General features: G+C 33.7%; 4 protein-coding genes and 1 non-coding gene across 11 annotated transcripts; 1 reads left to right on the top strand and 4 right to left on the bottom strand.

Annotated features, from left to right (window-relative positions):
- Positions 1 to 1,820: 1,820 nt before the first annotated feature.
- On the bottom strand, positions 1,821 to 4,814 carry LOC139886266 (putative F-box protein At4g38870). 4 transcript variants are annotated; one of them, XM_071870037.1, is made up of 3 exons: positions 4,567 to 4,813; positions 4,241 to 4,389; positions 1,821 to 3,343 (listed from the first exon to the last, which is right to left on the bottom strand). In XM_071870037.1, exons 2-3 carry the CDS (start codon positions 4,371 to 4,373, stop codon positions 1,965 to 1,967), a joined length of 1,512 nt encoding a protein of 503 aa, XP_071726138.1. In that variant the 5' UTR covers positions 4,374 to 4,389; positions 4,567 to 4,813; the 3' UTR covers positions 1,821 to 1,964. The 4 variants fall into 4 exon arrangements, with proteins under 4 accessions (XP_071726138.1, XP_071726137.1, XP_071726136.1 ...); XM_071870036.1 differs by having other exon boundaries at positions 4,638 to 4,813; XM_071870035.1 differs by having other exon boundaries at positions 4,660 to 4,808.
- A 22,661-nt stretch (positions 4,815 to 27,475) lies between these two features.
- LOC139886265 (F-box protein At2g23160-like) lies at positions 27,476 to 31,098 on the bottom strand. Of its 4 annotated transcripts, none has more exons than XM_071870031.1 (3): positions 30,392 to 31,098; positions 28,199 to 29,592; positions 27,476 to 27,626 (listed from the first exon to the last, which is right to left on the bottom strand). In XM_071870031.1, the coding sequence occupies exons 1-2, from the start codon at positions 30,576 to 30,578 to the stop codon at positions 28,220 to 28,222; spliced, it is 1,560 nt and encodes a 519-aa protein (XP_071726132.1). In that variant the 5' UTR covers positions 30,579 to 31,098; the 3' UTR covers positions 27,476 to 27,626; positions 28,199 to 28,219. The 4 variants fall into 4 exon arrangements, with proteins under 4 accessions (XP_071726132.1, XP_071726131.1, XP_071726134.1 ...); XM_071870030.1 differs by lacking the exon at positions 27,476 to 27,626 and having other exon boundaries at positions 28,081 to 29,592; positions 30,392 to 30,611; positions 30,768 to 31,098; XM_071870033.1 differs by lacking the exon at positions 27,476 to 27,626 and having other exon boundaries at positions 28,081 to 29,592; positions 30,392 to 30,513; positions 30,807 to 31,098.
- Positions 31,099 to 34,484: 3,386 nt separating this feature from the next.
- LOC139854567 (uncharacterized) lies at positions 34,485 to 35,327 on the bottom strand. Its single transcript, XM_071843869.1, has one exon. The coding sequence runs from the start codon at positions 35,325 to 35,327 to the stop codon at positions 34,485 to 34,487; it is 843 nt and encodes a 280-aa protein (XP_071699970.1).
- A 1,748-nt stretch (positions 35,328 to 37,075) lies between these two features.
- LOC139854559 (probable LRR receptor-like serine/threonine-protein kinase At2g16250) lies at positions 37,076 to 41,304 on the bottom strand. Its single transcript, XM_071843861.1, has 4 exons — positions 39,413 to 41,304; positions 39,129 to 39,257; positions 38,109 to 38,131; positions 37,076 to 37,981 (listed from the first exon to the last, which is right to left on the bottom strand). Exons 1-4 carry the CDS (start codon positions 41,302 to 41,304, stop codon positions 37,359 to 37,361), a joined length of 2,667 nt encoding a protein of 888 aa, XP_071699962.1. The 3' UTR covers positions 37,076 to 37,358.
- A 12,496-nt stretch (positions 41,305 to 53,800) lies between these two features.
- LOC139887061 (small nucleolar RNA R71) lies at positions 53,801 to 53,907 on the top strand. The gene has a single exon (XR_011772911.1). It is a non-coding gene; the product is annotated as a small nucleolar RNA R71 (small nucleolar RNA).
- The last annotated feature ends 18,182 nt before the right edge of the window (positions 53,908 to 72,089 follow it).

The raw sequence follows: 72,089 nt of genomic DNA, 5'->3' as shown, positions 1-72,089 counted from the left end.
CCACACTTATTAGAGAAGCTGCATTTAAAGAACAAATGTTCAGTAAAATCTGCATTTTGATCACACAACAAACACCTAAATGTGATTTCTCATTTTATAAGATGATAACTTATTTTTATAATCTATTAAGTAACTTATTTTTCTCGTAAGCTTGTAAAAATTTATGAAGATGAAGTTTACAAGTTAAAAAAACAAGATTAAACTGCTAGATAGAGTAGGATGGCAAAAAGACCCGTACTCGATGGGTAAATCCGAAACCCGACACTTTTGAGCCGGGTGCAGGTCCAGGTATTCGGGTCTTGGGCAGGGGTATGAAATGGTTTTACAATTTTTGTCCTTGTTCGGGTATAGGTATAGGTTTAGATATAAAATCCCGCATACCTCGGCTGTATTCCCGGCCCATATACCCGTATACCCGACTCGAAGGGGATATCAATTTCATTCATAACAATAGTAAAATTTAGTAATAATAATATAAGCTACAATGTGATATTTTACTATTTTTCAATAATATATATATATATATATATATATATATATATATATATATATATATATATATATATATATATATATATATATATATATATAATCTATTTTTTTTTTTGGACGACGATATTTTTGGCATATCATTTATTTCAACGAAACCTCATTATTTGCACGTATCACACTCTTTCGGGCGGAAACCCGAACCCGATCAACAGTAACCGGGAACACATTCATTCGGGCAGTGATCATGGGTAGAGGTCCGTGTACGAATCCGGTAAAACCTCCCTATAGGGTTAATATATACCACCATTATTGATGTTCAATTGTTTTAAAGAAAATCATGTCATCCCTAATGATCGAACTCATGATCTCTCCCTATCTCATGATACAAAGTACATGGGGAAAACGTTTAGTCATGCCCGCAATTTCTATATATATTTATTTAGCTTTAGTATTCAATTTAATAGCGCTATAAAAAAAATTGAAATAGATGGATGGTGAATGAGATTAGCTAATAACGGGGATATTCGATATCCGTGAGAAAAACGGTAACTCCAGAGTTGGTAAATAAATGGGGATCTCCGTTTACTCGTAAAAAAATCCAAGAACCCGACGGGTATAAGTTCGAACTTGAGACATGATTTTTTAACTGGGTTCGAGTCTTGAATTACTTAGGCCCGCTCAAATCCGACCCCTTGATAACAATTTTTTTTACTTGGTATCCGTTCCAAAATAGAGCAACGCTACATATATATATCGTCGGAAAATGAACTAACGGCAATCACATGCGATGATACGAGCGGTTATTATAATCAACGATCAAAGCAACCTCGCCTCGTCAAATTTTACGATTATCAGGTTGCCTTATTCTCTCCGATCTCCGTAAATTGTAAATTTTGTAGTCATTATTTACCTACCAATTGCTTAATCACTGATTGTGATGTGAAATGAAAAATTAGCCAGTGGAGAAACAACATGAACTCATTCGGAACATCTATGATCTTAAACGAAGCAATTCCGACTGATTTATTCTATGATCTTAAACGAAGCAATCGAATCTTTAAACCTATCACCAGTAACAGCAACAAAATCTCAAATTTCCAGAGAAAGTTAAACTGATAAAAAGATTTTCAATCTAGGCTTAAAACACTAAATTTAAACTCGAATTGAACGTACAGCCATCATATGTTTAACTAAAATTTGTGCTTGAAACAACTAAATAAAACTATAAAAAAAATCCAAAATGAAAGTAAGAACAGAGTAGGCCGAATCCCTGTATGAATGTGGTGAAGCAAACACATTTGAAGGCAAAATGAATTACAAACCTTGGAAAACTGCTTTCAAGAACGAACAAGATGTATTTATTATCTTCACAATATAATAAATTAAACATGCTTATCATTCATGATAAATAATAAAGTTTACTCTATAAATTTGCATATACTAGTTTTCTACTTAGTAGAAAAGAGAAGCGATCATCCGTTGATTGAACAATGGTGGAGGATGGAAGAAAACGTAGGTTGGTACAGTCGAATATCTGATCCAGATGGTGCATAACCCTCAAGAATAAAGTTGGCTTCATGCAAAACGCCATGTTTTAAGCGGTAAATAAACAAGCGTCTCCGACAACCGTCTGTTATTAATAAGTCGCCTGCATCCTTGTTCCAGTATCCTATAACCTTTATAAACATCTTAGGAGCAAGAGGCGGTTTTCTATCGAACCGGCAATGGAGGACCCAACTCCAACATTTTGTTGTTTTATTATTATGATGATGATTGAGTAGTAACCACACCTCTATGTAGGACGTCATGATATCATCATACACAAGTCCAACTTGACCATCTAGATCAACCAAATGCTCCCTACCCGTACGATCAATATGTGTATTATAAGGAGGATCTATCAACCCAAATTCCTCTTTCTTCATGTCAAAACATATTACTTTACTTACTGCATCAAATGACAAATACTTAAGATTATAACAAACCAACCAGTGCAAGCATCCATTAGCAAATACAGCTTCACCACTTATGGGATACGCTGGAATTGCGGGTATCTCACGCCATGATGATGATGATGATGATGATGAGTCTGTGCCCCCAAATGCATGTACCATGGTGCATAAATCCTCCTTCACCACATCACCTTGATCGGGCCAATACGACTTGATCTTCTTTTGTTGATTTCGAAGCACAACACACACCATTTTGTAAGTATTACTAGAATCATCATAACCAAGCCCGCATGCCTCGCGTTCTTCATATGCTGATGTATTACATGACCAAATTTTGATGGGTGGCAGCTTATAAGATTCTTTCTTTAAAGGATTGATCACAAGTAAAACAGTGGTGCCGTCGTCTACGTTGTTGTCTTGTGATGAAAATATCAGACCCTTGCAGGAACCTATAGTTATTTTTTTTCCTATGTAATATCTAGGACCCCAGTCTTTACAGACAAACTCCATATATGGTGTTGGTGGATTCTTCTTTGTTGTGATCACCACCTCTTCATGACTAGTTGCACCAGATTTTTCTTCTTCTTCTTGTTTAGTTACCAACATAGTGAGTGATGCAGATGCATACGGATATAGATCTAACTCGAACATCATGAGCATCATGGGCTCTTTCATAGCTCGTTTGGCATGCATGATTTCAAGGTACGGATCGTTAATATAGTTGCACCATACCTTGCTTACACATTGAAAACGAGCCAAAGATTTTAGAGGCATTCTAGACAGGATGTTGTATATGTTGTCAACCAGCAACTCATCACCACCCGATATTTTAATTTTTGACGATACAACACGGGTTGATTTTTTTTGTTTTTTATGATGATGATAAATGGAAGCCCCACCTGCAATGCAATGCAGTGCAATACATCATAATGTATAATTGATTTTAATGTTTAACAACCAAAAAAACAAAACTTCACGAATTGAATAAAACGACAAGGGTGGTTGTTAATAAAGTAGAGGTGTTGCTTAAGAAGCATCACACACACACACACACACACACACACACTACTGGACTGGCTACTGTTGCAGCAACCTCGTGGTTGTCGGTACATACTAAAATACTGTAACCATAGATACTTTTTTCATCACCATATCATTTTTTTAAAAATTATATTTAAAGAAAAAGCTAATGTTTGGAAATAAGTTAACTAACTACAAAAATCCTATGTCGTTCCATGTGGTAATGAAAAAATCTGTGCAAGGCATACGCCAGATGATCACAAATTAGGGGGTACACCATCATTTATCAATCAATCAAGCATATATATAAGAGAAACAGTAACAATCTTATCAACAACAACAACAACCAATTACTAAAACCAATTAGAGTGATGATTATGAAGTTTCATAAACACCAACTCAATCTACAAAATCAAAACGTAACAATCAAATCAGCAAAAATTTTGAATCCTGGTATAATTATTTAATTAATTAATTAATAATAGTAGATTTAGCCATTAAAGAAAAAGGCAAGATATAATATGATCAGAAGAAAAGAAAAAGGCAAGATATAATATGTATGTGTGTATATATCGAAACATATTAATAGTAGATTTCTCCATTAATTAATTGATATGAGCTAGCTAACCTTCCCATTTTGGATACTGGAGCGGTTTCATCAAATCAAACAATTCATACATACATAATACCCAATTCACATCACATTTCACATCTATTTAGTAAAATAAAGACACAAACTTTAAACACCAAAAAATACTTAGATATAAATTTCTTACCTGAAGTTTGCATATTTTTTAGAGGGTTGTGGATATCGGTATTCTCCGCGCCAGACTTTGCCTCTTTTACTTTTCTTCTTCTTGTTCTGTAGATGTTGTTGCAACAACTGACGATGGGGCTTGCTTGTTCCATGTGGTGATAATGAAATCTGTGCAAGGCATAATCCAGATGATCACAAAGGAGGTACACCATCAATTAATCAATCAAGTATATATATTATATATTTAATAAATAAAAACAAAAAGTAAAAGCGTTATCAATAACAACCAAGTACTAAAACCAATTAGAGTGATTATGAAGTTTCATAAACACAAATTAAATCTACCAAGTCAAAATATAACCAATCAAATCATCAGAAAATTCGAATCCTCATATTAAAATCACCAATCAAATCACCAATTAGAAAAAATAGAGTAACTGTGAATCGTTCTAGGTTTCAGAATCGATTGTAAATTTCTTCAGTCGCCTGCGAATGAAGCCCTGCTACTTGTGAATCGTTCTACGTTTCAGAATCGAGAGGTGTAATTATCGATTCTCACTTTTACGGGTGAAAGATACTTTTACGGGGCTTAAATTGGGCCGATGAATAATTACGATTTGATGATCTACGAATTTGGGTAGAGTAATTGGGCCGTATAATTGTTACAAAGTCTTTAATTTTACGGGTGAAAGATAAAGATGAAATGAATGATATTTTCAACAGACAGTAATTTAGGTTTAAGTTGTTGAGTGAATTGAATTGTTAGTGGGATACCCAACTTTAAGGGGCTTAAATTATTGTTGAGCTCACTAATATTTTAGCACTGGGGATGGTATCGGGTCGGATTTACGTAATCTCATACTCGAACTCGATTAAAAAACCCGGTCTAAATTCGGACCCGGATTCGCCGGGTCCCCATTTACTTAAAACTAGCGGGTAAACGGGTTTCCCCACAGGTGTTCGGGTCCCCATCTGCTTACGAACTATTGGGGAAAACGGGTTTTCTCACAGGTACACGAGTCTTAATTGGGTATATGGGCCGGGTAATTAGGTATACGGGCCGAGTAAGCGGGTATACGGGCAGGGTATATGGACTCGGGTATTTTTTTGGTATACGGGCCGGGTAATCGAGTTTGTGTCTAAAACCATGCCCGGCTCGAGACCCATTTACCGGCCCGAACCAGGCCCAAAAATATCGGGTTTCGGGTTTCCCCATCGGGTACGAAGTTTTAGGCCATCCCTATATTTTACCATCCTCGAATAACGAATTTGGGTCGTAGGTTTATCAGCCTTCTACTTTTCGGTATATTCGACTCGAATGTTATTTTCGATACAAATTTTGACTACTTTTGGAATACTTTTGCGTAGATATCTAAACTCTTCGATATTATTGATATCTTACTTTTTGGTATACATTAGTACTTATCTACATTACCGTAATCCTATTTCGATGTATATTTGTACGTTTCGGTATCACCGAAAAGCTTTGTTTTTTATTTGTGTAAAAGATGTTACTTTTTGGTATAGTACCGAAAATTCTATTGTAATCATATCTATCTATATAGTGTAATAAACCTCTAAAATTATGATGTCATCATTAAGCTTAACTTTCAGAATGATGATGTCATAATTATATATTAATTTAATTTAAAAAATAATACGAAATCTTTTATAAAATGAAATATTAATCTCTCCTAAATTATAATTTTATTTTTCTAAAAAAATTTAAAAGACATTTATTATTTTATTATTATTATTAAAAATATAAATATAAATACTCAACTTTGAGCGAACTTTAAGTTTGTAAAATCAACGGCAAGTTTCTTAGTCGAAATCCGTGGTTCCACGGGGCAATAAACTAAATGACTTTAACATTTACATTCACTTAATACGTAAAACATATCATTAAACTGTTTCGTTTAAACAAACACGTGTTTCCACAGGTCATTTCACTAGTTTTATAAATAACGCGTGAAAGTTGTGAACTAAGGTTGACAGCAAACACAACAGTTAAGTCTATTATCTCTCTATATATCTATCTATCTTTTATCTTATATACATCTATCTATATATTTATACATCTATATCTATGAATCTATCATATTTCATAACATAACATTATATAAAATTAGTCCCTTTAAGCTAACTTGTTAATTGTAGATTAATTTGGCTTAATAATTATGTCATTAACTAATTACACAGTAATTATGATTACATGTCGAACTCGAACAAGTTATGTATATTAATTAGACTTCCATGTGAGAAATTAAACTTGTTATCCAAGATCAAGGTGAAAGTGACTTAGACAGAAGTGACGAAAATAAAAAAAATTCATAAAGTTAAAAAATACCAAGGTTTGTTCGATGTAGCTCGTGGGAATGTAGGTGAAAATCGTGGAGTGGGTATTCCCCATCGGCTACTTTAATCAACGAAATATCATCCAATGTCCTTTCTTTTAAGCAACATAACTACAACAAACAAAGTAATAAAGAGTTAGCATGTGAAAAATATAGTAACAACAAAATTATATAAGGAAGTCAGCGCATATCCACCGCCTACCATGATCGTTAGCATCTTTGATAACTGGCAAGGCGGTTGCATAAGAGCACATGTTTGCAAACCGAAGAACTTTATGACTATAGTTGCGCATGCGAAGCTGGCGGTTTCTAAACCAAGCAAGCATCTGCTCCTCAACATCAGTCGGAATCGGTTTATCGTTCAAACTGGAAAGAGTAGCTCACACGTATGCCACACGAGCATCCTAGCACAGGTGGCAGGGATAAAAGAATTATCAATATAAAAGAATGTGTTCTTTCACTTCGCACGAACACTAGCCTTCACTGGCGCCACAAAATTTACCCTATTGTTAAACAAATACCAACTTCTTTGTCTCTTTTGATACGAGAACACTTTCTTGAAGAAATTTAAAGTGGGCACAAGTTGGAAATGATTGCATCACATCTCAAAATACGCGATGCGGCAAGCGCTATACAGATGCAAATGTCCGACACTGATACTAATGATGAAGAACGTCCATGAAAAAGGGAGTAGGAGGGTAGCGCAAGTTCCCTTGCTGCATGACCTCGCGATAAATGGTGACCCTTTTTTAGAATCGAATGGTTAGCGCGCTGACCAGGCAAAGGCGTAACATGATTTAGCGCCTGTAACGGAGGGTACCAATCTAGAATTTCTCTAATGTCCTGTCTTTTAATAATTGATCGAATATCTTCGGAATTATCAGCTCGGCGGTGGAAGTAGAAGCCATTTATGTCAAAACATTCAAAATATTTAACAAACAAAAGAAAAGGAATGAGGAACGCGCTCACTTTAATCCTTAAAAATGAAGCGTAAAGCACTAAACGTAGGAGAAGAAATTTGCACTTGATCAAAGAGAGCTGAGAAGGCAAAAACTTTGGACGAACTTATGAGGTATTTACAGGGGAGTAAAAAATCAAAGCATCTAAAAGAAGTTGAAAACAGGGTGGTTAAAAGATAAATGGCCAAGAAAGAAACACGTGTCACACAACGTGCATAGAAAGAAGGAGTAACAAACAATGATGTGACAATAACGACTGGAACAACTCTCTGATCTGTACAACAGACAGACGCCGACAAAATCATTACGCATTAAATGCACCCTATCAGTCATTGTTATTTCTTACACACCCCAAACTTTTAAAAATTTTTAAAAACAAATTACTTGACGCATGAAAGAAGATGATTGATTGGTTGAGTTCAACACCATGCGCAATCCTTGCGCATATTATTGAATTGGGGGGAGTTGATGATACGCATACCCAATTAGCTCATGTAGCGCATCACACGTGATCCTCACGTGCCGCATAAATAGCACATCACAATGCTAAGCGTGCAAGACATGACTGAGCGCGCGATGACAAAAACCACACTTGGTCAATGTATGACCTGCCAGAAGGCACTGTAGTTGGCAGAGAATATATAGCAGACAGAAACCAGGCCCGATGGGATGCTTTTTACTTTTGTCAGCCTCTCATGCAAGGTAGTACTGTTAGGACAGATCACGATCCCTTGGCCTTATTACGTGGAACTGGTGGAGAAAGGAAGAAAGGAAGATTGCACTATAAATAAGAGGTCCAAGCCACGATACAGGGGAGGAGGGGATTTCACCTGGACTTGCACATATACTACTTTTAGTATCAAAGGATCCCAAACAGACTACTCGCGCTACTCTTAAAGTGCAACCCTTGCCCGCACTACCGAACTTACAGCATATCACCCGACTTACTCACGATTACAGGTAACCAATTAACGAGCATAAACCCTGATATCCCTCCCGAATCATCAACTACCGGTTACCCCGTCGATGGTGGGTCGACGCTTAACCACCCTTGTCGAGATCTTCATCTCACAAGGGGTTATTCACGGTACACCGGACCGGAGAGTTAAATTCAAATGACCAATAAATCCCCCTTTAGTTGTTTTCAAGCATGGACCGAACCCAGTACATCGATTCTATGCTTGATCAAAACCGATTTTAAATACCGAACTTTTTTTACTAGTAAAGTAGCAACTTTTATCATATTCATCGTATAAAAATTTATATACAACATGTCCATGGATGTCTGCAGAAGGTAACAACGTGGACTAATTAATCAAAATCCAAAATGACGTTGTTGCTCCTCATTCCTTACAAATTGGATCATCGATGAGTTTGCCATGTAGTATATATGTTAAAAATAGGGTAAATCTTATGGAGTTTAATGAATTGACACCAGCACATTTATATAAATGACCCCATTAAACAACTAAAATACTCGATGCAATCTCTTTTTAACGTTTTCGGCGGCTAGGCAATTTTAGATTTCCATACGGTACTTTAAAAACACAGCCCATTTATTTAATTTTTTTTTTTTTGAACGGCTGAAATATTATTAAAATTCTAGCAAGGAGCTAGAAAAAAAACAGCCCATTTATTTAATATTATTCGATCAACATAACAATTTGAGTAGTTACCTAATTATTTATATGATTAATTTATGATTTACACTAATTAGGGTATAAGTACACGACCTTCTACAAGCGATTATGGATCGTTTTCGACGAGGAAAAGATCGTAGAGTACATTTATGTTAGATAACTCGATTATTTATGTTGGTATGTAATCATAGTTTATTATTTAATTTTTAAGGCTTGTTACATTTCGGTATTATATTATGACCCCACTCATCCAAAATTCTGGCTTCGCCCGGGTCACTAACTTTAATAAACATTCCTTATATACTATTTTCAACGAAAATTTTGATCGTTTTCGTGAGTTGAGTGTAAGTAGGATATGTTGTTTTCAACAGGGAAGGAAAGGGTCAAATGACTTATAGTTGTGACTTATAGTTAGGGGTAAAAGGTGTCACTTTTCATGAGTAAAAGTTGTAATTCGAATGTGAAACGACCCGTCCATATTACTATAAACGCAGTACGTTCTCATTGGTCCCATAGCGAGGTATTTGACCTCTATATGATACGTTTTAGAAAATATTGCATCCGTTTCATAAAAAGCACATCATTATTATACATAATACATGTTTTAAACAAGTGGGCGATTATTTAAGAAATAATCCCCAAAATACATCGGTTTTCAAATACTACACATGTGACGTAACAGTCGAATATAATACATGACAAAGGTTTTATTGAATGTAACACTTTATTTAAATAAAAGTATGAGACTCCATGCACAGCTTGCTCAGATAATGCAACAGTGGAAGACTTTCTTAAGGACATGAGAATAAACATGCGTAAACAGTCAACACAAAAGTTGGTGAGATATATAGGTTTATCATCGATATAAATATAGATCACAAGATTTCATAGTTATAAATATATGTACACTCGCAAGTGTATAAAAGTATTCTATAAGTTGTTGAGCGCTTCGGTAACCATACTTAACCATTAATGTGGCATATTCTCTTTATTATGAAATCTCCCTACACTGTACCAAGTGTAGTAAAAACGAAGTACTATGCAACCGTTTACGATACTAGAGCGACTAGCCCGGTTGGGGTTGTCAAACCCGATAGATCTATCAATAGGATTCGCGAATACATGTTCTTGCAACATATAAATATTAGTTACCAAGCTATTAGGGAAGATATGCAAAGTGGTATAACTCAACGTAGAATATATTTTAAATACTTGTGTCTATGGCGTAAAACATAAAATGCATGTATTCTCATCCCAAAATATTTTTAGAGTTTAAAAATGGGACTATATACTCACGGTAGTAAAAGTATATTAATAATAAGTTTTCAGCTTATTAAAAATATGGTCGTCGTCCTTGGATTCATGAACCTATAACAATAATAATGATTCAGATAATAATACGACATATGAATAAAATAAAGCAAGTTCATAGAATACTTATATAACAATTTTTAACATTTTATGTTAGTAGTCCATCGTTAGTAGTCCAAAATAGTCCGAAAAGTCCAACAGTCCAATAATCGATATATATATATATATATATATATATATATATATATATATATATATATATATATATATATATATATATATATAATCTTAGAATTACCCCACGACGTATTGTATACGTATTGTCTTTGCATCAACCCAGAGACGTATTGTATACGTATTGTCTTAGAATTAACTAAGACATATTGTGTACGTATTGTCTTAGAATTTATCAAAACGTATTGTATACTTATTGTGTTAGGACGTACCAAGAATATTATTATACATATATACAATCACAGAATTAACCAAGATTATAATATTTTGTTATACTACTGATAACATGTCCAAATATATATAGGATATAGAAAAAGTTAAAAAGGATATGATTAATATAGCTTTTATAATATAAATTTCGTCCATACAACGTTAATTTTAGCAGATTTTGTTTTGCTCGCCAAATATTCATTACAACTCTGTTTAAAATGAATCAAATTGCTATGGATTTATTAAGAAGTAAATTTTACAAAACCAATTCGAAAAGTTCATCCCAAGTAGTAATTTTTAGAGCTTTACCCTCTTTTTGTGTCGGTGGACAGATTTGGAAAAATCCCGGTATCCACCCAATATATGATTTTTGATAAAATACTTCCACTTTGTCTAAAATCATGAAAAAAATACTGGAAGTCTTATTTACGTATATTAACATATTTCCAAAGTCTTAGCCTCGAACTCAAAGTCTAATATATGTTTTTAATTCCCAACCCAAAACAGCCCGCTTTTTACCGAATGGAGATTAAAGGATATATGTTAAGTTTCAAGGTGTTCTTCATATGTACAAGTTATAAGTTCTTATATTAACTTAATATAACATCATAATACATATAAATAAGTGTTATTAAAGTTAAGTTAGAAAGATTATATTATTTTTTCAAACAAGCTTGGTGTTCACCAAAACAAGTTCTAGTTTTTACAAGTTTTATAAGTATAATAAGATAGCAACTATACAAGGAATTGAACAAGGATTGAAACGACCCATCCATATTACTATAAACGCAGTACGTTCTCATTGATCCCATAGCGAGGTATTTGACCTCTATATGATACGTTTTAGAAAATATTGCATTCGTTTCATAAAAAGCACATCATTATTATACATAATGCATGTTTTAAACAAGTGGGCGATTATTTAAGAAATAATCCCCAAAATACATCGGTTTCCAAATACTACACACGTGACGTAACAGTCGAATATAATACATGACAAAGGTTTTATTGAATGCAACACTTTATTTAAATAAAAGTATGAGACTCCATGCACAGCTTGCTCAGATAATGCAATAGCGGAAGACTTTCTTAAGGACATGAGAATAAACATGCGTAAACAGTCAACACAAAGGTTGGTGAGATATATAGGTTTATCATCGATATAAATATAGATCACAAGATTTCATAGTTATAAATATATGTACACTCGCAAGTGTATAAAAGTATTCTATAAGTTGTTGAGCGCTTCGGTAACCATACTTAACCATTAATGTGGCATATTCTCTTTATTATGAAATCTCCCTACACTGTACCAAGTGTAGTAAAAACGAAGTACTATGCAACCGTTTACGATACTAGAGCGACTAGCCCGGTTGGGGTTGTCAAACCCGATAGATCTATCAATAGGATTCGCGAATACATGTTCTTGCAACATATAAATATTAGTTACCAAGCTATTAGGGAAGATATGCAAAGTGGTATAACTCAACGTAGAATATATTGTAAATACTTGTGTCTATGGCGTAAAACATAAAATGCATGTATTCTCATCCCAAAATATTTTTAGAGTTTAAAAATGGGACTATATACTCACGGTAGTAAAAGTATATTAATAATAAGTTTTCAGCTTATTAAAAATATGGTCGTCGTCCTTGGATTCACGAACCTATAACAATAATAATGATTCAGATAATAATACGACATATGAATAAAATAAAGCAAGTTCATAGAATACTTATATAATAATTTTTAACATTTTATGTTAGTAGTCTATTGTTAGTAGTCCTTTGTTAGTAGTCCAAAATAGTCCGAAAAGTCCAACAGTCCAATAATCGATATATATATATATATATATATATATATATATATATATATATATATAATCTTAGAATTACCCCACGACGTATTGTATACGTATTGTCTTTGCATCAACCCAGAGACGTATTGTATACGTATTGTCTTAGAATTAACTAAGACGTATTGTGTACGTATTGTCTTAGGATTTATCAAAACGTATTGTATACTTATTGTGTTAGGACGTACCAAGAATATTATTATACATATATATAATCACAGAATTAACCAAGATTAAAATATTTTGTTATACTACTGATAACATGTCCAAATATATATAGGATATAGGAAAAGTTAACAAAGATATGGTAAATAAAGTTTTTATAATATAAATTTCGTCCATACAACATTAATTTTAGCAGATGTTGTTTTGCTCGCCAAATATTCATTACAACTCCGTTTAAAGTGAATCAAATTGCTATGGATTCATTAAGAAGTAAATTTTTTTAAAACCAATTCAAAAAGTTCATCCCAAGTAGTAATTTTTAGAGCTTTACCCTCTTTTTGTGTCGGTGGACAGATTTGAAAAAATCCCGGCATTCACCCAACATATGATTTTTGATAAAATACTTCCACTTTGTATAAAATCATGAAAAAAATACTGGAAGACTTATTTACATATATTAACTTATTTCCAAAGTCTTAGCCTCGAACTCAAAGTCTAAGATATGTTTTTAATTCCCAACCCAAAACAGCCCGCTTTTTACCGAATGGAGATTAAAGGATATATGTTAAGTTTCAAGGTGTTCTTCATATGTACAAGTTATAAGTTCTTATATTAACTTAATATAACATCATAATACATATAAATAAGTGTTATTAGAGTTAAGTTAGAAAGATTAGATTAGTTTTTCAAACAAGCTTGGTGTTCATCAAAACAAGTTCTAGTTTTTACAAGTTTTATAAGTATAATAAGATAGCAACTATACAAGGAATTGAACAAGGATTTTGAGAAGTATTTTACCTTGATTATGAAGAGGAAAGTTGCTGAGATTAAAGTATGATATGAGAGCATTCAAGTGTGTGTTTTTAGTTTAAGAAAATGTGGAGTAAAAATGAGTTAAAATGGTCCTTATTTATAAGCTTATAATTTTGGCTTTTAGTGAAAATATCTAAGATAAGTTAAATTGAATTAAGTCATGCATGACATATTAAATTGATTAGGTCATGAATGACATATTACACAAATAATTGCAGATTTCTATTGTTATATTCCAATAGTAAATACTTCTAGAAGCTATGTATAATACGGGTAAAAATACCGTATGAATGCGAGTAGAATTCTTTGAGGAAATTGAACGGAAATACGAGTATAGCTATCCTTTATATGTATTGGTATATTATAAAGTGTATTCAATACTTGTAAGGATGTATTTACACTCGTAATACATTATATGTAAATACATTTTAACATAAGTTAATTACGTCGTTTAAATAGTAATATATATATATATATATATATATATATATATTGTTTAAAAACTCTTTAAATTAGTAGTATGAATATATATATATATATATAATACTTTGTTAATATACTTAATGAGATATTTAATTATCATATTTTCAAGTTAAATATATATAAATCTATATATATACACAATAATTAAACAATTAAACAACTAAATCAAGTTATGACGTTCGTGAATCGTCGGAATAAAAGGGTGACCAAAAGCTTGTGTAAAACTCTTTCCGGAGGTTCAAGATTTATTAAAATTCATTGCTTATCAAGTTGGAATTATATAAAGATTAAGTTTAAATTTGATCGGAAATTTCCGGGTCGTCACAGTACCTACCCGTTAAAGAAATTTCGTCCCGAAATTTGATCGAGGTCGTCATGGCTAATAATAAGAATGTTATTATGATGAATATAAGTTGATTCATAGGGTTTTATCATGATTGAGAAATATGGATAAAATAATTTGATTACTCGAAACGTATGAGTGTAGCTATCGTAAAAGAGTGAAATGAGAAAATAGGGATTCGTCTTATCTTTTGACGTCATCACGGTTGATCTCCGGATTAAAGAAAATATTTGTAATCTATATAAGATTTGATTCTTCGGCGATTAAGGAAATTATGATCCTCTTCGATTTAATGCAATAATCTGTCTCGATTTCTCTGTCGGATATTTTACTATAAATCAACCTCCTATGTTTCCTTATTTCCACATCTCCCATCTTTTATACTTTCTTCCTTTCTTCGTACTTTCAAAAAATTTGTTCATATACTCCATCCAGTTTTAATTCTTGATATATTCTTGACTATCACATCTGTCATTCTTCTTTTTCATCTTCTACCGGAGGAATCCGTTAATTTCTACTATGCTCTTAGGTTTATAGTGTTCTTAGTTTTCCTGTGTCTTTATATTGCTATACGCATCGATATACACGGTTTGTAACTTCTGCGTTGTCTTCGTGCTTATATTATTCCTTATATTTTGGAGTTTCATGCTTCCGTCTTCTTTTCCCGACTTCAAGTCAAGCGAATAATGGTCTAGAATTCATAGATATGAAATTCGGAATGAACATAGCTAATACTCTAAGAGAGAAATTGTAATAGCACAATTTGACTTGTGAAATTACCAGAATCCAAAGGAAAAGATAGAACTATCAATAGAATATGTTCTTGATATGTTTAGAGATTAGATTGAATGTAAGAGTCATGTAACATGGCACATGATGATGTTATGGTATGTGAATCATTACGTTCCATTTAGAAACTCAGCATGACTTACTGTAATATAATCACGTTGATCAAGTGTCATTATATTATACTAACTCATTCTTCAGTTTCCAACATTACTTCAAAACATTCATACTTTACACTCAGAGGTTTCAGATATTTAGAAACTAAAGCAGTTTTCTTTATGATGTGATACAGATAACGCGCAGGAATAAATGATTTCAGATAAGAATGGTTATGAAAATATCTTCCCATTATATTATACTAACTCATTCTTCAGTTCCCAACATTACTTCAAAACATTCATACTTTACACTCAGAGGTTTCAGATATTTAGAAACTAAAGCAGTTTTCTTTATGATGTGATACAGATAACGCGCAGGAATAAATGATTTCAGATAAGAATGGTTATGAAAATATCTTCAGAAATATGAAGGATATTTATAATGAAAGATACGATGATATCTTAGAATATCTAAGATCAGAGGATGATGAAGAATATTATTCATGAGGGTTTAGAGTAAGGAGCAAGGTATTCGCTAAAGACTTCAGCAGACACTGAATCATTTGGATTCTTTGAAGGCAGATTTAGTCCTTGTGATTTGTCCACAGTCTCTTTCAAGGTTTGCTCAATCCGTTTTCCAGTTCCAGACTTTCTCTTTTTCTGTGCTTTGCTAACACAATATTCTTTATCATCAACTTTTGATGTTACGGTTGTCTACAGTTTCTGCTGCTTCATTCAGCTTTTTCAAAACTTCATAGTACTGATTCGTAGGCTGAAGTTCTATTCTGGATTTCAAAATTATAATTCCAGGAGATAACGTTATATGTATATGCAAAAATGATGTGAGATTCAAGAATAATTATTGATGCTTCATGGGGTTTGGTATGGCAAGATGTAGATGGGTACATGACAAGGTTTTATAGTGATCTTTCAGAGAGATTTAAGTCAAAGAGCAATAAAGTTACTGGTAAGCTTACTACTAATGTGGTAGAATATAAAAGGTTCTCCGGTAATGATGGTGAAAAGACAACATATATATCAAGGTTATAATAAGGCTACTCCGGATGAAAAGTCAAAGTTGTCTTGTTGGAGCTGTGACAAAATTCGCTATTTTGAAAAGGGATTGTGAAGTTATTTTGGGTAATAATAATGCTAAAGGATCTGACACGGATACGTGTTGAACCTTTGCATAGGTTCCAAGTGTCCTCCGAATGCATATCTATATGCATATATTCTTCGTATGTATCGTGTGATTGGTTCATTCTCTCGATTGTTCCTTAGTTGAGGTGTTTTCAAGAATTTTGAAGTGTTTAGACGCACGTTGTCATCGTCAATATCCGTATAATGAATTCGTCGTGAATCTTGAATGATACGAATATCTTTATGAGTTCTGTGAATGAAAGTGATGTTCTTGTATAGTTTGAATTTAAAGTATGATTTTGAAGGATGTAGGAATTTAAGATTGATGGCACTTCTTAAATCTTGACTTGGATTTTGATCTGTCAAAATCAGAATATGTAATTGAATTGGTATAGAAAATGGTTGTCTTGAATTTTGTGAAATGATGTATATTGCTATGAAAGGAGAGAGTATAATTAACGATTGTCGAAACATCATTGAAAATGTACAGTGTAACATATTAATGTGAACTTAAGTATTTCTCGGGTATTACCTACCCGTTAAAATAAAATTTCACAAGTAATATTTTGTACAAAAGAATTTTTATTACAGTCTTTATGAAAATATATGTATGTATATTTTCTTCAGATGTAATATGAATTTAATGAGTTAATATTATATTAATCTCATTTGGTTTACGGTTGGAACTAGAAATGAATAATCCCTAAACTTTAGAGATTACATAATCGTCGTGGAATATTTCTTCAACGTAAATGAAATAATGAATTAATACTTCATCACTCATTATTGTTGGTATCCCTCAGTGCCTGCGGTGCGTATGATGTTGATGCTCGTAATGCGGATTGCGATGTTGAGGCTTGTGATGTTGTTGGTAATGCTGCTGCTGGTGCTGGTAGTGGTTTGATGTGAGTATAGATGATGAGAATTTGTTTTGTTTTGTAGTGTGAAAGAAGATGTTTAAAGTTTCTTGAATAAAAAGAGAGGTCAAGAGCTTTATAAAGGGAATGAAATGATGTAGGATGCATTTGCTAATGAAGTTTTGCTTTTCATGAGAGTAAATTTTTTTTTTTTACTAAATAATTCACCATGCAAGATACGAAGTAAAGGTCGGATAGCCTCAATAATATTAGTAATATTATACTCGTTGCGGCATATCCTGGAAAGGAGAGAGAAAATTATGTTACGAACGGGTTCGCTGGTAAGTGCATCATGTTCTTCACCAAGAGGGCAATGTGGTGGATGGAAGGGATCACCTTCTTCTTTTCTCCAATGATTAAGTAGACTACGAACACATCCCCAATTCATTCAAAATAGATGATGGCTAATTGGTTGATCCATTCCGGTCACACTGCTTTCGGAGCTCGAGTGAAATTTCATATCGGAATTCGAGGGACTTGAACTAGTGGAGAGTTCCATTTCTTACGATTGAATAAAGGATTTTTCGATATGAAATGATTTTCGGCTATCGGATGGTATTCTAATTACATAGAGTATCTATATATATAGAGCAAAAGATTTCATAGATTACGGAGGAATTTACGGAATATGTTAGGCAAAGTTTACAGTAACAGATACGCTAAGATATGAATTAGCAGATACGCTAAGATATAAATTTCGTCTATACACTATTCATGTAATCAATGCAGTAAGATGTGTCTAGACTAAGAATGATAAGCAGGTAATTTTCTAAGGGTGATAAGCAGATGATTTCCGACTAGAAATGATAAGCAAAACTTTTGACATCCAGTTAAGGTCGAAGTCCAGACTCACTAGTGCATCTTAATAACTATCCGTTAGACACACTAATTCAAGACATGGTTCGCTAAGACCACCGCTCTGATACCAACTGAAACCACCCGTCCATATTACTATAAACGCAGTACCTTCTCATTGGACCCATAGCGAGGTATTTGACCTCTATATGATACGTTTTAGAAAATATTGCATTCGTTTCACAAAAAGCACATCATTATTATACATAATGCATGTTTTAAACAAGTGGGCGATTATTTAAGAAATAATCCCCAAAATACATCGGTTTCCAAATACTACACACGTGACGTAACAGTCGAATATAATACATGACAAAGGTTTTATTGAATGCAACACTTTATTTAAATAAAAGTATGAGACTCCATGCACAGCTTGCTCAGATAATGCAACAATAGAAGACTTTCTTAAGGACCTGAGAATAAACATGCGTAAACAGTCAACACAAAGGTTGGTGAGATATATAGGTTTATCAACGATATAAATATAGATCACAAGATTTCATAGTTATAAATATATGTACACTCGCAAGTGTATAAAAGTATTCTATAAGTTGTTGAGCGCTTCGGTAACCATACTTAACCATTAATGTGGCATATTCCCTTTATTATGAAATCTCCCTACACTCTACCAAGTGTAGTAAAAACGAAGTACTATGCAACCGTTTACGATACTAGAGCGACTAGCCCGGTTGGGGTTGTCAAACCCGATAGATCTATCAATAGGATTCGCGTATACATGTTCTTGTAACATGTAAATATTAGTTACCAAGCTATTAGGGAAGATATGCAAAGTGGTACAACTCAACGTAGAATATATTTTAAGTACTTGTGTCTATGGCATAAAACATAAAATGCATGTATTCTCATCTCAAAATATTTGTAGAGTTTAAAAATGAGACTATATACTCACGGTAGTAAAAGTATATTAATAATAAGTTTTCAGCTTATTAAAAATATGGTCGTCGTCCTTGGATTCACGAACCTATAACAATAATGATGATTCAGATAATAATACGACATATGAATAAAATAAAGCAAGTTCATAGAATACTTATATAATAATTTTTAACATTTTATGTTAGTAGTCCATTGTTAGTAGTCCTTTGTTAGTAGTCCAAAATAGTCCGAAAAGTCCAACAGTCCAATAATCGGTATATATATATATATATATATATATATATATATATATATATATATATATATATATATATATATATATATATATATATATAATCTTAGAATTACCCCACGACGTATTGTATACGTATTGTCTTTGCATCAACCCAGAGAAGTATTGTATACGTATTATCTTAGAATTAACTAAGACGTATTGTGTACGTATTGTCTTAGGATTTATCAAAACGTATTGTATACTTATTGTGTTAGGACGTACCAAGAATATTATTATACATATATACAATCACAGAATTAACCAAGATTATAATATTTTGTTATACTACTGATAACATGTCCAAATATATATAGGATATAGGAAAAGTTAACAAGGATATGATTAATATAGCTTTTATAATATAAATTTCGTCCATACAACGTTAATTTTAGCAGATTTTGTTTTGCTCGCCAAATATTCATTACAACTCTGTTTAAAGTGAATCAAATTGCTATGGATTCATTAAGAAGTAAATTTTACAAAACCAATTCGAAAAGGTCATCCCAAGTAGTAATTTTTATAGCTTTACCCTCTTTTTGTGTCGGTGGACAGATTTGGAAAAATCCCGGTATCCACCCAATATATGATTTTTGATAAAATACTTCCACTTTGTATAAAATCATGAAAAAAATATTGGAAGTCTTATTTACGTATATTAACATATTTCCAAAGTCTTAGCCTCAAACTCAAAATCTAAGATAGGTTTTTAATTCCCAACCCAAAACAGCCCGCTTTTTACCGAATGGAGATTAAAGAATATATGTTAAGTTTCAAGGTGTTCTTCATATGTACAAGTTATAAGTTCTTATATTAACTTAATATAACATCATAATACATATAAATAAGTGTTATTAGAGTTAAGTTAGAAAGATTATATTAGTTTTTCAAACAAGCTTGGTGTTCACCAAAACAAGTTCTAGTTTTTACAAGTTTTATTAGTATAATAAGATAGCAACTATACAAGGAATTGAACAAGGATTTTGAGAAGTATTTTACCTTGATTATGAAGAGAAAAGTTGCTGAGATTAAAGTATGATATGAGAGCATTCAAGTGTGTATTTTTAGTTTAAGAAAATGTGGAGTAAAAATGAGTTAAAATGGTCCTTATTTATAAGCTTATAATTTTGGCATTTAGTGAAAATATCTAAGATAAGTTAAATTGTATTAAGTCATGTGTGACGACCCAGAAATTTCCGATAAAATTTAAACTTTATTTATTTATGATTTCGACACGATAAGCAAAGTCTGTTAAACTAAGTCTCAAAATTTTGAACTATTTTCATACATGCAATTACCCTTCGATCATTTCCAACGATTCACGAACAATTATTTGTAAATAGATATGTATATCTATATATGATTTATGTAAATAAATATATGAATATATAAACCTTGAAATAATAGGATACGATTTAATTCTTGGAACTATAAATGTAAAATAAGATATAATAAATTTATCAATATATATATATATATATATATATATATATATATATATATATATATATATATATATATATATATATAAATTATATTAAAAATATATAGATATGGTTTCGAATTTATTTAGTAAATGATAGAAGCACTCATTTATCATTTGTTGGATATTAAACAAGTAAAATTCAAACTTATATGATTTCATAAATAAACGGTGATCCGAAAATAGGTTATATAAACTTTAGCCTTAATAAAAATATATTTAGAATCTATTTGATTGATTTTAAAAATATTTATATTTTAGTTAGGATTGAGTTCGAATAGCCGGTCAGATTTATGTGGTTGATATTAAACAAATAAAATGCGAGCTTATGAGTGTATTAAAATAAATATTAGATGAACCTTTTGATCACATGACTGAAATAAATAAGGGTAGATTAATGTAAGAATTTGGGATTTTTTTTCGAAGACTTTTATCCGCCGTTGATTAACAACGGGTGTACGAAATAATATCCTATTGAAACTGTCGGCATAAGAATTTAAAACACCCGGCTGCTAATGGTCACTTTTAAAATTTCTGTTTAATGTCAATTCTTTCTTTTAATGGATTATTTTTTCCAAGTGTGGCATGTGTAAAAGTAATTATGAGGTATAACATGTACATGTGTCCTTATTGTTTGATCTAATCGTGCCTTTCGCTGTCAATTAGGGATCAGATCATCACGTGGGGTCCACGGCTATTTTGTAGTGTGTCTACCCGTGGAGCTCTCAATCTCAATTCTCAATCTTAAATTATTAAGAAACACAAATTTAGTATACATAAAGGAACCAACTTTACTATTTCCTTTTCTGTTTACTATTCTTCTTTTGACAAACACACAAATCATGGAGATATATATTTTTGGTTGTTTCTCTGAATTATGATACTCAATCAAGCATTAGACCCACAATCAACTCTCTGTTTCGTTTCATTCATGTACATTGATTGATATATACTTAATAGATAAAACAATTCACCACACCAAACCCACTTCACCACATTTTCTTTCCTTCTCTCCCTCTCTACTCCTCGTGACACATTTCAAGCCATAATCACCACCTTTGTCCTTCTCTTCTAACCATTGAACCACCACCAACATCGAATTCTAGTCGACCACAACATCCATCTGCAAGTGTCTGCTGTTACGTTCCTGTTTGTAACCCACTGTTGCAGCTGCTATTCTAAGCTATTTCGGTTTCACATTCGAACTCAAAACCAGAAACAATCAACGAATTACTGCTGCTTTTTGCTTACTTTTTCTTTGTATCTTCTTCGTGAACCAGCTGGAACAACACCAAGTTTAACCACGAGTTGTTACAGCTACTGTAACAAATACCTGCTCAAACCAATAACTCTTGATAGTTTTGTCTTAGTGTTTAAATAAAAACCCACAACCACCGCTACTATATTTTTCTTTTTCTTCATTCACGTTTCTATTTCTTTTTAGTTAATCGATCACCACACTAACCATCATGAACCACCAAATCACCACCATCACAACCCATCACCATTAAACTGTCATGACTACTTCTGTCCGGTGTCAACCACCACTACTGCTATTATTATTTTTGTTCTAGTTAGAAACTTACACTGCTGGTTCGATCAGTCCCTACACGCACCCATCATCAAACATTCTTTTTCTGTCTCATTTTTCTTAGCCGACACCCCTAAACAAAAACCCCACTTGTAATATTAATTAATATAGTGGGATACAAGGAAAATTATGCAAGTGAAAACAATTCACATGTGGCTGACAAGCTGATACAAAAACGTTCAGTTATTTTTTTTATTTAGTGATGATTAAATTAAGTGAAAAAGGTGATTGGTGACTAGATGATTATGTTATGATAGAGATAAGACAAGGATGATTATGGAGTGATATTCGATGGAATCCAGCGTGTTACATATAACAGATATATATTTTTTTGTTAAGGGACTGCTAAACTTTTGGTCAGTTCTAATGTACGTTTCATTGTTGGGCCGAGAATTGTCTTATGTATTGGGCCGTATTATACTATACCTGATTTTCTAGTAGGCCACGAACTTTGATTTAGTTATTGGCCGTAAAAATTGGTTGTTGTAATTTGTGTAGTGAACTACTTTGTTGGGTTTATGAGGTTCCTGTTGGACCGAGGGAAAGTTGAACTAGGGTATAGATATAGGACGAGTTGATAACATAGAATAACATTGATGATGAAATAACGAATAATGAATGATGTATGATGGCGATACTAGATATAATGTTAGATGATATAGGTATTAATGAACGATGATGCTGTGACGATGAGATGAGTGTGATTCTGTGTGTAACGGGATGAGATGATAAGATTATGATGATAATATGATAATCAATGATAGTATTGTTGGTGATGATACGCGAAGATAAATATAAAATGAATATGATATGATAACGATGATATGATTATGATATTAGGATAGATAACGATTTTGATGATTATGTTGTGAGGTTATAATCATGATAGATAATGGTCACAGAGTTAAACATTACATAGATAATCCAATGGAAGTTGATGATCATGAAATGGGTTTAATGAAAGAGAAGGTAGAAACAGAATTTTGGGTTAATTAAAATCTGGTTGGAAGTTTAATCAGAAAAGCAAGAATAGAGGAGTGGTTAAGGATGTTATTGGGTTAGCGGGAGGTCGAGGGTTCAAACTCGGACTTGTGCATTTTTTTAAGGACTACTTATTTGAGGTAGTATTACTATTACCATTATTATTATTGTTGTTATTATTACTATTATTGTTATTCTTATCAGTAGTATTTTTATTATTATTATCATAAGTATTAGTATAGTATTATTATAAGTAGTATTATTATCATTATTAAACAATATTATTAGTATTATCCTTACTAGTAATATCATTATCATCATTACTATAATTGGTAGTAGAATTATTATTATTAAGTATTATTATTATTAATATCATTATTATTATCATTATTAGTAAAAGTATTATTTTTATCATTATTATTAGTAATATTAATATAGCAAATAAAGATTTTCTATATAAAATTAAATATATCTAATTAAGTTATTAATGAAACATATAATTTATTAAAATAACAATTATATCACTAATAATATTTAAATTTGTTCGATTATAATTATATGTGTTAATATATATATATATATATATATATATATATATATATATATATAGGTTCGTGAATTCGAGGCCAACCCTGCATTGTTCAGTTCCGTCGTATGCATATTTTTACTACAAAATATCGTATTGTGAGTTCATTTGATTCTCTTTTACTCTTTACATTTTGGGACTGAGAATACATACGCTGTTTTCATAACTGCTTTATTAAATGCTTTTGAAATATATTTTTAACTGCGAATACATGAAATGCTTTTATAAATGTTTGACGAGATAGACACAAGCAAAATATTCCTCGAATGAATTGTTATACATACAGAAGTTCTGTGGATTATTATTGAATTATGTAGACATGATAATTGCCACCAATTGATGTGAATATTTTCTCCTGATTATTATTGCTTGGTAACCTAAGAATTAGAATCGGGTATGGCCCTAATTCACGCGAATCCTAAAGGTAGCTACCGGGTTTAACACTCCCACCCAGAATGTTCACTAGACGGAAGAGCTAGTGGGCGTGGTGTTTAGTACTTCGAAGTTTATATATTATACAGACGAGATGTTCTGTTTTTGGGGATATTATTGATGCGCATTATATGTTAAGGTCGGTTACCATGTTGAGCAATGAAATCGAAATGAATGTTATGTATCGAGAGAATGATTTTTATACACAGGTTATGTGTATTAGTTTTGTGCATGAGATATGTGCACGATTATTTAAAAATCGCGAGGCAACCTATGGGGGAGAAAAGGATACGAACCTACTCTGCTAAGCATTATGAAAAATGGTTTCGTACACGAGATAGGTGTACTGTATTTGAATCTTGTGGTCTATCAAAATGATGAATTTTATTGTTTATGATAAACCTATGAACTCACCAACCTTTTGGTTGACACTTTTAAAACATGTTTATTCTCAGGTCTGAAAGAAATCTTCCGATGTGCATTTGCTCATTTTAAAAGATATTACATGGAGTCGTTCATGGCATATAGAGGTCAGAACCTCGCAATGGGACCATCTGTTAAAGACTTTGTCCAAGTGGATTAGGACGGGTCTTTATATCTTGCATGACATATTAAATTGATTAGGTCATGGATGACACATTACACAAATAATTGCAGAATTCTATTGGTATATACCAATAATAAATACTTCTAGAAGCTGTGTATAATACGGGTAAAAATACCGTATGAATGCGAGTAGAATTCTTTGAGGAAATTGAACGGAAATACGAGTATAGTTATCCTTTATATGTATTGGTATATTATAAAGTGTATTCAATACTTGTAAGGATGTATTTACACTCGTAATACATTATATGTAAATACATTTTAACATAAGTTAATTACGTCATTTAAATAGTAATATATATATATATATATATATATATATATATATATATATATATATATATATATATATATATATATATATTGTTTGAAAACTCTTTAAATTAGTAGTATGAATATATATATATATATATATATATATATATATATATATATATATATATATATATATATATATATATATATATATATATAATACTTTGTTAATATACTTAATGAGATATTTAATTATCATATTTTCAAGTTAAATATATATAAATCCATATATATACACAATAATTAAACAATTAAACAATTAAATCAAGTTATGACGTTCGTGAATCGTCGGAATAAAAGGGTGACCAAAAGCTTGTGTAAAACTCTTTTCGGAGGTTCAAGATTTATTAAAATTCATTGCTTATCAAGTCGGAATTATATAAAGATTAAGGTTAAATTTTGTCGGAAATTTCCGGGTCGTCACAGAATGTAACTTTAGGCGTTCAAATTAACTTTTCAATTTTAATATAATAATTAAAAAAATTCACCCAATTTCTTGATGGGATTTATCTTTTTTTTTTTTTTTTTTTTTTTTTGCCGCGAGTGTCGAGTTAGGTTTCTCCGTCATCGTCATTTAACTCGAAATAATTTTACAAAAAACTACGCAAATAATTATATTCGAAATAGATCTTTTTTAAAGAGAAACACTTTAAATAATTTCTAAATATAATAAATAAATCCAAGTAACTACATCAATTGGATGGTTAGAGTAACTGATACCTTAGTGATTATAAGGGAAATGACTTTAGTTCAAGTCCCTTTTTTTTTTTTTGCCGCAATTTTTTACACAATTCTCTCTCGAAATTAATTTTATAAAAGGCGTTAAAATATTGCACCGAAACGCTTAGGCCATTAGGGCCATTAGGTATATTTGTTTTCATTAGAGAGTTAAAGAAAACACTATACTACAAACAGGTAACAAGCAACGTATATTCAAATGTAACCGCCGTAATGCTCGGTTCGAATTCTTTCTAGTTAAATACAGTAATGATTAACAGACCGTGTACTTACTGAATTAAAAGGTCATAAAATAGTGAAGATAATTTGGTTAGCACTGTTGACGAAAGAGTATATGTTTCATTAAAAAAAAAAAACCGAAAGTTGATCCACTGCGGGAATCGTAAATGGATGGAGTTGACTTCATTTTCATGTCCAATCAGTTTTAAATTTTATTTATAGTTTGTGTTGTGCATGAACCGCGTCTATTTCGACCCGTTATAAATTAGAAAACCTTAGTTTCGGTTCCAAAGTACTAAAGTTTAGGTTCCATTCGGTACTATACCGAAAATACCATACCGAAAATACCACTACCACTTTCTAAGTTTGGTTCAATATTCGGCTCTTGATTTTAGACAAATTCGGTTTTGCTACTTTCGGTTTCAATAGGGTACCCGTACCTATCTCAAACCTAGTATAGTGAACACTTAAACAACATATCTAATGCCATGTAATGCAACAAATGTTGAAAACAACTCTACCAGGATATTCAAGGTTAACCTAAAAATTTATAACAAAACGGCATTTTACTCCTTATGAAACTGGAAAAAGGGAAAGAAAAAGAAAATTGTTATAATATTTCAACACAACTGATTTTTTCATTAATTGTCACTACTAGCTCACAATAATACAAGCAGGTCTAAAACAGGTCTAACTTATCTGACTTCATAATCCTGCGTGTCATATAATAAGCTACTATCATTCATATCATCAGAATTCATATTCATAATTCTTCTTTAAAATTTCATAATTCCGAAACTAAATTTTAGGTCAAACATGTTACATCACGTCCACTAATTGGATACGCAAGCGTGGACACTTGTATAATTACAAAGCAAAATAATAAAAATAAATAACATAACATATATTCAAAATAATTAGTATAAGCAAACACAAGTTATTATTATTATTGTAACAGAAAAAACCCTTGAAACTGGCCTGAAAAAACAAAAGAACTCTGCGGCCAGCTACTAAACAATTATATAAGCTACTTGTCCCGGAATGCTTTAAGCTAATCGGACCAGGTCCACCACCTGCTGCCGCCGCCATACCAGCCATGTCAGTCGAACTCTGCCGCCAGCTACTAAACAATAATTGCATATATACACACATTATTAACTGAAACTTTTTCAATGAGCTACTGGCAAATATATAATGCAGACCAAAAAAATGTTTAGTAGAAAGACTAGAATGTACCTGGTAAACAATCAAATTCAGACTGATTTATTCTAGGATCTTAAATGAAGCAATCGAATCTTTAATCTAGTTGTAACAACAACAAATTCTCAAATTTTGACTAAAAGTCAGAGGTTTCAGAAAAGTCAAACTAATGAAAAAATCTTCAATCTAAGTTTAAAACACTGAATTCAAAAACGAAAACATACTGGATCGCTCTGCCATCATATTTTAACTTAAATTTGTGCTTGAAACAACAAAAACTATAGAAAATCCAAAATGAAGGTAAGAACAGAGAGGCCGAATCATAGAAAAATTTCTGGTTATGGGTTAGCCCTGTAAGAATTGTGAAGCAAACACATTTGAAGGCAAAATGAATTACAAACCTTGAAAAACTGATATCAAGAACAAGATGTATTTATCTTCACTATAAATGAAAATTAAACATGCTTATCATTCATGATAAATAAAGTTTACTCATGATATCAAGAGAAGCGATCATCCGTTGATTGAACAACGGCGGAGGATGGAAGAAAACGTAGGTTGATACAGTCGAATATCTGCTCTAGCTGGTGGAAAACCCTGATAAATAAAGTTTGCTTCATGCAAAACGCCGTGTTTTAAACGGTAAATAAACAAGCGTCTCCGACAATTGTCTGTTATTAATAAGTCGCCTGCATCATCCTTGTTGTTCCAGTATCCTATAACCTTTATAAACATATTAAGAGGAAGAGGCGGTTTTTTATCGAACCGGCAATGGAGGACCCAACATTTTGTTTTATAATTCAGTAACCACACCTCTATGAAGCACGTGCGCCTGATATCATCATACACAAGTCCAACTTGACCATCTAGATCAACCAAATGCTCCCTATACCGATCATCAAGTGTATTAGGAGGATCTATCAACCCAAATTCCTCTTTCATCATATCAAAACATACTAGTTTCTTTGGTGCACCACACGGGCAATACTTAAGATGATAACCAGCCAACCAGTGCAAACATCCATTAGCAAATACAGCTTCACCACTTATGGGATACGCTGGAACTGCGGGTATCTCCCGCCATGATGATGACGATGATGATGATAATGAGTTGGCGGTGCCACCCAATACAACATCATGTACCATGGTGCATAAATCCTCCTTCACCACATCATCATCGTCATAATACGACCTAATCTTGTCTTGATTTCGAAGCACAACACACACCATTTTGTATGTATTGGTAGAATCATCAAAACCAAGCCCGCATGCCTCGCGTTCTTGAAATGCTGATGATGTACATGACCAAATTTTGATGGGTGGCAGCTTATAACATTCTTTCTTTAAAGGATTGATCACAAGTAAAACGGTGGTGCCGTCGTCGACGTTGTTATCTTGTGATGAAAATATCAGACCCTTGCAGGAACCTAGAATTATGTCAAATTCTGTAAAAAATCTAGGACCCCAATTTTTACAGTCAAACTTCATATACGGTGTTGGTGGATCCTGCTTTGTTGTGATCACCACCTCTTCATGACTAGTTGCAGCAGATTTTTCTTCTTCTGGTTTAGTTACCAACATAGTGAGTGATGCAGATGCATAAGGATATAGTTTTAAATTGAACATGATGAGCATCGTGGGATCATCATTCATAGCAGCTCGTTTGGCATTATGCATGATGATTTCAAGGTACGGGTCGTTAATATAGTTGCACCATACCTTGCTTACACATTGAAAACAAGCCAAAGATTTTAGAGGCATTCTAGACAGGATGTTGTATATGTTGTCAACCGGCAACTCATCATCACCCATAATTTTATTTTTTGCCGACACAACACGGGTTGATCTTTTTTGTTTTTTATGATGATGATAAATAGAACCCCCACCTGCAATGCAATGCAGTGCAATACATCAGAATTTATAATTGATTTTAATTTTTAACAACCAAAAAACAAAACTTCACGAATTGAATACTATCTATTGAATTGAATACTACAAGGGTGGTGGTGAATAAGGTAGAGGTGTTGCTAGAAGCATCACACACACACACACTGGACTGGCTACTGTTGCAGCAACCATAGATACTTTTTTCATCACCATATCATCTTTTTGAAAATTATATTTTAAAGAAAAAGCTAACGTTTGGAAATAAGTTAACTAACTAACTACAAAAATCCTATGTTGTTCCATGTGGTGATGAAGAAATATGTGCAAGGCATACGCCAGATGATCACAAAGGAGGGGGTACACCATCATTTATCAATCAATCAAGCATATATATAAGAGAAACATTAACAATCTTATCAACAACCAATTACCAAAACCAATTAGAGTGGTTTATCAACAACAACAATCAAATCAGCAAAAATTTCGAATCCTCGTATAATTAATAATAGTAGATAGTAGATTTAGCCATTAAAGAAAAAAGGCAAGATATAATATGATCAGAAGAAAAGAAAAAGGCAAGATATAATATGTATATGTGTATATATCGAAAGAGATTAATAGTAGATTTCTCCATTAATTAATTAATATGAGCTAGCTAGCTAACCTTGGCGTTTTGCATACCGGAGTTGTTTCATCAAATCAAACAATTCATACATACATAATACCCAATTCACATCACATTTCACATCTATTTAGTAAAATAAAGACACAAACTTTAAGCACAAAAAACATACTTACATATAAATTTCTTACTTGAAGTTTGCATCTTTTTCGGAGGGTTGTGGGCGAGATTGTGGCCAGACTTTGCCTCTTTTACTTTTCTTGTTCTGTTAGTGTTGTTGCAACAACGGACGATGGGGCTTGCTTGTTCCATGTGGTGATGATGAAATATGTGCAATGCATAAGCCAGATGATCACAAACCATCAATCAATCAATCAATCAATCAATCATGTATATCTAAAAAAAAAATAAAGTAACAACTTTATCAACAACAACCCAAGTACTAAAACCAATTAGAGTGAATATGAAGTTTAATAAAGACAAATTAAATATACCAAGTCAATATATAACAATTAAATCATCAGAAAATTCGAATCCTCATATAAAAATCACCAATTAGAAAAAAATAGAGTGACTATAGGAAAATTATACTTGAATCGATTGTAAATTTCTTCAGTCGCCTGCAAATCAAGCCCTGCTACTTGTGAATCGTTCTACGATTCAGAATCGAGAGGCGTAATTAATTATTGATTCTCACTTGTAGTAGTTGCGATTAATTATTACTTCAAGCAACTCGATACCTCTAGTGCAATCGATTGAAGATGTTGGTACGAATTAGATTTGAATTCGGTTTTTAACCGAAACCTAACCGATTTCTAATTGGGTTTTTGGTTTGGTTCGGTTTAGGTATTAGAATTTGAATTCGATTTAGTTTGGTTTTGGATTTTACTTTTAAAGTTAAAAAAAAAATGGGAAAGCCTACCGAAAATCAAACCCATGAATAATCATAATTACGATTTGATAGATATACGAATTTGGTTAGAATAATTGGGCCGTAACATTATTACAAAGTCTTTACTTTTACGGGTAAAAGATAAAGATGAAAAGAATTTTATTTTCAGCGAACTCAATAATTTAGGTTTAAGTTGTGAAGTGAATTGAATTGTTAGTGGGATAGCCAACTTTAAGGGGCTTAAATTGTTGTTGAGCTCACTAATATTTTAGTACTAGAGATGTCATCGGATTGGGTTCGGGTCGGATTTAGGAAATCTCATATCCGAACTCGATTAAAAAACCCCTTCCCAATCTCAGACTCGGATCCGCCGGTTCCCTATTTTTTTTACAAACTAGTGGGTAAATGGTTTCCCCACGGGTGTTCAGGTCCCATTTACTTACAAACTATCGGGGTAAACAGGTTTTCTCACGAGTATACGAGTCTTAATTTGGTATACGGGGCAGGTAATTAGGTATACGGTTCGGGTAATCGGGTATAGGGGCCGAGTAAGCGGGTATACGGGGGTATTTGGACTCGGGTATTTTTCGGGTATACTGGCAGCGTAATCGGGTTTGTGTTTAAACCCATGCCCAGCCCGAGACCCATTTACCGACCCGGACCAGGCCCAAAAATATTGGATTTCGTGTTTTCCCATCGGGTATGGGTTTTTTGACCATCCCTATATTTTACTATCTTTGAACAACTAATTTATATTGCTGGACAGTAGGCCTTTTGGCCTTCTACTTTTCGGTATATTCGACTCGAATGTTATTTTCGATACAAATTTTGACTACTTTTGGAATACATTTGCGTAAATATCTATACTTTTCAGTGTTATTGTTTTACTTTTTGGTATACATTTGTACCTATCTACATTATCGTAATCCTATTTCGGTGTATATTTGTAATTTTGTACACTTCGGTATCGCCTAAAAAGCTTTGTTTTTTATTTGTGTAAAAGTTGTTACTTTTTTGTATAGTACCGAAAATTCTATTGTGATCACATTTTATAAATAACTTGCATGTGAAAGTTGTTGACTAAGATTGACAGCAAGCACGCCAATTAAGTCTTATGTCTCTATATATCTATCTTTTATCTTATATACACCTATCTATATATTTATACATCTATATCTATTAATCTATCATATTTCATAACATAACATTAAATAAACTTAGTCACTTTAAGCTACCTTGTTAATTGTAGATTAATTTGGCTTAATAATTATGTAATAACTAATTACACAATAATTATCAAAATATGTCGGTTGCACGACCTATTTTTCCAATATGAACTGTTTGCAAGTTACATGATTGCTCTCTCGAGATATAATGAGTGATTAAGTCAGTTTGTATGCGAGTGGGAGATGTTGGAACTTGGATATGGTTTGATCCGTATCCAATCCGTCCACTAACTACCTTCATAGCTGATACAGTGTATTCATGATGATAGTAATTATGTATTACTAAATAATCATTAAATTAGTTGTTAATGAGATATAAGTATCCATTATGTGTAACATTTATGGTGGCCTTTTCACTAACCTTTCTGATTATTATTAGTTCACTATATAATGTGTTTTATGCATGAGAAATAGTGATACAGAAATATGTGATCAAATACACTAAACACACACGTGAGAGAAACTACGAGAGAGACAAGACAATGTTCTTGTTAAGTTCGTGTATGGGGCAAACTAGATTGTGAATCTTAGGTTGTGAACCGTGAAAGCTTTCCGTTTGTGATTGCTTTCCCCGAACGGTGATCTAAACAACGATCCTTTCGCTTACGCTACTACTTTTCGGGTATATGTCGAATCTATTCTTTATTTACTTCATGATAGAGATACAGAAATATGTAACCAAATACACTAAACACACACATGAGAGAAACAACGAGAGAGACAAGACAATGTTCTTGTTAACTTTGTGTATGAGGCAAACTAGATTATGAATCTTAGGTTATGAACCGTGAAAGCTTTCCGTTTGTGATTGCTTTTCCCGACCGGTGATCTAAATAACGATCTTTTCGCTTCCGCTACTAGTTTTGGGTATATCTCGATTCTATTCTTTATTTCCTTCAATGCTTATGTTATGTTTGGTGTTTGTTCGATATATCCGACTGTATCATTATAGTCGTTATTAACTGATCGGATTATAAATTGTGATGATCGATTATGCGAGCTATTGAATGTTATAACAATAGTTGGTGGTGATAATATTGATGTTCATAAGCAAACAAATGGTTGTGCTTCATGTGATTACAGTGCTTCCATTTGTTTGGTTTTCGGTTTGATTCGGTTTCGATTTTGGAATTTGAATCGATTTCAATTTTAGAATTTGAATTCGGTTACGATTCACTTTTACTTTTAAAGTAAAAAAAATCGAGGAAACCGAATCGGAAAAACCGGAAACCGAACCTATGAACACTTACGATTTTGTGATGTACGAATTTGGTTACAGTAATTGGGCCGTAAAATTGATACGAAGTCTTACTTTTTGGTATACGGGTGAAAGATAAAGATGAAAGGAATGTTATTTTGAGCGGACTCAATAGTTTAGGTTTAAGTTGTGGTGTGAATGAATTGTTGATGGGCTAGTCAAGTTTAAGGGTTTTGTCGGGCCTAAATGGTTATTGGGCTCACTAATATTTGACTATCTTGAAACAACCTATTCATATTATTGGACCGTAGGTTTATTGGTCTTCTACTTTTTGGTATATTCGATTCGAAAGTTACTTTTCGATACAAAATTTGACTACTTTTTGGAATATTATTGTGTAAATATTTATACTTTTCAGTATTATCCATATCTTATTTTTTGGTATACAATTGTACGTCTACATTTGTACTTTTCTCACATAAAGCTTTGTTTTTATCTATGTAAAAGATGTTACTTTTTGATATAGTTCCGAAACTCTGTTGTGATCATATTTAAGAAATAACTTGCACGTTAAAGTTGTTGGTGTGGTCCCAAAATAATAACAGAAAGAAATATATATATTGACAACGTATGATGAATTGAAGTATTAATGGAATTGGAATATAAAAGACTACTGCATTTTATTCAGGTCTGCAATTGGCTTTATATAGCCACAAAGTACCACAAAAATAGGACTACCCACTACTATCTCAACTAACCAACCAAATAGCTCCACACTCCAAAAGAATCGGTCACCAATAATACCAATTCTACTAACATGACTAACTAATAATGAAATCTTAACTTATACTAAACAATAATTAAAATACTAACTGACTTATTAAACTAGACTAGTAAACTAACTCATCAAGATTATTCAACATTCAACCCCCTAATCTTGATTTGTGTCTTCCTTAGAGCAATGCAGGTTCCTCTTCAATCAAGTTGGCTTCTTTGTCGTTCCATTTTGTGCACTCATTTTTGAAGTGTCCATACTCTCCACATTCATAGCACCTAAACCCACTTTTGTCACCTCGACCCGAGCCTCTTCCTCGGCCTCTACCACCTCTTTCATAGCTCCTTCCACGTCCCCTTCCACGTCCACTGCTTTCACCATACTTATGTTCACTTGCCAACAAAAGCTTATTTTGTTCTTCATCTTTTTCTTCATGACCTAGAAGCCTTTCTTCATAAGCTTTCACCCTTCCAACCGCTTCTTCAAATGGCATTTTCGTAAGGTCCGAATATTGTTCAATGGGAGCTACAATTGGCAAGTATTTCATTGGAACCGAATTAAGAAACTTCCTTACAATCACCTCCTCTTCAAGAGTAGAACCAAGACTCTTGAATTTAGCAACAATGCTATTTATCTTACCCGAAAAATCATTAATTGATTCATTCTCTTTCATCTTTAACATTTGGAATTCGTTTCTCAATGTTTGTAACCTTGCTTTTTGAACCAATTCAGCCCCTACATATCGAGTTTTGATTGATTCCCAAACTTCTTTCACATTCTTGTGTTTGGAAACTTGCAAAAGAACATCTTCGGGTAGGGTTTGATAAATTATACCTTTGGTAGTATAATTTTTCTTCTCATCAACCTCATCTTGGGTGATAGCATCCCAATGGCCATATGCCCTTAGAACCGTTTCAATCATAATGGACCATGTGGTGTAGTTAGTCTCGGTTAATTTTGGACATTGAATTGGTACGGTTCCTTGCTCACGAACGGTTAGAGTCCCATCGCTTGATGACATCTTTTTTTTTTTTTGCCTTTTAATACTTGCTGACTTCTTTTAAAAATATTTTTTTTTGCTGCTTTGTACTGCTTTTTTTTTTTTGCTTACTCCTTGTTGTAAACTGCTGATATTTCTTGGTACCACTTCCTGCTATCTTCTACTGCTTTTTTGCTTATATTTGCTGCTAATTTAGACGTCTTTCTGCCGAGTTTACTGTTGTTATCTGCTTCTTTTTTTACTGCATAAATCTGCTGCAACTGGCTGCTATTTTCTGCTCGTTTACACTGCTTTTAGACTGCTATTGTTGACTGCAAATTGCTGAATTATCAGCCTGCTACTCTGCTACTGCTACTGCTTTTCTTTCATAGAATTGAGCCTAAGCTCTTGATACCAATTGTTGGTGTGGTCCCAAAATAATAACAGAAAGAAATATATATATTGACAACGTATGATGAATTGAAGTATTAATGGAATTGGAATATAAAAGACTACTGCATTTTATTCAGGTCTGCAATTGGCTTTATATAGCCACAAAGTACCACAAAAATAGGACTACCCACTACTATCTCAACTAACCAACCAAATAGCTCCACACTCCAAAAGAATCGGTCACCAATAATACCAATTCTACTAACATGACTAACTAATAATGAAATCTTAACTTATACTAAACAATAATTAAAATACTAACTGACTTATTAAACTAGACTAGTAAACTAACTCATCAAGATTATTCAACAAAAGTAGTTGACTAAGTTTGAAGGCAAACGCGATAATTATTTCTATTATCAATCTATCTTAATTATATACGTAGTATACATTATATTATATATGTATTAGAGTCATGGATATTAACTCTTAAACATCTGTTTCACTTAACTTCATACTAGAGCACTAGGAGTCGTGACATTGGGCTCAGTGTTAAATCTCAGTGTTCGGCTTAACACTGAGATTTAACACTGAGGTCAAAATAGGGGAAAATCGTTCAGTGTTAATTTTCAATGTCAAATTCATTATTTAATTATTATTATTATTTAATTTATTTTTATACTTTTATTTATCATCTAATTATCATATTTAACTAACAAAAAATATAATATAAATAAGAATAAGTATTATTGTAATTTAAAAAAAAAAAGGACCAGTTTTTTTATAAAAAAAAAAATCAACCCTTTTTCCATTTTTTAATGGCTCAAATGATACTTGGCCCAATTTTTATTTATAACGCTAATCTGCAATCACTTTCATCTTCACCCCATCTTCACCTTCATCACCACCTGCAACCACACACAAAGAAAACAAAGAAAAGAAAAAGCAAAGAGCATCTGAAATAAATAATGGAAAAAGAAAGAAAGAAAGAAAGAAAAAGAAAAGGAAAAGAAGCATTTAGTCGCCCACCCGACGGTAAGCTCCAACGCCGACTTTTAACGGTGGTTTAACGTTGGCGGGGAGTCAACACCACCACCGTCTCCGACGTTAAATTCGGAAAACGGTGAACAATTGCAACGACTCCAAGTGCTCTTATTCTTACTTTTTGAGTTCAGTTACAGCTTACAAGTTCAACTATGTCCAGGCAGCCTTATCGTTCGTGCTTATTTTTTGGACATATTTATATGCGACTCTAGGTAAAGTATATAATAGTGTTATAGAGACAACACTTGAAACTGGCATGAAAAAACAAAAGAACTGATAATTATCTCAATTTTTTTCTCTCCAAAATCAGACAGAAACAAGATCCATTACAATTTACAATTCCACCCGCCAAAATTACAACGAGAAAAATCGCTTGCTTTCAATAATAAACAATAGAACAAGCCCAAGAAACCGAAACAAAGTTTCAAAAGAAGGTTAATTTGCGGTTAAAACCCGCCGTTTCTATCTCTGTATATCGACACCCACATGCAATTTACGTCTCTCTATCAAAAAAAAAAAAAAAAAAAAAAAAAACATCTTTTTTGTCATCATCAATAACTATTACTATTGTACATGAAACTAAAGGGGTGAGGATGGGTGGGGTGCATTATTAACAAAGAATCATCAATATGTTCATCAACGGATGTCATCATTCGATCTTTCCTCATCTTGTGGATCCAATGGTTCAGGGAACACGTCCTTCGATTGTTTCCTATTTGACGATGGATGATCACCTCCACCATTATGACCACTCCCCGACTGTGACCCACTTGTCCCCGATCGCTTTAAGCTACTTGGACCCGCTCCACCACCTACTGCCGCCGCCATTCCCGCCATGTCAGTCGAACTCTGCCGCCAGCTACTAAACAATGCCGCATTCCAAGAACTTCTAGAAGAAGGCGTACGTAGCCTTGCTGAACTTCCACTTTCTTCTCTTACAACTTTTAATGGATTTTCGAGTGCTTTAAGTACGTATCTCATAAGGGGCCGTCTTGCAGGTTTTGGGTTTAAGCAAGATCTAGCAACAACAGCCATGGCCCATACTTCTTCTAATAAATCTTCATCTATGATTAAAGACGGGTCCACAATGTTTGTCACAAGTTCTTTATCGTATATGTTTATACATGGAATAATCCCTTCTATTAATTCTTTTGTGCTTGGATCATTCGATGCACTAATTCCCATTTTGCCCGTTACAAGCTCAAGCAATACCTTCCCGAAACAGTAGACATCGTAAGTACATGTTGCAGTGGCTACACCTAGAGTTGAATTTAATTAGATTTACAATCATCGATTTAAAATATAAAATAAACAAAATTAAATTAAAAAAAAAAAAATCAGTAGTTTTATGGTAAAGAGAACTCGAAATATGATCAATGTACTTACCAGAAGCACCTTGTTCGGATGTCCTGCATGAAACCAAGAGAATTTTCCAGTTAAAACCTTTAATTTAAATGAATTACCTAACAAATGTTCATAATTAAATCATGCAATGCAGAAAAAAAATTTGTTACCCGAATATTTATCATAAATTTTAGCCATAAGATGGATATCCAAAACCACATTGGAAACACTCGGATTTTATACAAAAAATACAGAGTGATAATATGAATATTTGTTTCGTGAAGAAAATATCAGTCGTACAAAGTGTACTAGTTTATCTGGTTCAAGAAGACCTTGATGATATATGAATTGACAACAAAATTGATATCTAACATGCAACAAAAGCATCATAAATTCTTATGATAATTTTGTCCTATTTGGAGATTCAAGATCAAATTCCATATTAGATTAACAGCTTCCATATTTTACACCTTACAAGTTGCAACTACCACATCATCATTAAAATCATGACGAAAGTTCAATTTCATTTCATATTATTACCACACTAAAAACAAGTTCAACAATATTTCCGAACTCTTCAGTATGCATATCCATATTAGATTGCATTCACCTACGTAGCTATAAATACTAACCTTGATATTGATGTATAGCAGTATAGAATTATCATATATACAATCTACAGAAAAAAAATTCAGTTATTTCTTTAAACTTTTTGGCATTTAGTATCCGGTATAATCTTACCTAATGGGAATGGAAAGTACTTTTTTAGTAGCATGCTTTATATGTATTATAATATGATTAGCTAAAGTTATAGCTAATAAGTACAAATTATTTTCCAATTTACGTCACTTAGAAGCTGGAGTAAATTACGACACAAAAAAACACATTTCATATGAAGACACATTTCATGATTATAATATGATTGGCCAGTAATTTCTAATTATAGATCTTGATGTAGAACTATACCCTAAGCGTACATTTTTCTGGCATATAAAGACACTTTTCATGATTCTGATACCGAAATAACAATAATATAAAAGGTTTTATGTTTTAAGTACTTACTGAGGTAATCTGAGCAACCTGGTGAACCGATTCGATTGGCTGTCCCCTTCTTGGATACAAACTTCACTTAAACTCCCTAATCGCACTTCATATTTATCATCAAGAAGTATACTACTTGCTTGCACATCTCTTCATCAAGCAAACCATAAAAACAACAAACAAAAGTTTTAATTTAGCAGTAATTACCATAAAAAGTAGGCTATAAATAAAGATAAGATGCATTAATAGAACTTTTTATGTGAATTTTAAATTAATAATAATAATAAAAATTATAACATTTATACCTGTGAACGAGGGGTGGAGTACATTCGTGATGAAGGTAAGAAAGCCCTTCAGCAGCTCCTAACGCGATTTTTAATCTCGTAATCCAATCCAACGACTGCAAACTATCATCATCATCATCTGACTCATTTTTCCTATACAAAGAACTCGACAAATCGCCATTCGGCATGTATTTATATACGAGAAATTTCCTATTCTCATCCTCTAAACAATATCCCAAAAGAGGCACAAATCGAGGGTGAGATATAATCCTGCTAAATGAATCCAATTCCACCATATAACTGTCCTTAATCCCCGAACTCATCTCAATTCTCTTAATAATTACGTGCACGCCACCTTCTAATACACCCCTAAAAAGATCACCCGAATGACCATTTTTAATAAGATTCACATCATTAAAGTCACCAGTCGCTGCAACAAGCTGCTGATACGTGAACGAATCTCCCAAATTAGAAAGATCCGGCCCCACTCCCAGTACCGGTGGGACCGCTCCTGTTGGCGCTGGTCCCACCCCAGTCCTTCTTGGACTATTTGTACGGTTTTTTGGACAACATACAATCATAAGCACAATAAGTATTATTATAAGTATTATAAGTCCAACACCGACTAACACAGCCGCCAATATGATCCACTTTTTGTTACTTTTATGGTCCTTTCGAGGCGGCGATGGAGTGCCACCTGGCAGTCCAAAATTATCAAATGGTACACCTTGTAACGAATAAAACGTTGCACATTCCCCAATGCTCCTTTGACCGGTTGACTTTTGTAAGCAGTTTCTATTTAAAGATGCAACCTTGCGTGCGTAATCGGGAACCGTACCTTGTAAGTAATTATAAGACAAATCCATCGAACTAAACCCCCTTAAAACATTTGTTATGTTTCCATAAAACGAATTATTCGAGAGATTAAACACTTTGGACGACACATTACCATTCAGATCAAGATTCGGTAACGGACCCGTGAAGTTGTTATTAGATCCATCAAAGAAAGTCAAATTAGGAAGCAACCATAACGAATCGGGAAGATTAACGGTGAAGTTATTATGATCCAAAACCAAAGTTTGCAACTTACTTTGAGAAGAAAACAATTCACCCGATAAATGACCCGTTAACGAATTTGAACCCAGATCAAGAACACTCAAGCTACTAATGTTGCCCAATTGTGTAGGTAACGAAGAAGAAAGACTGTTACCAGACAGATTCAAGAATCGAAGATTCGATAAACCCCCGAATGATTCAGGAATGATCCCAGATAAGTAATTAAACGAAATGTCTAACGACGAAAGATTAACTAATGATCCTAATGAAAAAGGGATTAGTCCAGTGAGTGTGTTATTTGATAGATCAAGAACCGAAAGACGCGATAACTGACCCAAACTAGACGGAATACTGCCAGTGAGGGAGTTATCAGATAAATACAATTCATTTAAATTAGACAAATTGCCAACACTAAAAGGAATATTACCAGATATTTCACAAAACCTAAGATCAAGAACTTGAAGTGTTTTAAGGTTTAATCCTAACATATCAGGAATTAAACCAGGAAGACTAAATCTTGAAGCATTAAACGAAACCAAACTCGTTAAATTCGCGAGAGAATCGACTGCAAATTGAGGGTTTTTTCTACCAATTCTTGTTCTCTTAAACCCTGAAATATTAATCCCAATAACACTACCATTTTGACATGAAATCCCAACCCAATTCAAACATGGGATTAATTTAATTGGCCATTCTTTTGATCTTAACCCTAATGATGCTCTTAATTGTAACAAAGCTGCCCTTTCTGCCCTAAATCTTGACACAGCATTTGTTGGCCTTTGTTGTTGTTGTTGTTGTTCAAAGCTACATTTGAACAACAAAAACAACAAAAAGAATTGAACTTTATAATGCCCCATAACTATGATCATTCAACACAATAAACCTGAATCTTCATATGCATTGAAATTGATATTTTTTTTATCTATAATTTAAAAAATATGAAAATGCAAAATTGAGTAAATGAAATGTAAGATTCACTATGTAACACATTTTTCTATCATACCTTGAATTTCTCACAAAACCTCTGAAATCTTGCTTTTTTTCTCTTTCTAGCCTTTTTGTTGCAGGTGATGAAAAAGAGAAAATATATAAAATGTTTAAGAATAAAATAATGGGAACTGAAGAAGAAAAAAAAAGGTGTGATATTTTCCGGCGTCGGAAAAAGGGGTGTTTTCCGGTGGCTTGGTTTTAAAGATCCGGTAGTGCTGGTACACGTTGACTGAAGTTAAGCTTAAAGCCCCTGTGCTGACTTCTTACTAATCAATATTTTTTACTCTAAACATATACATACATACAGATTGGTGTGTGTGTATAGTAGTTTTACTTATTTATCCTATATTAAAATTTCTAAATCTTATTACTGAGTATTTTATACTCTGTATATTATATACTAGTGAAATGACCCGTAGAATCACGAGTTTGTTTAAATAAAACAGTTTAACGATGTTTTTTTTGTATTAAGTGAACGTAAATGCTAAAAGCTTTTAGTTTAATGACTCGTGGAACCACATATTCCGACTAAGAAACTTATCATTATTTTTATAAACATATTGATATACTTATTTAGTCAGAATAAATGAACTACATTTATTCTCCCACCACTTACTTTCAATTTTGATCACAATTATTATTTTTCTTATCATAAAATTTACATTACAACATTTTATTGAGACATGTATTTCGCATACATATGTAACGTAATTAATCCCGTAAAAAAATATATATTTTAATAATAATAATAATAATAATAATAATAATAATAATAATAATAATAATAATAATAATAATAATAATAATACTCCCTCCGTCCGACTACAAGTATCCAGTTACTTTTTGCACAAAGTTTTAGAAAATTTCACTAACTTCATTATCCACCAATCAGAAATCTTCTCTCCAGAATAACTTCTTGTGATTGATTGAAATATCAAGTAGATACTTGAAATGGGACATTCCAAAATAGAAAGGTGAATCATTATCATTTTCATTATTGTAGTAATATCGTTGTATATGTATGTAAATCAGTATTGTTATCTCATCACAATCAAAACAATAACTTAAGTGCTACTGGTGATGTGAGCAAAAGAAGTAAACAATTGTAATTAGTTAGATATACATATCAATTTTTTGACGAAACGTGATTTATAGTATCTGTAGCCTATCAATTAAGAGAAATTAACAACAATAAAAAAATTCCAGTCAGCTAAAGATATATAAAGATAACTAATAGTGATCACATTATATATTCTCACCTTATAATAGCTTTATACCGTTGAGGAGAATTAGATGATTAGCATGTATCGATTATGGTAGTTAATATCATAGTACATAGCTTTGAGAAGAAAAAAAGCAAGCATGAATAATTGTCGCTAAAAAAATTAGGGCATAAAAAAATTAGGCCATAAAGACGTATCACAATAAGATTGAATAACTGTGTAAATATGATGAGTTTTTATGTTTAAAATGGGCTCATATGATATAATCATATTTAATTGGGTAAATATGTTATTATTAAAGTTAAGAAGGGTATATATGATAAAAAAAAGAACCCTAAATGAATAATAAAATATTTAATTAATGTTAATGACATCATCAAGATGGCTTAGATATTTTTCTTTTTCTTTTTGATTTTTTTTAATAAAGAAAATAGTCTAATAATGAAATCATCATTTTAGAATTTTAATAGAAACTATAGATTTATATTTATTATTTGTGACAAATTTATAGGTTTAAATTTAATTTAATATACTTAACTTTGTGTCATAATATGTGACGACCCGGAAATTTCCGATCAAATTTAAATTTAAAATTTATATGATTTTGACCGACGATTCACGAACAAATATTTGTAACTAGACATGAATAAAAATATATATAAGTATATATATTTTATAATGTGATAAAAATATAAGACAAAATTACATGGGGGTCCCTGTGGTATGTTCAAAACATCAACCGGAGTCCAAAAGAATTTTTTGAACTTGAGAGGTCACTGTGGTATGCATTCGTTTCATGGGGAGTCCAATTCACTAACTACCGTTAAAAACTCTGTTAACTTACATCATGTGCAAGGCACAAGAGGGTATTTTTGTATTTATCTATTCTTCTTTCCCTCTCTCTTTTGCATACATCTGCAACTGTTGTACCACCTACATATCACATGTACCCTCAATTAAAAACATGAATACATGATTACTTGATCAGTTTAAAAGCTCCAGATCAAAATACCCAAATTATTTCAACAAATTAAAAAAAAATCAATGAAAATATATCTTGTGAAACTGATTACGGTTATGATTTTAAAACTAAATTCATCTTCGTTAGTTTTACGATTTTATAGATGAACAAGAAAGGGGTCATTCTGAGCCTTCTTTTCTCTAGTTTTATTGTAATTTCAGAAGCCTCGAGTATATTATCTGCGATTAGCACAACCATTTGTGAAGCAAGAAGGAAATTTAACAACTTCTACAAGAATTTCGGTATCTTTCTTTAACCAATGCACATAAAGAACAGGCCAAAATTTCTACTTGTAATTTTATCTCAATTTAATCATCATCATCATCATCATCATCATTTAAATCAAACCATTACACTATTTCATTCTAATTCTAAGTTATTTTATACGATCACAGTTAACCCCAAATTTGTTGCAGGTTTTGCGATTTCGAGAATTAAAAAAAAAAACCCTTCACATCAATTCTTCGTTATGTTTGTTCGTTCAAAAAACAGATCTATAAAATCAAACCTTTGGATTGACCAATTCGTTTTTAGATTCATCGGTTTAGGTGACCAATTTTGGTGGTGGCTTTAAATGACACTTCGATTGTGTCTGCACTTGCGAAATCTGTCCAACCACCGCCGTACGTCGAGGTAATAAGTCGATTTCTGTCCAAACACCGCCGGACCTCTTCGTCCTCTGGCTAAACCAACACTTTGATTGTGTCTACACTCGCTAAATCGTCACATATTGTAATGTCAGATGTTTGGTTTTCGTTCAGATCTACAACGTCTTCGTAACGACGACGCACCACGGAGGTTGCTGGAGGTCGCCAAAGTTTGTCGGTGATGATAGATAAATTAAAGGACGTATTAAATGAGAAAAGATGATAGGCTAAAGAAAAGGAAAAGAAAAGAGAGTTCAGAGACGAAGTACCTGGAGAAATATTGTAGATCTTGAATTAAGGTTAGGTCAAAGATCTTGAATTAAGGTTAGGTCAAAGATTTATGTATAAAAGAGAAAGAAAAGACTCAAAAGGAAAGGGAAAATAAAAAGGAAGAGGTTTTTGAAATGACAATTTTACCCTCGTGTGCAAAGCATGTGAGGCACTAAAACGTTAGGATTAGATGGACGTTAGCATAATGGACTCCCCGTGAAACGAATGCATACCACAGTGACCCCTCAAGTTCAAAAAATTATTTTAGACTCCGTTTGATGTTTTGAACATACCACAGGGACCCCCAATGTAATTTTGTCAAAATATAATAATAACTTAGTCATAAAACATTTGGATTTAAAATAGTATTATTATAATATATATTGGTAAATAACGAGACGTCGATTTATAGAAGCAAATGACTAAAACACTCAAATGAATAAGTTACACTTTGAGTGGGATAATTTTTCTTTGATTTGAGTCTTGTTATTGATAAAGGTACATTACACGAAACGTAAAGTACCAGTTTTCTAAGCGTACGAAAATGTGTTCGAAACATCGGAACCGGTACTTAAGTCGAGGGTCAACGTACAACACATCGGTGTAAAAAATTACAAATCAACTATGCACGAGAATATAATATAATATTTAATTAATTCTAAAGATTAAATATATTATATATTAAATAATATTATTTATATTACTTATATGAGAAATGAGTGTCGGCAGTTTTAATTGGAGGAACATGAGCTGGAACATCAAGCCATCCAATCGCATGGTAAGATGCCCACAAAACCATGTGATCACATGGCAGTGTGGGAGAGGCCAAGTCCTATAAAGCTCGAATATTTATGGCCGAGTTCAGTTATCTGTTTTTCTCTCAATCTCTTTACTCTCTATCTATATACATATTAATACTATTATTTTTATTATTAAGATTAATTTTATTAATCGTATTATTAATAGTATTATTATTAGTATTATTTACATAAAATACTACGACGGAGTGCTGCTCGAGTAATCTAAAATGGGTTTTCAAAACTGGTTTCGAGTGGGATAGAGCTAAGGAAATTATGGGTTATAGCTATGGAGGTTATGGGTAATGTTCGGGGGTATGCTCGTGAGGTCAATCTAGTGTTTATCATTTCCATTGCGTCTACGTACTTTCCTGCAATATTGAATCACAATATTGATACGTGAACATTCATATCTTATCTTTTATATATTAATAAGTGTATCCATGTCTAGTGCTCGAGTATATATGTTTATACATGCTTGTATGCTAAATTTCATCGTTAGATAGTTTATGATGAATCATGAATTTGATACATATGCTACTGATATAAAGTATATGATATGCATGTTTTTGGAAAGCTGGCGAAAAATTATTAACTTTTCATTTAGAAATCGTGTGATTTCGATGAACGGATTAAAAGATATGGTCAACTGAATTATGTTTGACGTTAATTGAGATTGTGTTTGAAACTGTAAATTAATATTTAAACAACTTGTCTATGAGATTGATGAATTGAATTTTTAAATATTACTAATCGAGTAAATAAATTTCTATATAAGGCACGTCTCGTTTTGTTGAACAATTGTCAAAGTTGACTGTCTTATCATGTTTTAAAGCTTTATAAACACTATAATCTGATTTTACAAGTATTGGAAAGCTATGTGAAATAATAAAATATTTTTTTATTGCCATAATAATTCAAATATAATATAGCTCCTGAAATAAATAATATTTTGAGTTTGATAAACTATAAATTCGTTCAATTATCAAGACTTATACTATGATAATAAACATGTATAGATTTAAAGATCGTATTGGGTCAGATTGACTGTTGAGATGACTTTTGTTAACTTTTGCATGTCGGTCTCGAGCATTAGGATTGCGATACACTATGACCTGACCTAGCTTGTTAGACATGTATTGACCAACATATGTTCTCTAGGTTGAGATCTACGGTTATTTTGCATTCCGAGTTTCGGTCTCATTTCGATGAATGACCTTATGTGCTGCTAAGATGAGTTTCATTTGCTCCCTTTTTAATTGCTTTTGCAATCTATATTTTTGGGCTGAGAATACATGCACTTTATTTTAAACGCAATGGATACAAGTACATACTAAATTCTACACTGAATTTGAACCGAAAAATCCCTTAGCTTTGGTAACTAGTAACTGTCGGTTATAAGAATTGGTGGGAGCGAGTAGTTATATATGGATCCATAGGGCTTGATATCCCCGTCCGAGCTAGAGCGCTAGCCTTTTAACAGACGTATGCTATTTGAGAAGCGTACACGTTGGTTTGCGTGTATTATTAAGATGATTATACAAAGGGTATAAATTATATATACATTAAGTTTAGTTACCAGGGTGCTCAATTTCGTAGAATATTTTGATAAACGTTTCTGGATGAAACAACTGAAAACTTGTGATTCACCTTTATATACAGATTATGCGCAACATTAAAACTATGAACTCACCAACCTTTGTGTTGACACTTGATATGGTCGAAACGGACGATTTTTATTGCGCGGTGTCGTTAGGCCGCGGCTCGCCAGGATCAGCCACTCGTGGGAGAGGGTACTTGTTTTAAATTTATATTTAGCGGGGCCTAAATCTTACTACTCCTTATAAGTAAGGGAAGTATGACCTAGAGTCGTATTTTTGAGATATCAGTAACATCGAACCTATATTTTAGCCTAAGATAGTTAGGGAGTAGTGAATATTTATTTTGGGATTTTCTAGTTTATAAGATAGATAAAGTAAATGCGATAAAATTTGTAATTCAGATAAGGTTTAAGTAAGTGCATACTATGATTTCATCAGTTATTCTGCCGAGATTATGGAATGCTGGCTCATGAATAGGCAGAGGCCTTGTATTCATTACACTGGTCCTAAACGCCCCTGTCATAAGACATGTCACTGGGTACTGCGTTAGGCTTGAAGATTCTGAATAGACAGCAACATCCCTTACCCCCGACGCCCGTGCAGTCTGACTACAGGCATACACGTTCAGACGGCTCATCCAATTGAGCGACTCGGTTGGGTGACGTATTAACATTCCAAAATGGTCTAAACTTTCTTAAGCATAATAGAATACATGGTTTACCATATCCGAGAGACGTGATGTGCTTCAATGCTTTCGTTAATGATTTGTAAAAGATAGTTAGGCCCTTAAAAAGAGTTCAACCATAAAGAACACCATGGCCAAGTTAAGATGACTTCCATGAACACGTTCGGTTATCCTAACGTTCTAATCCTTTATGTGTCTAAACAAACAGTTCATTAATTAACTAAGAATCCCTCAAGCGGGGTGCAATGCTTGAGACCGCGTTATGGTGCAGTGTACTGGTTAACACTAACCGTGTTCCATGGCCTTACTTAGCAGAGGTATAGCTTACAACAACTGCTGTGCTACAGCGTGCACGTACGAAGTTTATATGCTTGGTGACTACACTAGCATGGTCTGGGACCGACAATGTACTAGGGGTCTAGTCAGATGTTTCACTACGAAAGAGTCCTCAGTCGAAATCCAAAGCTTGATAGACTTACTACAACCGGTGTGCCTCAGTCGATCTTACGTTGTATCCGATAGACTTCTCTTACCAAGGGGTGACACAGATAGTGTACTCTGAATCGGGGTTCGCGACTTCCCAATAACAGAGCCTATAACTGCGTTCTATTAGTTGGAAAAGCGATTGAGTTTAAAGCATAATTGGAAAGCATTTCAACAGTATACACAAACCATAATATTATTTCGGCATTATAACTGCTTACATCATAGCATACACTAAATATAACTACTCGCTAATCATGGCAACAATATAATAAAACATTATATAAGATAAAGGATAGAGGTACCAGTAGATTAAACGAGTTCCGAATACAAAAGTGACAACTTCAAGACTCCAGACTGCTCCTAATACAATCTTCAGCGTTCTTCTCCGGGTACTAGGTTTCCCGCACGGAGTCGAAGGCCTTGAGAGTATGACTAATATTGTACAAGAGAGAGAAAGAAGTGAATTGAAGTGTGTGTTGGAATGAATGACAAAGACCCATTAAATAGACTTGAAAATTGCCAAAATACGCCTGGCAGGCCGCATGGCAGGCCGTATGGTGGGGCGTATTTGGCAGGCCGTATGGCTGGCAGGCCATATGGTGAAGGCACTTGGTGGGGCGTATCTGGCAGGCCGTATCCATAGAGGTAGGCCGTATGGCAGGCCGTATGGCAAGCCGTATGGTGTGCTGGTCAGCCTTGATTCCCTGGATCGTAACTTGATTTCTTGTCTTTCACCGTTTTCGTTCTAGAATCTTCGTTTTAGCTCCGATTCTCTTGATTCTTTTTGCACCGCCTTCGTAATTACTTGTTCTTCAATTCTAACCGATGAAGTGGGTATTTTGCCGATAAAGTTCGAATCTTTCTTGTTTTTAAGCCTTAATACCGGGGTGAAAACTTGACTTTTTAGCCGATATCAAATATCCACACTTAGACTTTGCTTGTCCTCAAGCAAACTCTCATTTTTAAGAATCTTTTCGGTGTTTCTTTTCTAATAGCCTAAGCGGTTTTCTTTTATTATAAGATCAAAAAGATAAGGTGAGTCATCTATGTTTGGATTTGAAATTATCTCTGCAAGCATGCGAGGAGGTTACATGACATAGGCTAGCTTTCAAGGGTCACACAAATCACTCAGGTGTTTAGGGTTCCCTATAGATCTAAGAAATGAAGTACGCTCATAGCCAGTCATGCTGCACCTATCATCATATGCTTGATAAAGACTCAAATCCTTGCTGCTAATGCGAGAACGGTAGTAATCTCAGCTTTATAGATCATTTGTCAATGATGGGAAAGGAATTTTGGAGTGGTAGTGAAGTTGTTTTTCGAAGGGTGAGATAACGAGTAATGTAGTCTTTATACAGACTTTTATTCGGGTAGGTAGGAGTGCTGAAGTATTTTGAGAAGCACTTCTGAACTTTTTCTTCATTTGATAATCATTTTCGGTCGAGTTCTTCTTCGGCATTTCTCTTATTTAGTTCTGCTCCTTTTTTCAGAACTTGAAAATATCATCAATTTTTTTTTTTTTTTTTTGGAGACTTCATCTCGAGAAACTTTTTGCCGGTAAACTTTTTCAAGACCTTTGCCATGATACTTGAGAGGTTTATAACATCAGGTTTTCAGAAGGAATCTCATTTTCTGGGTTTTTTGAGAAATAGTAAAGGTGATATGGATGTGGTGGTGGAGTAGAAGTAGTGGAGGTGTGGAAGGTTTATGTGTGACAAATGGGTAGCTATTTTGATTACAACCGAATCACGTTTCGCTGCTTGGAGATGTAGATCTAAAGCAAGTTCTGATTCTGAGCACAGACATCGGCACTCTCAACGGAAAATAGTGAAGCATTAAAGATGAATGCTGGTCATATTTGGGGTGCCTCACCATAATCAATTTAGGTCGATAATGCCTTAGTCATGCAATGCTCTATTAGATATTTCAATCTAACAAGAATTTCACCTTACTTAAGCCTTATTTTTATTGACAAACGTTTTAGGTTTTCAAAAATACTCTTTCGAAAAGGGTTTCTTTTGCAAAAATTTTGAAATTTGGCTTAAGGACTTGGAATCTTCGTAATGGTTTATTATAATACAGCATAAAAAGATACCAACATCCCACACTTAGACGAACATTGTCCTCAATGTTCCTAGTGTATCCCACACTTAGGAGTTTTAGTTGAAGATTTGGGAGTATTTGTCTAGTGTTTTGATTTGGGTGTTATCCCACACTTAGTGATAAGCTAGGATGTGGCATATTTTGAATCTTGAGCTAGTAGCGAAAAGAAAGAAATACCCCTAGCAGATGCGGCTGGCTTCCTTGCTTCTTTATCGGCTCATTTGTCATCCTTTATTCCTCTACTCTACTTTATTGCACGGGTTGCCTCCCGAGAAGCGCTTTTGTTTAAGGTCGTTGGCTCGACCGTAGTGATGCTTCAAAAAGCGAACATTCCTCGCTGATGGTTGCGATCTTGGTCTTCTCGAGGGAATGTGAGTCTTGGTGGATAAGTCATGAGAAAGTGTCGGACCAATAGTGGTAACAAATCCGGTACTTCTCTTGAAGATCGTCTGAAAGATAAGTAGTGTGCAGTTTCGGCTCTTGACAAATCTTGAAGTCCGATGAGAATATGATCCACAGCCCAGCTGGTTGACCCATGAATGTCAATCATAGAAGCAGTGCTGGTGTTTATGATTTCTCTGATGAGATGCTCATTTCGGAGGTCTTCAAACAATGTCAGAAACTGTATCTTTAGAATTTCGAAGTCTTCAGAACGGTGATCTCCACAGTAGGAGTCTGTAGCTTTGCACAGATTAGTTAAGAGACGAAGCTGGAAAGAAGTGAACAGCAATCCTGATCCGAGTATTAATTTCACCGTCTTTGAGTATATCTCCCGACATCCAGCTTTAAATGTGAGACTAGGATCCGTGGATTCTTGGAAGATACGTGTTAGCTGCTTCGTAACATAGGTGGCAATGTTGACTCGATCTGGTTCAAGATGAGAGAACGGATTGTTTCGCCTTGCTTCCTTCATAACAGCGTCTTGTAATTCTTTGATAATCAGATCAGCGTGGTGATCAATTGTTACGTAAATCACTAGTCTGTCTGGTGTGCTTTCAAAATTATCTCTATCCAGAAGAGCGAAAAGACTGTGAATATCCTCGATCATTTGCAAATCAGATTGATAAGTCGGCCAGCCGGTGGAAAGATCCATGTGCTTCCGGATGAGAGTCAGTAGTGCTCGTTGGTTTCGTGAGAACGGAAGTGCAGATCCGGCTAAGGCGTTATAAACCCTAGAGTAAATGATCTTCTGATCTCGACAGAATCTTGTTTTGAGAATAGTGCGAACTACTGAGTTATGCTCTTGTTGCCTTTCTTCGTGATAGACATGATCATGAAGAGAATTGATAAAGTCTTGAATGCGTTCTTCTAGGATTTCAACATCATTGTCTTCTCTTCGGAGATAGAGGTGGTGCTCTTTTCTGATGGCCATAATTCGTTCTGTTAAGCGTAGAGAAAAATCAATGGTTGACTTTCGAATTGCTTCGAGAATGTCTTCAAATTCATCGGTATCATTGATGAAGGTGATCATGTCTGCGTGTGTGGATATAACTGGAATTCGATCCGAAGAAGAGTCCGGATCCCTTTGATCTGATTCAGTTGGAGAGTGTGAGTTAGTCAGAATGTCTTCATGATGCTATTCCTCGTCATCCTCAGTATCTTGCTCTGATGAACAGGTTTCTTCAGTATTCTGATTCTCCACTTTGATACTAACAGGATCAATTTCTATATCCTTAACCTCAGCCTTGTCGGTCTTCTTCTTGAAGCGAATAATTAAACTGTGATCTTCCGTCTCAAGCCTCATTATTTCTTCATGACGCTCAGTGCTTGGAACAGGTACTGTCGCAGTTTCTTTTACGTCTTCCATTTCCTTTTCCTCCTCAGATTCCTTCTCTTCCTCTATTTCTTCGCTGGGATCCTCTTCTTCCATTTCTGGGTCGTCTGCAGACTGTGATTCGACACCCATTTCGACATCATCGGCTGGTGGTGACTCGTCATCGGAAGTGATCCTTCTAGTGGAAATAGCAAACATCTCTGCCTGTCCAGAAAGGTCGGTTGGTAGGTCAATTTTGAAGGTAACGCTCTCCCCATGCTATCGTAAGATCATGGTTTGATTGTATACATCAATGACAGTCCTAGCCGTATTCATGAAAAGTCCTCCTAACACTACTGGGGTGTGTAGGTCTTCCTTGATATCCATCACTATGAAATCCGTAGGATACAAGAATTTGTCGACTTTCACCAAGACATTCTCAACTATGCCCTTAGGATATCGAATTGTATGATCGGTAAGTTGGATTGTCATTTTGGTTGGTGACAAGTCTCTTAACTCTAATCTCTTGTAGAGAGAGTAGGGGATTAGGTTGATACTTGCTCCTAAATCTGCTAGCGCATGAATGGTTCCAGATTGGTAGATTGAACACGGGAAAACGAATCGGGCCGTATCTCCTAGCTTTGGTGGTAGAGAGTTTCTGAGTAATGCAGAGCATTCTTCACTCAGTGGAATTTTGTTAGAGTCTGGTATCCTCTCCTTTGTAGAAAGAAGCCTTCGGATGTATCTCTTCTGGTTGGGAACTTTGGACATGGTGTCCAAGAATCTTCCGTCAACTTTGAAGGAATCAAGCTTGGATGGTTCTTCTTGTAGCCTTCCAGGATAAGGTACGCGAACAGGAGTTTCAGGAGTCAACTTCTGAATGTATGTCAATTTGTTCTTGAGCCTAGCTGATCTTCTCCGTGGTTCTTCCTCTGGGATTACGGAATCCATTTGCTTTGCTTCTTCTATGTGGCGATTTTGGATAGTATTACTTGGCAATCTTCCCTGCGGTCGGGTTTCAAGACGTTGTGATAACTGTCGGAGCTGCATTTCCAAACTTTTGAGCAGAGCCAATTGATTTCTCATTAGTATCTCCGTCTGATCTTGTCTGATTGCAGTTCTATGATTTAGCTATTGTTGTCCTTGGATGAACTGAGTCAACTGATCATCAGCTCCGAGAGTGGGGTTAGCTACTTTTGTAATCTGGGTGGTAGGGGAATTCTCCTCAACTGGGGGATCAGTGAGTGGAAGTGGTTGATCATAGGTCAATTGAGATTGCTGGGATGGATAAGGTGGATAGCGATAGCGAAAAGGTTGATTGCTTCGCTGAAATTGATTAACCCTAGGTGGTTGATTGAATCCGGGATTTGGTGGACGAGCTGGGTATTGGACGTAACAGATTGAACTGTCAGGGTTTTCGTACTCAACTTGATAATCTTCAGTAGGTTGCGGGTTGGTACATTTAACACAAGCCTGAGCTTGGTTAACCTGCTGCGGCTGCGTCTTTAATTTTCCGAGTTGTTTGGCAAGAGATTCCATCTTATCCGTGAGGGATTTGATGGCCTTCGTTTGATTATTAAGTGCGGAGAGTGGTGCAGATGATGAAGTTGTTTCACCACTGTTCCAGTCATGATGATGCATTGTCATGTTCTCGAGCAATTCCCATGCTTCGTCTGCGATTTGGTTCATCAGATTCCCTTGAGCTGCTGCATCGATCGTCGTCCTAAGATTTACCATAAGACCATTGTAGAAGGTACATATTTGGGCTGACCGTTCTAGGTGGTGATTAGGGCATTTCTTCATCAGGGTTTTGAATCGCTCCCATGCGGTGTAAAGAGATTCATCGTAACTTTGTTTGAAGTTAATGATGTCATTCTTCAGTTTGGTTTGTTTAGAATGAGGGAAATATTTGGTTAGGAATTTAGTAACCATCTCTGTCCATGACGCGATGGAATCTTTTTCCAATCCTTCAAACCAAGTTTGAGCATGATGAGTGAGAGAATAGGAGAACAAGTATAGCCGGACTATATCTTGTCCTATCCCTGGCTGTTTGTAGGAGTTCAAAAGAGATATGAATTTATCAAGGTGAGAATTAGGATCGTCATTCGGTAATCCGTGAAACTTACAGCTATTCTGAATGAGCTGGATGATGTGATGTTTTAACTCGAACGAGTGTCCTTGAATCTCTGGAAATCTGATTGGTCCTCCTCGACCTTCAATCGAGGGTTTGGTATTTTCTGCTAAAGTAACGCATAACGCCATTTGGTTTCTGATTCTTGCTTCCTTGCGTGCTTTAGAGATTATTGCGTCTGGATCAGGTACGAATAACAACGGCCCTGGTCTAGATCGGGTTTGGGTCATACACTAGGTATGCCTTTTTGTTTTTAATTTTTCGCAAATAAGCTAAATTATAATAAGCTAAACTAAACTAATCTAATCTAAGATAATCTAATTTTAATCTAAGGTAGTCTAAGGTAATCTAATCTAAGGTAGTCTAAGGTAATCTAAAGTAATCTAATCTAAGGTAATCTAATTAACTAACTATCCTATGGTGGATTATGTTTTTGGTTCTGGCTACTGATTCCCTGGTATTTCGGTAACAGAGCTTCGCATAAACTATTCAACAAACTAAGTGGCCAGGCTGACTAAGGAGAGGCAGGATCCTTTTGGTCCCAATATAATTGACGACTGTTCGGAAAATCCAATAATCAAGTCCGTGTATAATTGTCTTTCTTAGACACCACTAAATGTTTGTGAATAAGTTTGATAGAGAGCAGTATTGCCTGATACCAGTTCCCGGCAGCGGTGCCAAAAACTACAGTATCTCTCTTGATATGGCCGAAACGGACGGTTTTTATTGCGCGGTGTCGTTAGGCCGCGGCTCGCCAGGATCAGCCACTCGTGGGAGAGGGTACTTGTTTTAAATTTATATTTAGCGGGGCCTAAATCTTACTACTCCTTATAAGTAAGGGAAGTATGACCTAGAGTCGTATTTTTAAGATATCAGTAACATCGGACCTATATTTTAGCCTAAGATAGTTAGGGAGTAGTGAATGTTTATTTTGGGATTTTCTAGTTTATAAGACAGATAAAGTAAATGCGATAAAATTTGTAATTCAGATAAGGTTAAAGTAAGTGCATACTATGATTTCATCAGTTATTCTGCCGAGATTATGGAATGCTGGCTCATGAATAGGCAGAGGCCTTGTATTCATTACACTGGTCCTAAACGCCTCTGTCATAAGACATGTCACTGGGTACGGCGTTAGGCTTGAAGATTCTGAATAGACAGCAACGTCCCTTACCCCCGACGTCCGTGCAGTCTGACTACAGGCATACACGTTCAGACGGCTCATCCAATTGAGCGACTCGGTTGGGTGACGTATTAACATTCCAAAATGGTCTAAACTTTCTTAAGCATAATAGAATACATGGTTTACCATATCCGAGAGACGTGATGTGCTCCAATGCTTTCGTTAATGATTGGTAAAAGATAGTTAGGCCCCTAAAAAGAGTTCAACCATAAAGAACATCATGGCCAAGTTAAGATGACTTCCATGAACACGTTCGGTTATCCTAACGGTCCAATCCTTTATGTGTCTAAACAAACAGTTCCTTAATTAACTAAGAATCCCTCAAGCGGGGTGCAATGTTTGAGACCGCATTATGGTGCAGTGTACTGGTCAACACTAACCATGTTCCATGGCCTTACTTAGCAGAGGTACAGCTTACAACAACCGTTGTGCTTCAGCGTACACGTACGAAGTTTATATGCTTGGTGACTACACTAGCATGGTCTGAGACCGAGACAATGTACTAGGGGTCTAGTCATATGTTTCATTACGAAAGAGTCCTCAGTCGGAATCCAACGCTTGATAGACTTACTACAACCGGTGTGCCTCAGTCGATCTTACGTTGTATCCGATAGACTTCTCTTACCAAGGGGTGACACAGATAGTGTACTCTGAATCGGGGTTCGCGACTTCCCAATAACAGAGCCTATAACTACGTTCTATTAGTTGGAAAAGCGATTGAGTTTAAAGCATGATCGGAAAGCATTTCGACAGCATACACAAACCATAATATTATTTCGGCATTACAACTGCTTACATCATAGCATACACTAAAGATAACTACTCGCTAATCATGGCAACAATATAATAAAACATTATATAAGATAAAGGATAGAGGTACCAGAAGATTAAATGAGTTCCGAATACAAAAGTGACAACTTCAAGACTCCATACCGCTCTTAATACAATCTTCAGCGTTCTTCTCCGGGTACTAGGTTTCCCGCACGGAGTCGAAGGCCTTGAGAGTATGACTAATATTGTAAAAGAGAGAGAAAGAAGTGAATTGAAGTGTGTGTTGGAATGAATGATAAAGACCCATTAAATAGACTTGAAAATTGCCAAAATACGCCTGGCAGGCCGCATGGCAGGCCGTATTGTGGGGCGTATTTGGCAGGCCGTATGGCTGGCAGGCCGTATGGTGAAGGCACTTGGTGGGGCGTATCTGGCAGGCCGTATCCATAGAGGCAGGCCGTATGGCAAGCCGTATGGTGTGCTGGTCAGCCTTGATTCCCTGGATCGTAACTTGATTTCTTGTCTTTCACCGTTTTCGCTCTAGAATCTTCGTTTTAGCTCCAATTCTCTTGATTCTTTTTGCACCGCCTTCGTAATTACTTGTTCTTCAATTCTAACCGATGAAGTAGGTATTTTGCCAATAAAGTTTGAATCTTTCTTGTTGTTGGGCCTTAATACCGGGGTAAAAACGTGACTTTTTAGCCGATATCAACACTTTTAAGCATGTTTATTCTCAGGTTCCTAGAAGTCTTCCGCTGTTTGCTTATACGTTATACAAGCTATGTGCATGGAGTCATACATGCTTTATTCAAGAAAACTTTGCATTCACAAAATCATCACCATGTATCTTATTTTGACTGCATTGTTAACGGATGTAGTATTGTAAACTATTATATACGGTGATTGTCTAAACGTAGAAATCATCAGACGTCGAAAACCTTAGATTTATATATTCATTTATGGTATGCCTTTTCAAAAGAATGCAATGTGTGACGATCGCTCCAAATCCATATGGACGAACACGTCATTCATCGATTTCATTGCGAGGTATTTAACCTCTATATGATACGTTTTGTAAACATTGCATTCTTTTGAAAAGACACACCATAAATGAATATTTAAATCAAAGGTTTTCGACATATGATGATTTCTTCATATAGACAATCACCATAAATAATAGTTTACAACAGTACTTCCGTTGACAATGCAGTCAAAATAAGATACTTGGTGATGATTTGGTGAATGCAACGTTTCCTTGGAAAAATATGCCATGTAAGACTCCATGCACATAGCTTGTCTAACATATAAGAAAACAGCGGAAGACTTCTAGGGAACCTGAGAATAAACATGCTAACAAGTGTCAACACAAAGGTTGGTGAGTTCATAGTTTTAATGTATCATATAATCTGTACATAAAGGTGGATCACAAGATTTCAGTTGTTTCATCCAGAAACGTTCATCAAAATATTCTACGAAATTGAGCACCCTGGTAACTAAACTTAACATATATATAATTTGTACCCTTTGTATAATCATCTTAATAACACACGCAAACCAACGTGTACGCTTCTCAAATAGCATACGTCCGTTAAAAGGCTAGTGCTCTAGCTCGGACGGGGATATCAAGCCCTATGGATCCATATACTACTACTCGCGCCCACCAGTTCTTATAACCGGCAGTTACTAGTTACCAAAGCTAAGGGATTTTTGGTTCAAACTCAGTATAGAATTTAGTATGTACTTGTGTCCATTGTTTAAAATAAAGTGCATGTATTCTCAGCCCAAAAATATAGATTGCAAAAGCAATTAAAAAGGGAGCAAATGAAACTCACCTTAGCAGCATATAAAGTCGTTCACCAAAATATGACCGAAACTCGGATTACCAAATAACCGTAGATCTCAACCTAGAGAACATATGTTGGTCAATAAATGTCTATCAAGCTAGGTCTGGTCATAGTGTATCACAATCCTAATGCTCGAGATCGACATACAAAAGTTATCCAAAGTCGTTTCAAAAAGTCAATTTTGACAACAGTTCAACAAAACGAGACATATCTTATATAAGGAGTCATTTACTCGGTTGGTAATATTCAAAAATCTATTTTATCAATCTCGTAAACAAGTTGTTTAAATCTTAATTGCAGATTCAAAAGCAATTTCAATTAACGTTAATCATAATTCAGTTGACCATCTCCCTTAATCCGTTCATCGAAACTATTCGATATCTAAATGAAAAGTCATTGATTTTTCGCCAGCTTTCCAAAAACATGCATATCATATACCTTTTACCAGTAACATATGTATTTAATTCGTGATTCATCATAAACTGTTTAACGACGAAATTTAGCATACAAGCATGTATAAATATATATACTCGAGCACTAGACATGGATACACAATTAATATATAAAAGATAAAATATGAGTGCTTACGTATCAATATTGAGATTCAATATTGTAGGAGAGTACGTAGACGCAACAGAGATGATAAACACTAGGTTTGATTCACAAATATATCCCCGAACATTACCCATAACCTCCTTGGCAATAACCCATAATTTCCTTAGCTCTATCCCGCTTGAAAACCATTTTGAAAGTGACACGCTCATAACCTCGTCGTAGTATTTTATGTATAATACTAATTAATAATATTAATAATAATAAGATTAATAATAATATTAATCTCAATAATAATAATAATAATAATAATTTATATAATATATATATATGAGAGAAGAGGTCGAGAGATAGATTGAGAAAAAAAAATGGCAGAAATGATCGAGCTTTATAATGTGGCCTGATATCAGACCCCATGCGATCGCATAGGGAATGTGAGGGAATTCCATGCGATCGCATGGATCCCTTTTCCAGCTCACATTTTTTGATTTCTTCCTCGTCGACATAATATTATAATATTATGATACGTAAATCAAGTTTAAAATTTTAAAAAGTCGTATTTATTAAATACTTCAGGGGTATTCTATGTAACTTATAATTAATAATTTCTATCATGTCATTTTCATGTGAATAGTAAATGAATTAATTTAAATTCAAATATTTAAGCTACACGTTGTACGTTGTGCTTTACAAATTGTACATTATTAATTTAACTTCGTTTCTTAAAAAAAATACAAAAATTATATCATAAAAATAAAATGACTTTATACGTAAAAATTTTAATTTGAAATAGCATCGTTTAATAGTAAATTTTTAATCATTTCGTATATAAATATTATTCGCATGATTCCGTATATATCGAAAACTTATATTTATTAAAATATGTATATAATACATGTTATGACGTTCGTGAATCGTTGGACAAACAGGGTGGTCAACCGTTATATAAAAAAATCATTTTCAAAAGTTTTAAAACTTGTCAAAATTCGTTGCTTATCATGTCGAAAATATTAAATCATATAGAGAATTGGTTTAAATAAGTCGAAATTTTTCGGGTCATCACAGTACCTCCCCGTTAAAGAAATTTCATCCCGAAATTTGAGTGAGGTCGTCATGGTTAACAATAAAAATGTTTTTATGACGAATATGAGTTGATAAATAGAATTTCTATCACCGTTGAATAATATGGATAAAACAATCCAATTACTCGAAGCGTATGAGGGAAGTTATCGTGAAAGAGTGAAATGAAGAATAGAGATGCATCTTATCTCTTGACGTAGTAACGATTGATTTTCGGAATTTAAAGAATAGAAAATATTCATAATCTAAATAAGATTTGATTCTTCGGTAATTGCGGAAATTAGGATTTCCTTTGATTAAATGCGTAATCTGCCTCGATTGCTATGTCTGATATTTCGCTATAAATTAACCACTTCCGTTTCATTATTTTCACCACTCCTACATCTTCTTCCTTATTTCATACTTCCAAAAGATTGTGAAATGCTTAATCCGGTTCTGATTCTTGATATACTTCTAACTTTTATATCTGTCATTCTTCTTTTTCATCTACCACCAGAGGAAGTTATTTTCTTCTACCATTACCTTGGGGTTATAGTGTTTTTCATTCTCCCGTGTCTTTATATTGCTATACGCATTGATATACACGGTTTGTAATTTCGGGGTTGTTATCGGGCTTTATATTCTCCATTATATTTCGGAGCTTCATGCTTTCGTTTTCTCTTCCCGACCTTAAGTCAAGCGAATAATGGTCCAGAATTCGTAGGTATGGAGTTTTGGATGAACATAGTTAATGTTCTGAGAAGGTAATCGTAATGGCACGATCTTGATTTTTCAAATTAGCAGAATATCCGGAAAAGACCGAATCATCAAGAAAAATATTTTCTTGATATGTTTAGAGGTTAAATAGAATAAAAGAGTTATGTAACATGGTTCATGATGAGGGTGTGATCTGTGAACCTTTATCACGTTTCATTAGAAACTCAGCATGACTTATTGTAATATAATCACGTTGATCAAGTGTCATTATATTATACTAATTCATGCTTTAGTTCCCAACACTACTTCAAAACATTCATTTTTCGAATTTTTTTCAGATTTTAGAAACTAAAATAATTTCTTTTATGATGTAACACAGATAGCGCGAAGAGATGAATGATTTCATATAAGAATAGTTATGAAAATATCTTCAGAATATGGAGGATATTTATAATGGAAGATACGATGATATCTTAGAATTTCTAATATCAGAGGATGATGCAGAAAATCTGTCTGTGAAGGTTTAGAATAAGAAGTAAGGTTCTTACTAATGGTTTCAACAGACACTGAATCATTTGGATTCTTTGAAGGTAGATTTCGTCCTTGTGATTTGTCTACAGCTTCCTTCATACTTTGCTCAATCCGTTTTCCAGTTTCAAACCTTCTCTTTTTCTGTGCTTTTCCAACACACTACTCTTTATCATCAAACTTTCGACTGTTAAAGTCGTTTACAGTTTTTGCTTCTTCATCAGCATTTTTCCAAAATTCGTAGAACTAGTTTCGTAGTTTGGGGTGTTTTTCAGAAACTTCTCACTCGAAGTATGTAAGTCTAGAAGATAGATGTTATCTATATATAACTGTTGTCGTAGAAAATGCTGCGAGATTCAAAATACTGATTGCTAATTTCCGGTAGTTGGTATGGCAATTACCGTTACAATATGTGGATGAGTACATGATAGGGTTTCAATGAACAATTATAATGGTTTTTCGAAGAGACTTTAAGTCACAGATTAATGAATTTGCTGGTACATTTACTGTTAATGTGGTGGAACATGAAAGGTTCCCCAGTAACAAAAACGTATATGCCAAAGTTACAAGTCTGAAAGGTCGTCATTGACTGGTTGAATGGTTGATAATACTGGATACTTTGAAAAGGAATTGCAAGGTTATTTTTGGTAAAAACAATACTAAAGGATCTTTCACAGTTTTGAAGTCAAAGTATAGCTTTGAAAGATGTAGAGATCTAAGAATGATTTCACCGGTTCAGAGTTATGACTTGGATTCTGATCCGTTAATATCAGAATATGTAATTGAATTTGTATGAAAACGATTGTATATCGCTGTGAGCATAGTTAATAATTTTTGAATCAAAGTTGAAGAATGTACAATATAACATATTAATTGTGAACTTATATATTTCCCGAGTATTACCTACCCGTTAAAGATTTCACAATTAATACTTTGTACAAAAGAATTTTTATTACCGTTTTTATGAAAATATATGTATGTATATTTTCTTCAGATGTAATACATATTTAATGAGTTAATATCATATTAAGCTCATTTGATTTTCGGCTTGAATTAGAAATGAATAATCTCTAAAATATTAAAGATTACATAATCTTTGCGGAGTATTTCGCTAATGAAATCAATACTTCATTATTTATTCTTATTGATATTCCTTGGTGAAGGGTGTTGATATTCGTGGAATTCTTGCAAACTTCGCAAGGTGCAAATGATGTTTTCTAGAAAGTTTCGAGTGCATCGAAGATGAAAGTGTAAAATCAACCATATTATTGAATAATACACTTGGTTTATTGTGAAACGGAATTCTTTGGATTGAAACAGAGATTTTAGTTAACAATGGTTAAGTTGTTAAGGAAGGATGTACATCATTGCATATTAGTAATATGAACTAACCGAGTAGTACCTACCAGTTAAGTTTCACACGTAATAGCTTAGTACAAAAAGATTTATTTTGATTTCAAAATTCATATATACTAAATATACATAAAATTTCTTCAGGGAAAATGAGTTAATACTTCATTGGTTATTGTTGCTGGTATTTCTTGGTAACTACTGTGCGTATGACGTTGATGCTCGTGGAACAGATTGTGAAGTTGAGGTTTGCGATGCGGATGTTGTTGTTGGTGGTAATGGTACTATTGTTGTTGATGATGGTGGTACTGGTTATGCTGCTGGTGCTGCTGCTGGTGTTTGTAACCTTCGCACCATATTCTCCAAAGCCACTACCCGAGCGCGAAGCTCGTTGACTTCTTCTATTATACCGGGATGATCGGTGGTTCGGATGAGCGGACGAATAAGATTTAGAATGTGAGATAGTATATAATCATGACTAGATACTCTGGAAATGAGAGAGAAAATGGTATTACGAACAGGTTCGCCGGTAAGTGCTTCAGGTTCTTCGCCAAGAGGGCAATGTGGTGGATGGAAGGGATCGCCTTCTTCTTGTCTCTAATGACTAAGTAAGCTACTAACCCATCCCCATTTCATCCAGAATAGATGATGGCTAATTGGTTGATCCATTCCGATTACACTGTCTTCGAAGTTCAGGTGAATATCCATATCGGAATAGCTGTCAGAGTTTAAGGAATTTGAACTAGATACGGGATCCATCTTGTATAATTAGGGAGATGATTTTTGATATGAATTAGATTATAGAATTTAGTTTGGTATTCTTCAATACATAATTTACATATGTATATATAATATCAAATTCCATAAATCACGGAGAAATTTTCGAAAGATGTCAGGAAAAGTTTACAGTAACAGATACGATAAGATATGAATTTTTTTCTATACACTATTTATGCAATAAATGCAGAAAAACGTGTTTAGACTTTAAGAATGATAAGCATGTAATTTCTGACAAGAAATATTAAGCAAAACTTTTAACATGCAGACACGGTCGAAATCCAGACTTACTAATGCATCCTAACAACTATCAGTTAGACACACTCATGCAAGACCTGGTTCGCTAGGACCAACGCTCTGATACCAACTGTGACGATCACTCCAAATCCATATGGACGAACACGTCATTCATCGATTTCATTGCGAGGTATTTGACCTCTATATGATACGTTTTGTAAACATTGCATTCTTTTGAAAAGACACACCATAAATGAATATTTAAATCAAAGGTTTTCGACATATGATGATTTCTTCATATAGACAATCACCATAAATAATAGTTTACAACAGTACTTCCGTTGACAATGCAGTCAAAATAAGATACTTGGTGATGATTTGGTGAATGCAACGTTTCCTTGGAAAAATATGCCATGTAAGACTCCATGCACATAGCTTGTCTAACATATAAGAAAACAGCGGAAGACTTCTAGGGAACCTGAGAATAAACATGCTAACAAGTGTCAACACAAAGGTTGGTGAGTTCATAGTTTTAATGTATCATATAATCTGTACATAAAGGTGGATCACAAGATTTCAGTTGTTTCATCCAGAAACGTTCATCAAAATATTCTACGAAATTGAGCACCCTGGTAACTAAACTTAACATATATATAATTTGTACCCTTTGTATAATCATCTTAATAACATACGCAAACCAACGTGTACGCTTCTCAAATAGCATACGTCCGTTAAAAGGCTAGTGCTCTAGCTCGGACGGGGATATCAAGCCCTATGGATCCATATACTACTACTCGCGCCCACCAGTTCTTATAACCGGCAGTTACTAGTTACCAAAGCTAAGGGATTTTTGGTTCAAACTCAGTATAGAATTTAGTATGTACTTGTGTCCATTGTTTAAAATAAAGTGCATGTATTCTCAGCCCAAAAATATAGATTGCAAAAGCAATTAAAAAGGGATCAAATGAAACTCACCTTAGCAGCATATAAAGTCGTTCACCAAAATATGACCGAAACTCGGATTACCAAATAACCGTAGATCTCAACCTAGAGAACATATGTTGGTCAATAAATGTCTATCAAGCTAGGTCTGGTCATAGTGTATCACAATCCTAATGCTCGAGATCGACATACAAAAGTTATCCAAAGTCGTTTCAAAAAGTCAATTTTGACAACAGTTCAACAAAACGAGACATATCTTATATAAGGAGTCATTTACTCGGTTGGTAATATTCAAAAATCCATTTTATCAATCTCGTAAACAAGTTGTTTAAATCTTAATTGCAGATTCAAAAGCAATTTCAATTAACGTTAATCATAATTCAGTTGACCATCTCCCTTAATCCGTTCATCGAAACTATTCGATATCTAAATGAAAAGTCATTGATTTTTCGCCAGCTTTCCAAAAACATGCATATCATATACCTTTTACCAGTAACATATGTATTTAATTCGTGATTCATCATAAACTGTTTAACGACGAAATTTAGCATACAAGCATGTATAAATATATATACTCGAGCACTAGACATGGATACACAATTAATATATAAAAGATAAAATATGAGTGCTTACGTATCAATATTGAGATTCAATATTGTAGGAAAGTACGTAGACGCAACAGAGATGATAAACACTAGGTTTGATTCACAAATATACCCCCGAACATTACCCATAACCTCCTTGGCAATAACCCATAATTTCCTTAGCTCTATCCCGCTTGAAAACCATTTTGAAAGTGACACGCTCATAACCTCGTCGTAGTATTTTATGTATAATACTAATTAATAATATTAATAATAATAAGATTAATAATAATATTAATCTCAATAATAATAATAATAATAATAATAATTTATATAATATATATATATATGAGAGAAGAGGTCGAGAGATAGATTGAGAAAAAAAAAATGGCAGAAATGATCGAGCTTTATAATGTGGCCTGATATCAGACCCCATGCGATCGCATGGGGAATGTGAGGGAATTCCATGCGATCGCATGGATCCCTTTTCCAGCTCACATTTTTTGATTTCTTCCTCGTCGACATAATATTATAATATTATGATACGTAAATCAAGTTTAAAATTTTAAAAAGTCGTATTTATTAAATACTTCAGGAGTATTCTATGTAACTTATAATTAATAATTTCTATCATGTCATTTTCATGTGAATAGTAAATGAATTAATTTAAATTCAACTATTTAAGCTACACGTTGTACGTTGTGCTTTACAAATTGTACATTATTAATTTAACTTCGTTTCTTAAAAAAAATACAAAAATTATATCATAAAAATAAAATGACTTTATACGTAAAAATTTTAATTTGAAATAGCATCGTTTAATAGTAAATTTTTAATCATTTCGTATATAAATATTATTCGCATGATTCCGTATATATCGAAAACTTATATTTATTAAAATATGTATATAATACATGTTATGACGTTCGTGAATCGTTGGACAAACAGGGTGGTCAACCGTTATATAAAAAAATCATTTTCAAAAGTTTTAAAACTTGTCAAAATTCGTTGCTTATCATGTCGAAAATATTAAATCATATAGAGAATTGGTTTAAATAAGTCGAAATTTTCCGGGTCATCACACAATGTTTACAAAACGTATCATATAGAGGTCAAAACCTCACTATGAAATCAATGAATGATGTATTCGTCCAAGTGGATTTGGACGGATCATCACAGTTGGTATCAGAGCTTGAGGTCATAGGGAACCAGAATTTGCATTAGTGTGTTTAACTGGTAATTGTTAGGATGCATTAGTGAGTCCGGACTATGACCGTATCTATTTTTACCGAGTTTTACTTATCATTTCTTGTCAGAAATTACATGCTTATCATTCTTAAGTCTAGACACGTTTTCCTGCATTTATTGCATAGATAGTATACAGATGAATTCATATCTTAACATATCTGTTACTGTAAACTTTTTCAGACATCTTACGAAAATTCCACCGTGATTTATGGAATTTTGGTATTATATATACATATGTAAATTATGTATTGAAGAGTACCAATCTAAATTCTATAACATATTTCATATCAAAAATCATCTCTCTAATTATACAAGATGGATCCCGTACCTAGTTCAAATTCCTTAACCTCCGACAGCTATTCCGATATGGATATTCACATGAACTCCGAAGACAGTGTAACCGGAATGGATCAACCAATCAGCCATCACCTATTCTGGATGAATTGGGGATGAGTTCGTAATCTACTTAATCATTGAAGACAAGAAGAAGGTGATCCCTTCCATCCACCACATTCCCCTCTTGGCGAAGAACCTGAAGCACTTACCGGCGAACCTGTTCGTAATACCATTTTCTCTCTCATTTCCAGAGTATCTCGTCATGATTATATATTATCTCAAATTCTAGATCTTATTCATCCGCTCGTCTGAACTGACAATCACCCCGGTATAATAGAAGATGTCAACGAGCTTCGCGCTCGAGTAGTGGCTTTGGAGAATATGGTACAAAGGTTACAAGCACCAGCAGCATCACTGGCATCAATAGTACCACCATCATCAGCACCAACAGTATCATTACCACCACCACCAACAACATCCGCATCCCACACCTCAACATCACAATCTGTATCTCGAACATCAACGTCATACACACTATTGATACCAAGGAATACCAACAACAACAAACGATGAAATATTGATTCATAACTTCATCGAAGAAATATTCTGCAGAGAATATGTAGTTTCTAAAAGTTTTAGAGATTACTTATTCTAGTTCTAATTGTAAACCAGATGAGTGAATGAATAGAAATGATGAAATAAAACCCTGATCGGAATGGTGCACGATTTACAAGCTAGATCTGTTTTACCAGCAGCATCAACAGTACCGTCAGCATCACCAGCACCGTCTGTACCGTCAGCATCAGCAGCATCTACAACATCACAAGCTCCACCAGATCCATAATCACCGCAAACATCATCACTAATCAACAACGCGTATATCGTATCAACGAGTTATGAAGTATTAACTCATTTCCTCTGAAGAAATTATATGTATATTTTATATATATATGAATTTTGAGATCAAAATAAATCTTTTCGTACTAAGCTATTACGTGTGAATCTTAACTACTCGGTTAATTCATGTTATTAATATGCTATGAGGTACATCCATCGTTAATGACTTAACAATCGTTAACTATAATCTCTGCTTCAACTTAATAGATTCCATTTCATAATAAATCAAGTGTATTATTCAAATACATTTTTGATTTTACACTTTCATTTTCGATGTACTTGAAACTTTCCAGAAAACATCATTCGTACCTTGCGAAGTTAGCAAGAGTTCCATAAGCACCAACATGATTCACTGAGGAAATATCAATAAAACTGAATAACGAGGTATTGATTACATTAGTAAAATACTTCGCGAAGATTATGAAATCTTTAATGTTTTAGAGATTATTCACTTATAATCCAGCCGAAAATCAAATGAGCTTAATATGATATTAACTCATTAAATCTGTATTACATCTGAAGAAAATATACATACATATATTTTCATAAAGACTGTAATAAAATTCTCGGGTACAAAATATTAATTGCGAAACTTTTAACGGGTAGGTAATACCCGAAAGATATATAAATTCACAATTAATATGTTTATTCTTCGATTATGATTCAACAAATCATCAACTATACTCACTACTTTCACAACGAGATATATTCTTTCATAGAAATCAAAATAACCATACTCATTCAAATTCAATTACATATTCTGATTTTAACATATCAGAATCCAAGTCAAGATATAACCGATATCATCACTCTCAGATCCCTACACCTTTCAAAGATATACAATGACTTCTAAACTGTGCTAGAACATCACTTCTATTCATAAAGCCCAAAAAAATATTCGTATCATTCAAGACTATAAAACATCTTATGTATATTGACAATTACAATCTTCATTCAAATCCTTCGAACTTTTGAAAACACCTCGGATTGATAACCGACGATTCGGTTATGATAACTTTGAATGCTGATGAAGCAGCAAAAACTATAAACGATCTTAACAGCTAAAAGTTTGATGATAAAGAATAGTGTGTTGGTAAAGCTCGAAAAAAGAGAAGGTTTGGAACTGAAAAACAGATTGAGCAAACCATGAAGGAGGCTGTGGACAAATCACAAAGACTAAACCTGCCTTCAAAGAATCCAAATGATTCAGTATTTGTTGAAGTCATTAACGAATACCTTGCTCCTGACTCTAAACCTTTAAGGACAAATCTTCTTTATCATCTTTCGATATTAGAAATTCTAAGATATCATCGTATCTTTCATTATAAATATCCTCGATATTTCTGAAGATATTTTCATAAATATTCTTATCTGAAATCATTTATCTCTTCGCGATATCTGTGTTATATCATAAAGGAAACTGTTTTAGTTTCTAAATTCTGAAAAATTCGAATTTAAAATATGAATGTTTTTGAAGTAGTATTGGGAATTGAAGCATGAGTTAGTATAATATAATGACACTTGATCAACGTGATTATATTACAGTAAGTCATGCTGAGTTTCTAATGAAACGTGATAAAGGTTCACAGATCATACCCTCATCATGAACCATGTTACATAACTCTTTCATTCTATTTAACCTCTAAACATATTAAGATAATATTTTCTTGATGATTCGGTCTTTTTCGAGGTATTCTGGTAATTTGACAAATCAAGATCGTGTCATTACAATTTTCTTCTTATAACATTAACTATGTTCATTCCGAAATTCATATCTGCGAATTCTGGACCATTACATGCGGTGCTTAATGGATAGAAGGGAAAACAGAGCATGAAGCTCCGAAATAGAAATGGGGGTATAAATCGCAGCAAATAGGAGAGAGCATTAACTGTGGATGTCGATAATTATAGAAAGACAGAAGCAGGGACTCTGAAAAAAATAAGGAAAGATATAAAGCCTGACGACAACACATAAATTACAAACCGTGTATATCAATAAGTATTGCAACGTAAAGACATGGGAGAACTAAAAACACTATAAAGCCAAGAGTATAGTAAAAGTGAATAGATTCCTCCGGCGGCAGATGAAAAAGAAGAATGATAGATATGAAAGTTAGGAGTATACCAAGAACCAGAACTGGATGGAGCATATTGACGAATACTTTAAAGTATGAGTTGAGGGAGGAAGAATAGAAGGTGAGCTGTGGAAATAAGGAAATGAAGGGAGTGGATTTATAGCGAAAAATCTGACAGAGCAATCGTGACAGGTTATCGCATTTAATCAAAGAAGATCATAATTTCCTTAATTATCGAAGAATCAAATCTTATTACGAAGATTTTCTCTAAATCCCTTGAACTCCGAAAATCAATCCTATCTACGTCAAAAGATATAACAAATCTACATTTATTCATTTCACTCTTTTGTGCACTCGTACACTTCGCATAAACAATTTGTTTTATCCATATTACTCAATGATGATAAAACTCAAATTTTCAACTCATATTCATCATAAAAACATTTTTATTGTTAGCCATGACGACCTCACTCAAATTTCGGGACGAAATTTATTTAACGGGTAGGTACTGTGACGACCCGGAAATTTCGGACCAAATTTAAATTTAAAATTTATATGATTTTGACCGACGATTCACGAACAAATATTTGTAACTAGACATGAATAAAAATATATATAAGTATATATATTTTATAATGTGTTAAAAATATAATAATAACTTAGTCATAAAACGTTTAGATTTAAAATAGTATTATTATAATATATATTGGTAAATAACGAGACGTCGATTTACAGAAGCAAATGACCAAAACACTCAAATGAATAAGTTACACTTTGAGTGGGATAATTTTTCTTTGATTTGAGTCTTGGTATTGATAAAGGTACATTACACGAAACATAAAGTACCAGTTTTCCAAGCGTACGAAAATGCGTTCGAAAAACCGGAACCGGTACTTAAGTCGAGGGTCAATGTACAACACATCGGTATAAAAATTACAAATCAACTATTCACGAGAATATAATATAATATTTAATTAATTCTAAAGATTAAATATATTATATATTAAATAATATTATTTATATTAGTTATATGAGAAATGAGTGTCGGCAGTTTTAATTAGAGGAACATGAGCTGGAACATCAAGCCATGCAATCGCATGGCAAGATGCCCACAAAACAATGCGATCGCATGGCAGTGTGGGAGAGGCCAAGTCCTATAAAGCTCGAATATTTCTGGCCGAGTTCAGTTATCTGTTTTTCTCTCAATCTCTTTACTCTCTATCTATATACATATTAATACTATTATTTTTATTATTAAGATTAATATTATTAATCGTATTATTTATAGTATTATTTACATAAAATACTACGACGGAGTGCTACTCGAGTAATCTAAAATGGGTTTTCAAAACTGGTTTCGAGTGGGATAGAGCTAAGGAAATTATGGGTTATAGCTATGGAGGTTATAGGTAAAGTTCGGGAGTATGCTCGTGAGGTCAATCTAGTATTTATCATTTCCGTTGCGTCTACGTACTTTCCTGCAATATTGAATCACAATATTGATAAGTGAGCATTCATATCTTATCTTTTATATATTAATAAGTGTATCCATGTCCAGTGCTCGAGTATATATGTTTATACATGCTTGTATGCTAAATTTTGTCGTTTAATAGTTTATGATGAATCACGAATTTGATACATATGCTACTGATATAAAGTATATGATATGCATGTTTTTGGAAAGCTGGCGAAAAATTATTAACTTTTCATTTAGAAATCGCGTGATTTCGATGAACCACTAAATTATGTTTGACGTTAATTGAGATTGTGTTTGAAACTGTAAATTAATATTTAAACAACATGTCTATGAGACTGATAAATTAGATTTTTAAATATTACTAATCGAGTAAATGAATTTCTATATAAGGCACGTCTCGTTTTGGTGAACAATCATCAAAGTTGACTGTCTTATCATGTTTTAAAGCTTTATAAACACTATAATCTGATTTTACAAGTATTGGAAAGCTAAGTGAAATAATAAAATATTTTTTTATTGCCATAATAATTCAAATATAATATAGCTCCTGCAATAAATAATATTTTGAGTTTAATAAACTATAAATTCGTTCAACTATCAAGACTTATACTATGATAATAAACATGTATAGATTTAAAGATCGTATTGGGTCAGATTGACTGTTGAGATGTTTTTTGTTAACTTTTGCATGTCGGTCTCGAGCATTAGGATTGCGATACACTATGACCTGACTTAGCTTGTTAGACATGTATTGACCAACATATGTTCTCTAGGTTGAGATCTACGGTTATTTTGCATTCCGAGTTTCGGTCTCATTTCGATGAATGTCCTTATGTGCTGCTAAGGTGAGTTTCATTTGCTCCCTTTTTAATTGCCTTTGCAATCTATATTTTTGGGCTAAGAATACATGCACTTTATTTTAAACGCAATGGATACAAGTACATACTAAATTCTACACTGAGTTTGAACCGAAAATCCCTTAGCTTTGGTAACTAGTAACTGTCGGTTATAAGAATTGGTGGGCGCGAGTAGTTATATATGGATCCATAGGGCTTGATATCCCCGTCCGAGCTAGAGCGCTATCCTTTTAACGGACGTATGCTATTTGAGAAGCGTACACGTTGGTTTGCGTGTATTATTAAGATGATTATACAAAGGGTATAAATTATATATACGTTAAGTTTAGTTACCAGGGTGCTCAATTTCGTAGAATATTTTGATAAACGTTTCTGGATGAAACTACTGAAAACTTGTGATTCACCTTTATATACAGATTATGCGCAACATTAAAACTATGAACTCACCAACCTTTGTGTTAACACTTTTAAGCATGTTTATTCTCAGGTTCCTAGAAGTCT

This window comes from Rutidosis leptorrhynchoides, chromosome 1 (assembly GCF_046630445.1).
Source record: "Rutidosis leptorrhynchoides isolate AG116_Rl617_1_P2 chromosome 1, CSIRO_AGI_Rlap_v1, whole genome shotgun sequence".
In the NCBI taxonomy this organism is placed as follows: Eukaryota; Viridiplantae; Streptophyta; class Magnoliopsida; order Asterales; family Asteraceae; genus Rutidosis; species Rutidosis leptorrhynchoides.
The sequence above is the reverse complement of the archived record's forward strand: the minus strand, read 5'-3'. Positions and strand labels throughout refer to the sequence as shown.

What these genes read in the sequence shown, in the direction of transcription:
- LOC139854567 (XM_071843869.1), bottom strand. Translation starts at nt 35,327, where the DNA reads ATGTCATCAAGCGATGGGACTCTAACCGTTCGTGAGCAAGGAACCGTA.
- LOC139854559 (XM_071843861.1), bottom strand. Translation starts at nt 41,304, where the DNA reads ATGGGGCATTATAAAGTTCAATTCTTTTTGTTGTTTTTGTTGTTCAAA. An exon ending in ACTCCACCCCTCGTTCACAG is followed by an intron (nt 39,258 to 39,412) that starts GTATAAATGTTA and finishes TGCTTGATGAAG; the next exon opens with AGATGTGCAAGCAAGTAGTA. An exon ending in AGGTTGCTCAGATTACCTCA is followed by an intron (nt 38,132 to 39,128) that starts GTAAGTACTTAA and finishes GGTTTCATGCAG; the next exon opens with GACATCCGAACAAGGTGCTT.
- LOC139886266 (XM_071870034.1), bottom strand. Translation starts at nt 4,433, where the DNA reads ATGGTGTACCTCCTTTGTGATCATCTGGATTATGCCTTGCACAGATTT. An exon ending in AAAAAATATGCAAACTTCAG is followed by an intron (nt 3,344 to 4,240) that starts GTAAGAAATTTA and finishes ATTGCATTGCAG; the next exon opens with GTGGGGCTTCCATTTATCAT.
- LOC139886265 (XM_071870031.1), bottom strand. Translation starts at nt 30,578, where the DNA reads ATGGTTTGTGATCATCTGGCTTATGCATTGCACATATTTCATCATCAC. An exon ending in TTCAAGTAAGAAATTTATAT is followed by an intron (nt 29,593 to 30,391) that starts GTAAGTATGTTT and finishes ATTGCATTGCAG; the next exon opens with GTGGGGGTTCTATTTATCAT.